Here is a 72,089-nt window from a genome sequence, read left to right on the forward strand (position 1 = left end):
TTAATATGAACCAGCTGGCAGCACTTAACCGTCTGACTGAATGCACAAATTCACCTGCAGCGAGAAAATGGCATTTCGATGTGGGTGTCGAAATTGCGAACACGTTATCGCGGAGCAGCAGCTGTACTTGCGCTGGGAAGACAACGCTACGTTTTGTTCACAGCAGAGTATGTGCACTGAAGTCACGGCGAGTACTTTAGTACAGGGCGAGTACACGGCGAGTCCGCAATACATGAGGATAAATGGATCAGTGGTGCCGTCTTTCAGAAGACATCTAACGTGCCTGTTCGGCTGCTTAAAATGGAACCCGGTGCACTGTCTTCGCTTCATGAAATAGGTCATTCGTGATTCTGAGAGCACGCGGTGTGCATCCGAAAACCTTCTCACCTCTCACTCTAGCTGCGGATTTATTTTTTTCAAGAATTGTCAAACCCGTCATCTTCCGTCTCACAGTCTTTCCTGAGAAAAGACATCGTTCCATATTTGCTCTATGAGCATGTCCAAGAATTCAGCCAGAATTGTCTGCGAGCCTGCGGCGAAACCATCCTTGAGCCTGAGAATTGCTCTCTTGTCTCTTATCTCTCCTGAGAGCGGTGTCTCCTCTCGCTGGAGGTGGGAGCACTGAGCAAGATTTGACAAAACTTTGGAAAAGATTGTGAGTCGGGTGGAGAAAGTGGGAACTGAGCGACAGAGAGAACCCAATCAGCAGATTGTGAATGTTGAGACGGAATTTACGAAATGAGATGAGAGAGAATGATGGGTGCAGTGCCTTGCTGAGAAAGAATCCAATCACCTACCCGTCGTTTGCGGTACTTCAAGATTAAAATGGGAAGCAATTGTTGAAGTGAGGCAGCATTTTGGGGTTGAAAGGGCATGTTTAACTGCCCATGAAACTTTAAAGGTCGTAATGTGGTGACGACAATCTATGTATTCGGAAGTGCGATAATAATTTTACTTGTGCGTTTTCCTGACGTTTCTAGGTTGTTGTTGTCTCTGTGGCGCAATGGGTTAGCGTGTTCGGCTATTAACCGAAAGGATGGTGGCTCAATCCCACCCAGGGTTGCTGCATGTGCCCCTTTTATGCTTTCTTTTGCACTGTGTTGTAATCTGTCTCTTTTGTTACCGATAATGAACAGGCGCAAAAGGATGCGAGCACTCCTGTTCACAATTCAGTTTCCAATGAAACAGTGCATCCAACTCATTGCATGGAGAATATTCTGACATCCACCGTTAGGAATACTGCACTTGGGGGAAAAAAGTACTGCGTTCAATGGCCAGGAGTATGGAAGATGGAATCAATTGATGGAAACAGGTGAACCAATCCATTTTCATCCAATCAAAAACTGTAGTCAGTATTTAATAATGGCATTGATTTACCACAGTACATGTTCCAGTGGATGTATGCAATTCACTAAATGCTCCCATGCAGGTTCAGCAAAACATTAGAGAAGTTGATGCAATGTCCGCCTTTCCGCAAGGAGGATATCAGTACAGGAGTATTGCAGTCATGCATCAATTTGTCGAAACTTGGAAAGACTGCGCGTTGCGTAGGGTGTGCTCCTTTGGTTTTTTTGACAACATAAATAACATAAGATGTCATACATGGAACAAATTTGAAGGTGAGCAGAAGTGTTTGATATTGTGGCTCACTTGCAATTTTCCCCTCCTTACATAAAGGAGAATATTGTTATACTCTGCAGAGCAGAGCGACAGTTTAAAGGGTAGGCACCCGGACTATCATTCCGTCCTGGGCCTACTTCTGAAGACAGACAATGTTGCAACACCGAAGTACGCACGCGCTCGACGCTTTGCATGGGAGGCCGTGATCGTATAGTGGTTAGTACTCTGCGTTGTGGCCGCAGCAACCTCAGTTCGAATCCGAGTTACGGCAGTATGCGTTTTGATTTGCATTCTCAGAACAATGTGTTGTTAAAATCAATTTTTACGCGTGGACGTACATTGTTCTTGAAGACATCATCTATTGATAGTTTCTTTACGGAGCGTCAGTTTATCCCCTCGTTTGAGTATCCAGAACTCAAACAATCAACATTAATACGAACTAGTTGGCAGCAATCAACCGTCTGACTGAATGCACAAATTCACCTGCAGCGAGAAAATGGCATTTCGATGTGGGTGTCGAAATTACGAACATGTTATCGCGGAGCAGCAGCTGTACTTGCACTGGGAACACAACGCTTCATTTTGTTTACAGCAGAGTATGTGCGCTAAAGTCACGGCGAGTCCGCGAACTATGGATAAATGGATCAGTGGTGCCGTCTTTCAGAAGACATCTAACTTGCCTGTTCGGCTGCTTAAAATGGAACCCGGTGCACTGTCTTCGCTTCACGAAATAGGTCATTCGTGATTCTGAGAGCACGCAGTGTGCATCCGAAAACCTCCTCACCTCTCACTCTAGCTGCGGACATTTTTTTTCAAGAATTGTCAAACCCGTCATCTTCCGTCTCACAGTCTTTCCTGAGAAAAGACATCCGCTCCATATTTGCTCTATCAGCGTCTCCAAGAATTCAGCCGGAATTGTCTGCGAGCCTGCAGAAAAACACTCCTTCAGCCCGAGAATTATTCTCTTGTCTCTCCTGAGAGCGGTGTCTCCTCTCGCTGGAGGTGGAAGCACTGAGCACGACTTGACAAAACTTTGGAAAAGATTGTGAGTCGGGTGGAGAAAGTGGGAACTGAGCGACAGAGGTTGTGAATGTTGAGAAGGAATTTGCGAAATGGGATGAGAGAAAATGATGGGTGCAGTGCCTCGCTGAGAAAGAATCCAATCACCTATCCGTCTTTTGCGGTACTTCAAGATTAAAGTGGGAAGGAATTGTTGAAATGAGGTAGCATTTTGTGGCTGAAAGGGCATATCTTACTGCCCTTGAGGCTTTAAATGTCGTCATGTGTTCAGGGCAATGTATCTTTTCAGGAGTGCGATAATAATTTTATTTGAGTGTTTTCTTGTGAAGTGTGGTGGTGCGTTGTGTCTGTAGCGCAATGGGTTGGCGCGTTCGGTTATTAACTAAAGGATGGTGGTTCGGTCACTCCCACTGACGGTAATGATTCTCTTTTTCCCCCTTTCATGCTTTCTTTCGCACTGTGTTGCACTCTGTCCTTCCTTCCTGATAAAGGAAAGGCGCAAAACGATGCGAGTTCTCCTGTTGACAATTCAGATTCCAATTCAACAGTGCATCCATCTCATTTCATGGAAAATATTCTGACATCCACCCGTTCGGAATACTGCATTTGGAAAAACAAATACTGCGCTCAGTGGCCAGGAGTATGGAAGATGGAATCAATTGATGGAAACAGGTGAACCAATCCATTTTCATACAATCAGTAACTGTACCCAATATTTATTAACGACAATGATTTACCACAGTACATGCTCCAGTGGATGTATGTAAGTCACTAAATGGTCCCATGCAGGTTCAGCAAATTATTAGAGAAGTTGATGCAATGTCCGCCTTTCCACAAGGAGGATATCAGCGCAGGAGTATTGCAGTCATGCATCTATGTGTCCAAACTTGGAAAGACTGCGCGTTGCGTACGGTGTGCTCCTTTGTTCTTTTGACCACAGAAACATCGTAAGTGCCATACATGGAACAACATTGAAAGTGAGCAGAAGTACTTGGTATTGTGGCTCAATTGCAGTTTTCCTTTTCGTACATAAAGAAGATTATTCTGATAAGGCATAGAGCAGTGGGGCAGTTGAAAAAGTTAGCTTCCGGAATGCCATTTTGATCTGAGGAGATTTGCGTAGGTTCCAGTTCTGAAGACAGACAATGTTGCAATGTTTAACTGGTGGCACCATCGATGTATTTGTTGCTCTGGAGACCATGATGGCATCGTGTTTGGTATTTTGCGTTGTGGCTGCAGCAACCTCAGTTCGCATCCGAATTACGGCAGTACGTGTTTTAAAGTGCCGTTCTCAGAACAGTACGTTGTGGATATCAATTTTTACGCGTGGACCTACACTGTTCTTTAAAACCTCATGTATTGATAGCTTCTTTACGGAGCGAATGTTTATAGGCTTGTTTGAGCATCCATAACTCAAACAGTCAACATTAATATGAACCAACTGGCAACATTCAACCGCTTAATTTCAGACGCAATTTCACCTGCCGCGGGAAAATCGTATTTCGATGTGGGTTACTAAATTACGAGCATATTATCGCGGAGCAGCAGTTGTACTTGCACTGGAAGCAGAATGCTTTTTTTCAAAGCAGAGCATGCGCACTACATTTAAGGGGAGTCACCTTCCGACGATAAAGGCATGATTTGTGTCACCTTCCAGAAGACACTAACTTGCTTGCTCCACTGGATAAAATTAAACCCCTTCCACTGTCTTCACGCCACGAAATAGATCACTCGTGATTAAGTGAGCACGCGCTGTGCATACGATAACCTTCTCACCTCATATTCCAGCTGCGGATTTATTTATTCAACAATTGCCAAAACCGTCATCTTCCGTCTCATAGTCTTTTCTGAGAAAAGTCTTCCGCTGCATATTTGCTCTGTCAGCATCTCCAAGAATTCACCCGGAATTGTTTGGGAGCCTGCAACAAAACCCTCCTTTACTTTTAGAATTATTCCTTTGTCTCTCGTCTTTCCTGAGAACGGTGTTTCCTCACCTTGGACGGGGGAGCACAGATCAAGATTCAACAAATCTTTGGAAATGATTGTGAGTTCAATTCATCCGGAGTTTTTTGGTAACCTGCAGCAATACCTTCCTTCACATTGAGAATTATTCCCTCGTCGAAAGTCTCTCCTAACAGCCGTGTTTTCTTTCGCAGCACGTGGGAGCGGTTAGCAAGATTCGACAAAGGATTGGAAAAGATTGTGAGTCAGGTGGAGAAAGTAGGAATTGAGCAACAGAGGGAGCCCAATCACCAGCTTGTGAATGCTGAGAACGAATTTGCGCAATCAGATGAGAGAGGATGAAGAGCACAGTGCGTCGCTGAGAAAGAATCAAATCATCTGTCCTTCTTATGCGGTATTTTAAAATTAAAATGGGAAGGATTTGTTGAAATCAAGTAACATTTTGAGGCTGAAAGGGGAGCTCGTGTGCCTTTCATGATTTCTTTCACACTGCATTCTGTCGTTTCATGCCAACAACATGTCGGAAAATTATCCAGCACTCATGTTGACAAGTCAGTTTCCATTTCAGCAGTGCATCTATCTCATTTTACGGAAAGTACATCCACATCCGCCGGTTATGTATATTTCATTTCAAAAAAGAAACATTCGCTTCGTGGCCAGGAGTATGGAAGATGGAATAAATGTTCTAAAGAGGTGAACTAATAAGTTTTCATGGAATCAATAAATCTACGCAATATTTTATAAACGCAATAAATCAGTCAGTGTAAATGGTCCCTGTATTTAATTCACTAAATGCTCTCTTGCAGGTATAGCAAATTATTGAATAAGTTGATGGAATATCCGCCGTTGTAGAAGGAAAACATCACTACAGGTGTAATGAATCACTTTGTCAAAATTTGGAAAGATTGCATGTTGCGCACGGTGTGCTGCTTTGTTCCCTTGACCACAGAAATGTCATAAGTGCCATCCGCGGAGTAGAATTGAAGATGAGCAGGCGTGGTTGGGATTGCGGGTCGCATGCAAATTTCCTCTTAAATAAAGAATCTTACATAAAGAGGAAAATTCTGACACTGCCCAGAGCAATGGGACAGTTGACATTGTTGGCATTCGGAATAACATTCTTGTCTGAGGTTAAACGCGCAGATTCCAGCTCAGAAGACGGGCGATGTTGCAAATCTGATAAGTTGTATCATCGAAGTTTGACATGGGGGGTTGTGGGCGTGTCGTGTTTAGTATTATGCGTTGCTTCTGCAGCAACCTCGCATGGAATACAATTTAAGGCCACCTGCGTTTCAAAGTGCCATCCTCAAAAGAACGCAAAGAGAAAGTGAATACTCACGCGTAGAAACACAATCTGGTCGATTAAATCTCCTCTCTAACACTGCGATGTGCTTTCTAAGCAATGAAGTCATCGGTCCTGCTTTCCCCCTTTCCCAAGAGTCCCAGGACATCTTTGTTCCTGTAAAGGACAGAACCTGGCAAGCATAAGAACATAAGAAATAGGAGCAGGAGTAGGCCATCTAGCCCCTCGAGCCTGCCCCGCCATTCAATAAGATCATGGCTGATCTGTCGTGTCTCAGTTCCACATTCCCGCCCTCTCCCCATAACCCTTAATCCCCTTGCCTATCAAAAACCTATCAACCCGCGTCTTAAAAATATTTAGCGAGGCAGCCTCCACCACTTCAACGGGCAGAGAATTCCAGAGATTCACCACCCTTTGAGTGAAGAAGTTCCTCCTCAACTCCGTTCTAAACCGCCCCCCCCCCCTTTATCTTGAGGCTGTGCCCTCTAGTCCTACTGTCCTTTCTGAGCGGGAAGAGCCTCTCCACCTCTATCCTATCCATCCCATTCATCATCTTAAAGCATTAAGCATTTAATTGAGACAGATTTCTGGTGGTATCAATAGTACATATTTGCCATTTTTTCCGCGTTCTTCACATGTGCACTCGAGAGTTGTTCGGAAAGATACAAGATGTTTTCTAAATATTGTAGCCTGGAACTAAATAAGCTGGGAAAGAAAGGATTAGCTGGAACAACACCGAAGCCCACAACCACTCAAATGAAGCACTGTGAGTGAGAAAGGGCAGGTGCTGCAAAATTAACGGAAGATCAATTATTGCTTGAGCCGGAGAGGCTACTCATTTCATTGACATTCATTCTAATCCTTCATTGTCATTAGCGTCTCCCATCCGGTGGAGACAAATAAGCGGAACGGCGAGTGTAGAATATTTGTCCTCAGCCTGGAATGGCTGGTACGCAAGGAGAAACGCAACTAAAACAACGTTGCAGATGCATCCAGGCACGAACGGGAGTTGAACCCGTGATTTTTGGTTTACAAGACCAACGCCTTGCCACTTGGCCACCGCGCCCACGCTAGAAGAATGGGTCGAAATCCTCTAAAACTGTATTCCAATGAGGTTGCGACAAATCGATAATCGCTCTCGCTTCAATTATCCCAGGCTTTAATGAGAACATAAGAAAGAAAATTGCAATTACTCAGCCTTTTTCTGGAGAATAAATGTTTGCATCTGTGCTGCGGATAGCTCAAATGACATGACTTAAACAATTAAAAAAAAGGCGGTTCAACAAGAACAAAGAACAATACAGCACGGGAAACAGGCCCTTCGGCCCAACGAGCCTGCGCCACCATCTTAACAATGCGTTTTTCCCACACCACCCTTGATCCGTGTCTATGCATATGGTACCCCCATTGGAAACCAGATTCAGGGGAGAATAATTTAGGGACAAATTGTTACACCAATCAGCCGAAGAGCACATCTTTCGAGTGTGGGAGGAAACCGGAGCACCCGGAGGGAACCCACGCAACCACAGGGAGAATGCGCAAACGCCCACAGACACTGGCCCAAATCCGTGTTTATGCACAGCTAGCAGTGATAGTCACTGAGCTGTTGTGGTGCCCATCTGCTGGTCTAGTTTTAAGCATACACAGGCGATGCGAAGTACTAGGCCACTCTCGAAACATACCAAAAAAACATTAAAAATAGAGAGTGAATAAAATGTTTTTTTAACTTGAGGCTGGAAAGAAAGGTATGCAGAGAAATGTTTATTCGGCAATCTGTATGTTTCAAACACACACACATATATGCGGTGTATTTTCATATATATATCTTCATACATATCCGGAAGGATTTTAGCGGTGAAAGAGAGAGTATATTTGAATCTGAGAGCAACAGACTTGATTTGACCAAGGATGAGACAGAGTGCAGGAAAGGGATAGAGAATCTGGTGAAAAGATGCTGTGACAGTAATCTCTACCTTCATGTCAGTAAAACGAAGGAGGTAGTCACTGATTTCAGGAGGGCATGCCTTTTCCCACATCAACGGCGATGAAGTAGAAGTTATCCAGAGCTTCAAACTTCTCAGTGTCCAGATCATCAATAACATATCCTGGCCGCGACAAGCGGACCATAGGTAAGAAAGCCCACCAACGCCTGTACTTTATCAAGAGGCAAAGGAACTACGCAGGTTCTCTCTGACACTCAACAGTTTTTACAGTTGCATAATAGAAAACATCCTTTCCAGAAGTATGACAGCTTGAAATAGCTCCTCCTCTAACCAAGACGCAAAAAAACGAAAAAGGACAGTGAATGGAGCCCAGTTCATCACGCAAAGAAAAAACGCCTATCCATTGACTCCGTCTATACTTCCCATAGCTTCGAAAAAGTGCTCATCACAATCAAGAATTCCACGCACCCGAACATATATTCTTCCACTTTTTTTCCGACGGGAAAAATATGCAAAATTCTGAGCTCATGTGTCAACAGGCTTAGGAACAGTTTATTCCCTGATGCCTTCAGATTTGAAAGGGCGTATCTTATTTTAAGTTGATCTTTCGTTACCCCTCTGCATACTGCATACTTTCTGCATACTTTCCTTCTCCCCTACGCACGCAATAACCAGGATGATTGGTCTGAAACAGTGAGAAGTCCAAGATAAATGCAAACTTTCCGGATGCAAAGTGCTCAAGCAGTCAAAAATGAGAGAAATGAAGCGAGATGAAGAGGCAGACAAAGCGAGTGAGTGAGTGTGTCTGTCAAAGACAGACAAACAGACATATATAACTGGATAGCTCGATAGTTAGATAGATAGAGAGAGAGAGATACACAGAAACATTCAGATAATAACAAAAATAAATAGATGTGTGTTCACAATGTCATCTGTTCGGCAGGTGCATTGGACAGGAAGTGACATTTACGAGAAACAACGTTCGGCTCAGAGTCCAATTCAGAAAATGGGATTCACAATCAAAGCAGCTTGTTCAGAACGTAATAAAATTCAACATAGAGAATTGTGTAAGTAAACACTAAGGGACGACGGGCATGGAGACCCAAGACTATTAATTATTTCTTTAGAAGGTACAGATAGGATGAAATGTTTTCCGCTCCATACGCACAATGTTCAGGGAGAAGTTAAAATTAGTTTAATTACATAAGTTTAATAATCAAGAGTCATTGTTCCAATCACACTTTCCAAGTGAAACAGCGATTTATTTGCTGTTCTTTTAATTTGCTATAATGTTCTCACATATCACCTACTATATCGAGGATATCAAATGCTTTTCCGACTGAAAGCATCATCCCAAATTTGGCAACACCCTTACTTTAAGTCCACACAAAACTCCTATGCAAACCTTTCTGTCCGTGGCATGCTGATCTAGAAAAACTGAACGCACGTCGAGGAAAATTAATCTTCTTTCCATTCCGCAATCTACACCCTTCTGGAAAAAAAAGAGTTCACCGCCTTTTGATTACAGTAGCATTACTTGCAGCATATTGTCAATGTTTTCCAATTTATTCTCTCAAATTTCGGTAAGTAATCACAAGATAGGCAGAAAGTTAAGCTGTCGGGAGGGCAATGAGCGGCTGCAAATAGACAATGAATGTTTCAGGGAGCCTAAAAAAAAAGACGGTTGGAGCACAATGAGGAGAAGCGTGAACTCATTCACTTTGGTCGTAAGGACACAAGAAAACCTTTTTATTCAGTAGAGGTAAACTTTTAAGTCGATGTTCAAAGAGATGTACTAGTATAAGGAAGGCAGGAAGTCAGCAAGCGGGGAAAGATGCAATTAGGAACGCAAATAATATAAGAGTACTGAAACAAATCGGATTTATGCACTCGTATTTGATTTTACAGATGCAAAGTTTGAAATAACACGGGAAGTTTTCGTCGGCAGATGCAAGAGAATATATATTTGCATTGGAGGCGGAACATCGAAGATTCGTCCCTCGAATGAGAAATTTGTCGTATGATGAATGGTAATTAATTTTGGAAAATATTCTTTGAAGTACGGAAGAAAGAGAATCCATCTTACTGACAACTGCAAAGATTTAAAGGAGCTCCATCGATTGATGCGCTGTTTTCAAAGACTATAATATTGGGCTCCAATATCAATATGCTGGCCTATCTTTTAGGACTGAGATGTAGAGTAATTACTATAATTTCATTATTTCATGGGACACGGGCTCCGCGATCAAGGTCAACATCTGTTGCCCATCTCTAATGACTTTACAACTAACTGACGGCTAAGAGTCGACCGCGTTGCTGTGGGTGAGTCACGTGTAGGCCAGACCAGGACGGGAATGCTGATTTCCATCTCTATAGGTCATTAGCGAGCCAAATGGGCTTTTTCATAAATGAAAGCGACAAACTGCGTCAGTACCGTTACGTCACTGCTACTTCTGAGATTGCTGGAAAAATGTTGCCAAGCTTGGCAGCCAAAGGTCGCAGCAGCCATGTGGCGCCGTGATCGTATGGTGGTTAGTAGTCTGCATTGCAGCCGCACCAAACTCGATTCGAATCCAAATCACAGCAGTCTCGTCTGAAGACTTTCGCACCCAGTGAGTCCCGCAAAGGTAAAATCTGGAGTGAATGCTGCATGAATCTCATCTCAGTGTTGATACAAATATGTTGTTTGCTTCAAAACACAACCTTTGTAAATAACTCTGCGTGGTCATCCGATACTGAGTAAATGTTATCTGCGGTAATCCTCATGTTCACATGTAAACTTAACTAAAAGCAAAACCGGCTGTCATGACTTGGTCTTTATCCCTCTATTACTTCCCTATTATTATTAAATCCAGATCCCTCTTCAATATTACTAATGTGCCTGCTTCCTCCTGTTCCTCTGGCAGCGCGTTCCAGGCATCCGCCAATCTGTGTGTGAAAAAACTTTCTCCGCGCATGCCCCCCTTGAACTTTCACTCTCTCGCCTTGTACCTTTGCTCCTTGTAATCTGTTCGGCATGGTTCAATGTTCACGAATACTACTTCGATTACCACCAATTAAATGTCATTTCAAACCTGGAAATGGTGTAATGCAGACATTACAAAGAGCAAATAAAAGTACAGCACGGGAACAGGTCCTTCGGCCGTCCAAGCATGTGCGAAACTTGATGCCCCAATTAAGTTTTTAAAAATTCTTCCTCCATTGCTCAGTCCATATCGCTCTACTCCCTCCCTATTCATGTACCCAATCAGATGTCTCTTACATGTTGCTAACGTTCCTGCTTCCACCACTTCGTCTGGCAGCGTTCCAGACATCGGCCACGCCTTGCTTGAAAAAAAAACTTTACCAGCACATCTCCCATAAACTTTTCCCCTTTCAAATTGAACCCTTGCCTCCTTGTAATTGACACTTCCACCTCAGGAAAAAAAAGTTTCGGATTTCCCAGCCTGTCTGTGCCTCTCTTAATTTTGTCGACAGCTATCAAGTCTGCTATGAGCCTCCATCTTTCCGCTTAATGCAATCCTAGTATATTCCAGCTCTTCTCACAGTCAACATCCTCAAGACCAGGCAACATCCTGGCGAAACTGTTTTGCACGCTCTCCAAATCCTCCACATTTTTCTCGTAGTGCGGTGACCAGACCTGCACGCAAGACTCCAAACGCGGCCTGAATAAGGTTTTGTATAATTGCAACATGATTTCCCAACTCTTGTAATCAATGTCCAGGCCCATCATGCCAAGCATGCCATGTGCACATGAATAAATTCCGTCCATTTTTATTTTAAGCAAAGGGCCAAAACATTTCCGAATGCTAAGTTCAGCGGAATTTCGAAGAAATAAGATTTTATATTTCGATTCTACATTCTTGGAGGCTTCTGGACCCAATACTGAATTCAACAAATTTAGATTGGCATCAGAAGAGAAAAGGTTGGAAAATCTCAGCAGGTCTGGCAACATCTGTTTGGAGAGAAAAGCGCTAACGTTTCGGATCTAGACGACCTTTTATCAAAGCTGCAAGGAGACTTTCATCTTTGACAAAGGGTCTCCTGGACTCGAAACGACAATTATTTTCTTTCTTACAGATGCTGCCAGATCTACTGAGATTTTCCAGCATTTTGTCTTTTGGTTTCAGATTCCAGCAACCACAGTAATTTGTCTTTTTTTTTAATTTAGACTGACGTCTGCTCCATCATATTCTATCGTTGTTCTTATTTTGTTTTGTTGGATCTATCTTCGTCCCTGTGCGAGATTTATCCTTTCATGTGGCAAGCAGCTGTTTTTCAATGTAACAATTTCCGCGTCATTTGGACACAAAGGCACGCTCGTTTCTTTCCAAATCCGTTCTTTCAAATCTTGCATCGAGTCACGAATGGAAATCGATCTCAAAAGTTGATTCTGCTTCTCTCCATTGTTGATGTCTGTATATACCGATTTTCTTCTGGTTTGTCTTATTTTATTAGATCTCCAGCATCTGCAGTATTTTGCGCTGGTACTCATAAATTTCAGGCGAATTAGATGGAAGTGCACGGCGCATCACTTGTGTCTTTCAATTGAGCATTTATAAAATATCTGCGCTTGACCTTAGTGGAACGTAGCAGAGGATCAGATACTCAGAAAATATGTATTTGTAACCAAGACATAGAATAAAAGACTCTGCACAACGCAGTCCTAAATAATAAACTGATTTGGCCACTGGTGGGACTGACTACCAACAGCGCAAAGGGAAATCGAACACGCGAAGTAAATGACGACACATAAACCAAAGTGCTTAAAACTTTTAACATTTGTGTCCAAATGAAGCGTAAATTGTTCCATCAAAAACATCTACGTGCCACATGAAGGGATAAATCTAGAACATGGATGAAGACAGGTCCAACAAAACAAAACAAAATAAGGAAAAAAGAATACGAAGAGCCTGGGATGTTTCTTGTGAGTATATTGAACTGGTCGATCAAACGCATCGCAGACAAATCCATGTAACTGCAGACAATTGTTTCCCCTTCATTCGCCTTTTATCCCATTTTGCGAAATTGGTCAGTCGGGGGGAAGTATTGTGCAAATACAGCACTGTTGTTCATCTAGTACAGGTCATCCCGAGATTTCCACGAAAATGGCCTGAACTAGCTACTTCCAGGTCGTAGCCTTGTGCAAAAGTACTTGTCTCATCGATGGAGAATGCCCTTTGGCTTGGAAACACAGATTGGTGGGTCACAACTTCGATGCAGTGAGATTTAAAAGCTAGCTATGTGAGATAGTAGAAGCAGTAGTTAGCATGTGGTGTGTAATCATCCGGCGGTTAGTACTTTGCGTTGTGGCCTCATGAACGTCGATTCGAATCTACATCATAGCAGTGCTATGCAGAAAATTTTTGCTACCAGTGAAAACACAAGCCAGGAGCAAACATAGTATTAAGGTTCCTTGCACCCGAACAACACTTTAGTTGCTTCAAGACACAGTCCTCTCTAATGACTCTGGTTGATCATCCAGACTCCAGATCCAACCAATTGAACTGTTGTTTCACTGCGCTTCTCTAACCGCTAGAAACGGTAAGAGCCACTTCTTTGCTACAGTAACATTTAAAAGGCAGCGACATGAGTCAATAGAATCAGCAGTTGGCGCGTGTCACCACGATCGTGTCATGGTTTGTATCTGTGGCCGCAGTAACCACGGTCCGAATCCCAATCACGGTAGTACTGCTCGCAGAGTTTTGATCTCAGTGAAGCTAACTGAAATAAATGTTTGGAGTAATTATTGCATGAATATACTCTTTTCGCTATTGGTCAAAATCTATCGATTGCTTTAAGATGCAGCCCTCCCAATGTTCAAAACCAGCTCGACCCGGAGATTTTTTTCACTTTTCCACAATTCATAATACTTCTTTAATCCTCCTCTAATTTCATTATGACTTCACTGCAGTGTTTTCTAAGCTAAAAGTTATTTTCTGAACAGTGTAATTACGGAAAACACATTTAAGACTACCATCCGAAGTCGAAATTGAACCCGAGTTCCTAACCATGAGAGGAAGCAATGCTAGCCACTGCGCCAGTAATGTGCGTTGGTCGCAAGAAATGCAGCACGTCAAACTCCGTGCCCTTAAATTCCCGAGCGTGAAATCTAAACTCGAGGTCTAAATGTAACCGCTAGTTTTCAGCGTTTGGGACATGTAATCCGAGCAATACCTACAGCTGTAGAACAAACTGTACGTCGCAAATATTATTTTTTTTCCACAGATTTTAACCAATTCCGCAGCAAAATGGTAATGACGTTGATGGAGGATTAGATACAGTTCACTGATTCTGGAAAGAATAAACTCCGAGTCGAGATGAATTTGAAGACTGGATGAGCTAGCAGAGTTATTTAGAAAGACTGCGCTTTGAAGCAAACAACAAATTTATATAAACACTAGTTTAATTTCGCAGGATTCACTGGACATCGAAGTTTACAAACGAGACCGCTATAATTCGGATTCGTATCGAGTTTGCTGCGGCTACAATGCAGACTACTAACCACTATACGATCACGGCGCCACACTGCAGCTGAAATCTTTGGCCGCCAAGCTTGGCAACACTTTTCCAGCCCTCTCAGAGGGAGCGGTAACGTAACGTTACTGACACAGTTTTTCGCTTTCAGTTATGAAAAAAAAATCCATTTGACTCGCTACTGTCTTTCAGAGATGGAGACATACGTCCTGCCCTGGTCTGGCCTACACGTGACTCATCCACATAATGACATTAAAATAATTACTGTGCATCTCAGTCCTAAAAGATAAGCCATCATACTGATATTGGAGCCCAATATTACAGTCTTTGAAAACAGCACATCAATCGATGGAGCTCCTTTAGATCTTCGCAGTTACCAATAAAATAGACTCTCGTTCTCCCATACTTTGGTGAATATTTTCCAAATTTAGTTTACCATTCATCATACGACAAATTCCTCATTCGAGAGACGAATTTAGTGAATCCCCGATGTTCCGCCTCCAATGCAAATATATGTATTCTCTTGCATGTGCCGACGAAAAAGTCCCGTGGTATTCCAAAGTTTGCATCTTTAAAATCCAATACAAACGTATAAATCCGATTTGTTTCAGTACTCTTATAACATTTGCCTTCCTAATTGTATCTCGCGCCTGCTTGCTGACTTTCTGCCTTCCTTGTACCAGAGCATCTCTTTGAACATCGAACTTAAAAGTTTACCTATACTGAATAAAAAAAAGTTTTGTTTTTGTGTCCTTACGCCCAAAGTGAATGAGTTCACGCTTCTCTGCATTGTGTTCAACCCGTCATCTTTTTAAGATTGTCTGAAACATTCATTGTTGATTTGCATTCTCTCATTGCCTTCCCGACAGCTGAACTTTCTGCCTATCTTGTGATTACTTACCGAAATTTGAGACAATAAATTGGGAAACATTGACAATACACTGGAAGAAATGCTGTAATCAGAAGGCGCTGAAGTCAGTGTTTTGTTTTACAGAAAGGTGAGGAGTGCGGAATGGAAAGATGATTAATTTTCCTCGACGTGCGTCCAGTTTTTCTAGATCAGCATAACACGGACAGAAAGGTCTGCATAGGAGTTTTGTGTGGACTTAAAGCAAGGGTGTTGCCAAATTTGGGACGATGCTTGCAGTCGGAAAACATTTGATCTCCTCGCTATGGCAGGTGATATATGAGAACAGTAAAGCAATTTAAAAGAACATCAAATAAATCGCTATTTCACTTAGAAGGTGTGTTTGGAGCAATGATTCTAGATTTTAAAACTCATGCAATTAAACCAATTTTAACTTCTCTCTGAACATTGTGCGTAAAGAGCAGAAAACCTTTCAACACATCTATATCTTTTAAAAAAAGAATAATTGATAGTGTTGGGTCTCCATGTCAGTCGTCCCTTAGTGTTTGCTTACGGACTTCTCAATCTTTAATTCTATTACATTCTGAACAAGCTGCTCTGATTGTGAATCTCATTTTCTGAACTCGACTCTGAGCCGAACGTTGTTTCTCGTAATTGTCACTTCCTATCCAATGCAGCTGCGGAACAGATGGCATTGTGAACACATATCTTTTTATTTTTGTTATTGTCTGAATGTTTCTGTGTATCTATCTATCTATCTATCTATGTATCTATCTATCTATCTATCTATCTATCTATCTATCTATCTATCTCAGATTTAAATATACTGTCTCTTTCACCGCTAAATCTGTCTCAGATTTAAATATACTGTCTCTTTCACCGCTAAAAATCCTTCCGGCTGATATATATAAGGACATGTACATGAAAATACAATACAATACAATACAATGTGTGTGTTTTTGAAACATACACCCTGCTGAATAAACATTTCTCCGCATATCCTTTCTTTCCAACCTTCAATTAAATAAAAGTTTTATGCACTCTTGCTGTTAAATCCCCCTTTTTAATTGTACAAGTCAAGTCATATGAGCTATCCGCAACACAGATGCAAATATTTTGTTCTACAGATAAAGGCTTAATAATTGCAATTTTTTTCTTATGTTCTCATTAAAGCCTGGGAGAATTGGAGCAAGAGCGATTATCGATTTAGCACAACCTTCTTGGAATACACAGTTTCAGAGGATTTCGATGAGGTAGGGTAATGTGGGCGCGATGGCCAAGTGGCAAGGCGTTGGTCTCGTAAACCAAAAATCACGGGTTCGACTCCCGTTCGTGCCTAGTTGCATTTACACCATCATTTCAGTTGCGTTTTTCGTCGTGTACCAACCATTCCAGGATCAGGACAAATATACTACAAACAACGTTATGTTTATTTGTCTCTACCGGATGCGACACGCCAGTGATAATGAAAGATTAAAATGAATGTCAATGAAATGAGTAACCTCTCTGGCTCAAACGTTAATTGGTGTTTCGTTAATTTGGCTGCCATCAGGGCTGCACCTGCCTTTATCTCTCAATATTTACCTTTCATTTTGGTGGCTGTGGACGTCGGTGTTGTTCCAGCAAATCAATCAATCAATCAATCAATCAATCAATCAATCAATCTATCTATCTATCTATCTATCCACCCGTGGCAACTCTCGTATTGCTCTGGGTCGTGTTAGAATTTTCCTCTTTATATAAGTAGAGAAAACTTGCATGCGACTCGCAATCCCACATACTTCTTCTCACCTTCAATTCCACTCCACAGATGACACTTATGACTTTTCTGTGGTCAAGGGAACAACGCAGCACAGCGTGCATAACATGCAATCTTCCCTAATTTTGACAAATTGATGCGTGACTACAATAAGCCTGTACCGATGTCCTCCTTCAAGAAAGGCGGACATTCCGTCAACTTCTCCAATAATTGCTGTACGTGCAAGAGACCAATTAGTGAATCTACACTGGCTGATTTATTACGTTTATAAAATGTTGCGCGCATTTGTTGGTTCTGTGAAAACCTATTAGTTCACCTCTTTAGAACATTTATTCCATCTTTCACAATCCTGGTCACTGAGCGAATGTTTCTTTTTTTTGAAATGCAGTTTACATAACGGGTGGATGTGGATATATTTTTCGTGAAATGAGATTGATGCACTGCTGAAATGGAAACTGATTTGTCAACATGAGTGCTGGACACGCTTCCTGCATTTTGTCGGCATATAAAGACAGAATGCAGTGTGAATGAAATCATGAAAGGAGCAAAATTCGTTTGTTCGTCGTCCTTTGGCGGGATCGCACCAGCACCCATGCGGTGAGCACCAGAACGCGGGAACCAATGAAATTACCCTGAATGCATTGCGACTTTTATATCCCAGTCAGAAGTAGCGGTGACGTAACGGTACTGACGCAGTTTGTCGCTTTCATTTATGAAAAAGTCCATTTGGCTCGCTAATGACCTTCAGAGATGGAGATCACCAGCCCCGCCCTGGTCTGGCCTACACGTGACTCACCCACAGCCACGCACAGCACAGCAACCGTCAGTTAGTTGTAAAGTCATTGGAGATGCGCAACAGATGTTGACCTTGATCGCGGCGCCCGTGTCCCATGAAGTAATGAAATTATAATAATTACTCTACATTTCAGCCCTAAAAGATAGGACAGCATATTGATATTGGAGCCCAATATTATAGTCTTTGAAAACAGAGCATCAATCGATGGAGCTCCTTTAAATCTTTGCAGTTGTCAATAAGATGGAGTCTCTTTCTTCCATACTTCAACGGATATTTTCCAAAATTAATTTACCATTCATCATACGACAAATTTCTCATTCGAGGGACGAATCTTCGATGTTCCGCCTCCAATGTAAATATATATTCTCTTGCATCTGCCGACGAAAGCTTCCCATGTTATTCCAAACTTTGCATCTCTAAAATCCAATACAAGAGCATAAATCCCATTTGTTTTAGTACTCTTATAATACTTGCCTTCCTAATTGCATCTTGCCCCGCTTGCTGACTTCCGGCCTTCCTTTTACTAGTACATCTCTTTGAACATCGAACTTAAAAGTTTACCTCTACTGAATAAAAAGGTTTTCTTGTGTCCTTACGACCAAAGTGAATGAGTTCACGCTTCCCTACATTGCGCTCCAACCGTCATTTTTTTTAAGGCTGCCTGAAACATTCAATGTCGATTTGCAGCCGCTCATTGCCCTCCCGACAGCTTAACATTCTGCCTATCCTGTGATTACTTACCGAAAGTTGAGACAATAACTTGGAAAACATTGACAATATGCTGGAAGAAATGCTGCTGTACTCAAAAGGCGATGAACTCAGTTTTTTTTTACACAAGGGTGTAGATTGCGAAATGGAAAGACGATTAATTTTTCTCGACGTGCGTTCAGCTTTTTTTTGATCAACATAACACGGACAGAAAGGTCTGCATAGGAGTTTTGTGTGGACTTAAAGTAAGGGCTTTGCCAAATTTGGGATGACGTTTGCAGTCGGAAAAGCATTTGATCTCCTCGATATAGTAGGTGATATGTGAGAACATTATAGCAAATTTAAAAAAAACATCAAATAAATCGCTGTTTCACTTGGAAGGAGTGATTGGAACAATGACTCTTGATTATTAAACTTAAGTAATTAAACCAATTTTAACTTCTCTCTGAACATTGTGCGTATGGAGCGGAAAACATTTCATCCTATCTGTTCCTTTAAAAAATAATAATTAATATTGTTGGGTCTCCATGTCAGTCGTCCCTTAGTGTTCTCTACGTTGAATTCTATTGCATTCTGAACAAGCTGCTTTGATTGTTAAACCCATTTTCTGAATTGGACCCTGAGCAGAACGTTGTTTCTAGTAATAGCCACTCCTGTCCAACGCACCTGCCGAACAGATAACATTGTGAACACACATCTATATATTTTTGTTATCATCTGAATGTTTCTGTGCATCTATCTATCCATCTATGTATCGGGCTATTGAGCTATCGAGCTATATATGTCTGTTTGTCTGTCTTTGACAGACGCACTCACTCACTCGCTTTGTCTGCCTCTTCATCTCGCAATCTTTCTCTCATTTTTGACTGCTTGAGCACTTTGCGTCCGGAAAGTTTGCATTTACCTTGGACTCCTTACTGTTTCAGACCGATCATCCTGTTTATTGCGTGCGTAGGGGAGAAGGAAAGTATGCAGAATGTGGTGTCATATATAGCGAGGAGTAACGAAAGATCAACTTAAAATAAGACACGTCCGTTCAAATCTGAAGGCATCGGGGAATAAACTGTTCCTAAGCCTGTTGACACATGAGCTCCGAATTTTGCATATTTTTTCTCGTCGGAAGAAAGTGGAAGAATATATGTTCGGGTGCGTGGAATTCTTGATTGTGATTAGTACTTTTTCCAAGCCATGGGAAGTATAGATGGAGTCAATGGACAGGCATTTTTTTTTCGCGTGAACTGGGTTCCATTCACAATCCTTTTTCGTTTTTGCGTCTTGGTTAGAGGCGGAGCTATTTCAAGCTGACATACTTCTGGAAAGGATGTTTTCTATTATGCAACTGTAAAAACTGTTGAGTGTCAGAGAGAACCTGCGTAGTTCCTTTGCCTCTTGATAAAGTACAGGCGTTGATGGGCTTTCTTACCTCTGGTCCGCTTGTCGCGGTCAGAATATATGATTGATGACATGGACACTGAGAAATTTGAAGCTCTGGGTAACTTCAGCTTCATCGCCGTTGATGTGGTAAAAGACATGCCCTCCTGAAATCAATGACTACCTCCTTCGTTTTAATGACATGAAGGTAGAGATTACTGTCACCGCATCTTTTCACCAGATTCTCTATCCCTTTCCTGTACTCCGTCTCATCCTTGGTCAAATCAAGTCTGTGGCTATCGGATTCAAATATACTCTCTTACACCGCTGAAGTCCTTCCGGATGATATGTATGAAGATATGTATATGAAAATGCAATGCTTATATGTGCGTGTTTTTGAAACATACAGACTGCTGAATAAGCATTTCTCCACATACCATTTCTTTCCAAGCTGCAGTAAAAAAAATCGGTTTTATTCACTCTCTTTTTTGTTGAATGACCTTTTTTTTATTGTTCAAGTCATGTCATGTGAGCTATCCGCAGCACAGACGCAAACATTTATTCTACAGATAAAGGCTTAATAACTGCAATTTTCTTTCTTATGTTCTCATTATAATTGAAGCGAGAGCCATTATCGATTTGTCGCAACCTCATTGGAATACAGGTTTAGAGGATTTCGACCCATTTGTCCAACGTGGGCGCGGTGGCCAAGTGGCAAGGCGTTGGTCTCGTAAACCAAAAATCACGGGTTCAACTCCCGTTCGTGCCTGGATGTATCTGCAACGTTGTTTCAGTTGCGTTTTTCCTTGTGTGCCAGCCATTCCAGGCTGAGGACAAATATGCTATACTTGACGTTATGCTTATTTGTCTCTACCGGATGGGACACGCTAATGACAATCGAAGGAAAGAATTAATCTCAATGAAATGGGTAACTTCGCCGGCTCAAACATTAATTAATTTTCTGTTAATTTGGCCGCACCTGCCCTTCCTCACTCACAGTGTTTCATTTCGGTGGTTGTGGGCTTCGGTGTTGTTCCAGCTTTCCCAGTTTATTTACTTCAAGTCTACAATATTTAGAAAACATCTTGTGTCTTTCCGAACAACTCTCGAGTGCCCACGTGAAGAACGCGGAAAGCATGGCAAATATGTACTATTGATACTACCAGAAATCTGTCTCAATGAAATGGTTGCCAGATTCTGTCCTTTATTGGAACAAAGATGTCCTGGGACGCTTGGGAAAGGGGGAAAGCAGGACCGATGACTTCATTGTTTAGAAAGCACATCGCAGTGTTAGAGAGGAGATTTAATTAACCAGACTGTGTTTCCACGCGTGAATATTCATTTTCTCTTTGCGTTCTTTTGAGGATGGCACTTTAAAACGCAAGTGGCGTTAACTTGGATTCCATCCGAGGTTGCTGCAGAGGCAACGCATAATACTAACCTCGACGCGCCCACAGCCCCCCATGTCAATCTTCGATGATGCAACTTATCAGATTTGCAATATCACCTGTCTTCTGAACTGGAATCTGCGCGTTTAACCTCAGACGAGAATGTTATTCCGAATGCCAACAATGTCAACTGTCCCATTGCTCTGGGCAGTGTCAGAATTTTCCTCTTTATATAAGATTCTTTATATAAGAGGAAATTTGCATGCGACCCGCAACCCCAACCATGTCTGTTCATTTTCAATTCTACTCCGCGGATGGCACTTAGGACTTTTCTGAGGTCAAGGGAACAAAGCAGCACACCGTGCGCAACATGCAATCTTTCCAAATTTTGACAAATTGATTCATTACACCTGTACTAATGTCCTTCTTCTGGAACGGTGGACATTCCATCAACTTCTTCAATAATTTACTGCACCTGCAAGAGAGCATTTAGTGAATTAAATACAGGGACATCTACACTGACTGATTTATTACGTTTATAAAATACTGCGTGCATTTGTGGACTCCATGAAAACTTATTAGTTCGCCTCTTTAGAACATTTCTTCCATCTTCCATAATCCTGGCCACGAAGCGAATGTTTCTTTTTCGAAATGAAGTATACATAACGGGCGGATGTGGATACATTTTCCGTGAAATGAGATTGATGCACTGCTGAAATGGAAAATGGCTTGTCAACATGAGTGATGGATAATTTTCCGACATATTGTTGGCATGAAATGAGAGAATGCAGTGTGAAAGAAATCATGAAAGGAGTAAAATGCGATTCTTCGTCGTTCTTTGGTGCGATCTAACCACTACCCCTGCGGTGAGCACCAGAACGCATTAACCAATTAAACTATCCTGAACACATTGCGACCTTTAAATTCTCATGGACAGCAGGAGCTCCCCTTTCAGCCTCAAAATGTTACTTGATTTCAACAATTCCTTCCCATTTTAATTTTGAAATACCGCAAAAGACGGACAGATGATTTGATTCTTTCTCAGCTAGGCACTGTGCTCTTCATCCTCTCTCATCTCATTGCGCAAATTCGCTCTCAGCATTCACAAGCTGGTGATTGGGCTCCCTCTGCTGCTCAGTTCCTACTTTCTCCACCTGACTCACAATCTTTTCCGATGCTTTGTCGAACCTTGCTCACTGCACCCACGTGCTGCGAAAGAAAACACGGCTGTCAGGAGAGACTTTCGACACGGGAATAATTCTTAATGTGGAGGAAGGTATTGCTGCAGGTTACCAAACAATTCCGGATGAATTGAACTCTCAATCATTTCCCAAGTTTTGTCGAATCTTGATCTGTGCTCCCTCGTCCAGCGTGAGGGAACACCGCTCTCAGGAAAGACGAGAGACAAAGGAATAATTCTAAAGGGAAAGGAGGGTTTTGCTGCAGGCTCCCAAACAATTCCGGATGGATTCTTGGAGATGCTGACAGAGCAAATATGGAGCGGAAGTCTTTTCTCAGAAAAGACTATGAGACGGAAGATGACGGTTTTGGCAATTGTTGAATAAATACATCCTCAGCTGGAGTATGAGGTGAGAAGGTTATCGTATGCACAGCACGTGCTCACATAATCACGAGTGATCTATTTCGTGAAGTGAAAACATTTTATGGGAAGGGATTTAATTTTATCTAGTGGAGCAAGCAAGTCAGCTGTCTTCTGGAAGGTGACACAAATCATGTCTGTATCGTCGGAAGGCGACTCCCCTTAAATGTAGTGCGCATGCTCTGCTTTGAAAGACAATTACGCGTAGTCCCAGGTTGGAATCGAGCTACCATCCCTTCGATTAGCAGACGAAGGCGCTAACCGATTGCGGCGCAAAGACAATACACCAACTTGTCCTGCAGGAAAATCCTGAAATCATATTATTATTGCATGTCTGAATCCTGAGATTACCGTGAGCACATTATGACCTTTAAATTTTTCGTGGGCAGCAAGGATTGCCCTTTCAACCCAAAAAGAGCACTTTGTTTCACCAATCCCTTCCCATTTAATCTTTCACTACCATAAACGACGGCCAGGTGATTTGACTGTCTCTCGGCGAGGCACCGGAGAAGGCACATAATGCCGTGCTACATATAGCTTGGGCGTGGAGAAATATCAACTTAATGTAAGATACGTCCAATCAAAGTGTGGTGGCTGCAAGACCGAAACGGTTCTGACGTCGGTTGGTACATAAAGTCAGACTTTTGTATATTTCCCTCCCGAAGAAGGAGGAAGAGTATCTGTTCGTGTGCGTGGAATCCTTGATTGTGTTGGGTACTTTTCTCAAGCAGCTTGAAATATCGATTGAGTCAATAGATGCGAGGCGATGTTGCGTGATGGACAGGGTTCCGTTCACAAACGTTTGTCATTTCTTGCGTTTTGGTTAGAGCAGGCGCTTAAAAAACTATGATGCAAAGGATTTTTTTGCCTTGTGCCTGTGTATAAACTGGTGAGAGTCGTATCTGAACTGCCGAAGTTCCTTAGCCTCCTGAGTAAATAGAGGCGCTGATGCGCTTTCTTATCTATTGTACAATTGGAGGGGCCAGGATACGATGTTTATGATCTCCACATAATCTGAGAAACGTGAAGCTCTGGGCAATTTCCACTACATCGCAGTTGATGTGGACAAAGACATTTCCTCCTGAATTCAATGATTACCTCCTTCGTTTTACTGACACGAAGTGAGAGCTTACTGTCGCAGCATCTTTTTCACCAGGTTTTTTAATTAGTTTTCTGTACTCCGTCTCACCCTTGGTCAAATAAAATCTGCTGTTCTCAGATTTAAAAATACACCCCAACCCCCACGTTTCACCGCTGAAAGCCTTCTGACTTTCTGTTCTTTGCTGTCACCAAAGCCCGAGGTAATTGAAGCAAGAACTATTTTTGATATATTGCAACCTGCTTGCAATACGATGGAATACTCTCCTCCCCATGGAATACTCGGTTTCAGAGGGTTTCTAAAACGCTGGCGCTGTGGACGCGGTGGCCAAGTGGCAAGGCCTTGATATGGTACTTCAAAAATCAATGGTTCAACTCCTGTTCGTGCATCAATATAGTTGCATCGCATTCATTTATGTCTTTCATCGTGTACCAACTGCAGCGACTAATGGCCAGGTTTGGATTTGAATCAAGCTTGCTGCGACCACAACGCAGAATACTAACCAGAATCTGAACACCAGGCCACACATCACTGTTCTGCCTTGTGTGCTACTTGGCCAGAAGTGTGAAGCGACGGTATATGGTGGGTTATATTTTTCTGATTTCCACTGAATACGTTTTTTGTAACTGTGAGCGCCTCTCGATATGCAATTGACAGTTTAGTTTCGGGCGTGTGCACTGGCAAATATCAACGATAACCCACTACCATCGGAGCGGCATTCTGCGCGAAGTGCAGCCATGCCATAATTCGAAATTTCGAAATCGCTACAGCGGAGAAGCCAGTCCCCACCGACTCTCCGAAAGACAATCTTAGTCTGGCCCATTCCCCGATTCCACCTCCGTAATTCCTCACATTAATCCACTAATCCCCTGATTCTGCAAACTTTTTGATACTAAGGAACGGTTGAGCAAATTCATCCCATATAACCCGCATATCTAGAATTCCTACAGTGCAAAAGCAGGCTATTCGGCCCTTCGAGGTGACACCGACTCACCAACAGAGCGTCAAAAAGCCGCAGAAAACGTATTATTACCAAAGAGGCACTGCAATGGCCGCCACAAATTTTCGACGAATGGTAACCCAGGCTTTATCTATTTATTTTTCATGATCTATCTTTCTACCTATCTCTCCAGCTTCTGTCTGCTTCGGCTCTTTGCGTCCGGGGAGTTCCTTTTATATTGCATTCCTCACTGAACACAAAGCTCTCAGATTTAAATATATTCACCTTTTGACCGCTGAAAGCCTTCTGGCATATGTGTAGTGCTGAAGGAAGAAATTATTCCGCATTCCCTATCTTGCTACCGCCAGGAGAAGGTCTGTTTAGCTCAATCTCTTGTTTCGGATAGTCCTGGTTTCCTTCGAATAATATCATTGAACTCTCACTACCACTGATGCAAATATTTCGCCCTCCAAATAAGACGTTAATTACACCGGTTGGCATCATGGTCGGTGCTGGCTTGGAGGGCCGAAGGGCCTGTTCCTGCGCTGTATTCTCATTTTTCGTATGACGTTCTTATAATCGTTTATGTTATTATCGACCCAAAGATAATTAAAGCGCAAGTTATTTTCGTTGGAGGATTTCTGAGTTTTCTGAAAAGACCATTTTTTGGCCAAGTTGATATTGCAAACATTATGGGTTCCACTCGCGTCCTTGCCTGTAAGTAGCGGCTTTGCATTCATTCCTTCTCTTGACACGTATGCAAGGCTGTGAGCTGTGAACTTCAAGTCTAACATTGACATCAACGCAGATTCTTCATCAGGTGGCTAATGACTCATGTATCGTGTGTTTCAATGTATCTGCCTTAATTCTATGTTTCTTTTTCCCATGCCACATCCTTATGACTACAAAGGACTGAAATGAATAACAATGCAAAGAGCAAACTGCCCAGCTCAAGCATGAATCGAAGTCGTTTTGAAATGCTTTCTATCTGTTTAAATCTGTGTGTAGTGTCTCAGAATGAGTTAATCAACAACAACGTTCACTAACTGAGTTTTGCATCAAGATTGAAGTGATGTTTGCTTGTATTGCCTGTTGCCTACGGGTAAGCAAAAGTTATGGGGAGGGAACAGAGATGCAGGCCTCACAAATATAAGTGCATTTGAGTTAACATTGAATATAAGAGCAGGGAGGTAATGATGGAGCTGTATAGAACGGTCGTTTGGCCACGTCGAGAGGCTTGTGCGCAGTTTCAGTCACCATATTATAAGAATGTTGTGATTTCACTAGAAATGGAGCAGAGAATATTCATCAGGATGTCGCCTGGGCTGGAGCATTTCAGCTATGAAGACAAGCTGAATAAGATGGTCTTGTTTTCCTTCGAGCAGGGCAGGCTGGAGGCTGACATATACGAAACTAGAAGCGATACATACAGAGGAGATAGGAATAAGCAGTTCCTTCGAGTGGAGGAGTCAATAGCCAAAATAGTTTTAAGGTGGGGAACAGGAGATGGTGAGACAATTTTAGGAAATAACTTTTTCAACGAGAGGATGCGGGAAACTGGAATTCACTGCCTGAAACAATGGTGGAGGTAGGGACACTTGAATCGCACTGTATACAACGCTACAGAAGTGCAGGGAAATACGTTTCACTTTGGTGTTTGAAGACCATCTGGGCCACGATGAGCCGAATATTTTACTTTAGTGCCGCACAATTATGTGACCTTATGAATCTAAACCGCATCTCTCACCAAGATCAAGCAACAAATCCGACAGTTTGGCATTTGTAGGCAGCATACTGGTTTTCGTATTGATGAACTTATATGTGCTTCAATTTCTTCCCCTGCTGATAGCCGAAAGCCACCTGAAATCTCATTTGTGCTCACTTCCCTGTAAGAAACGCAGTATGCTCTGTTCAAATGCAAATTCGTGATGTGGAGATGCCGGCGTTGGACTGGGGTAAACATAGTAAGAAGTCTGACAACTACTGTTGTCCGACTTCTTACAAATGCAAATTCAACAGCGGTTTCAAATTCCGTGAAACTGCATGTTGTGCCATGGACGATTTCGACTGAACGAAGTGCTCGAGTTGCAGAATCTGGCAAGCTCAGGGTCACCTGAGCGCATGTTGGGTTGTGGGTGGAGATTAGGAACAGCAAAGGGAGGAAGACGCTGGTGGGTGTCGTCTATAGGCCCCCGAATAATGATCTGGAGGTGGGGCGGGCTGTTAACGCGCAAATAAGTGCGGCGTGCAGGAATGGGACGGCAGTAGTTATGGGGGATTTCAATCTGCATATTGATTGGTCGACCCATGTTGGACGAGGTGGGCTCGAGGAGGAGTTCTTGGAATGCTGCCGGGATAGTTTCCTGGAACAGTGTGTGTTGGAGCCGACGAGGGAGCGAGCTATCTTGGATCTGGTGCTATGTAATGAGGCGGGTAGAATTAGGGACCTTGCGGTGAAGGATCCTCTTGGAGAGAGTGATCATTGTATGGTGGAGTTTCTGTTGCAGATGGAGGAGGTGAAAGTGGGTTCCCGGACACGCGTCCTTTGTTTGAATAGAGGGGAGTATGGTAGGATGAGAGAAGAATTGGCGAATGTGGACTGGGGGAGCGCGTTGGAAAGTAGGTCTGCTGAGGAGCAGTGGAGGATCTTTAAGGAGATCTTTCTTGGTGCTCAGCAGAAATTTATTCCGATGGTTAAAAAGGACAGTAGGAAGAGAGGTAATAAGCCGTGGATAACGAAGGAGGTGAAGGAAAGTGTTAAACTAAAAGCGGAGGAATTTAGAGTAGCTAAGAGCAGTGGGCGAGAAGAGGATTGGGAAAGGTTTAAATGTCAACAAAGATTGACAAAAAAGTTGATAAAGGAGGGTAGAAGAAGCTATGAAGCTGGGCTAGCGCTTAATATAAAAAAGGATAGCAAGAGTTTTTATAAATATATAAAAAGGAAGAGGCTGGCTAGGGTGAACGTTGGTCCCTTAGAGGATGAGAAAGGGGACCAAGTGGTAGGGGATGGGGATATGGCTAAGGTCTTGAATAACTTTTTTGTTTCTGTCTTCACGGAGGAGGACGTGAATAATTTGCCGGGTGTTAGCAATGGAAAGGTGGTAGGACTGGAGGGTCTTAATGACATTACTGTTACTAGAGAGGTGGTGCGCGACAGACTGGAGGGGCTGATTGTGGACAAGTCCCCAGGACCGGATGGAATGCATCCGAGGGTTCTGAAAGAAATGGCGGAGGTTATAGTGGATGCCTTGGTGGTTATTTTCCAGACGTCGCTGGATTCCGGGGAACTGCCGGAAGATTGGAAAACGGCTAATGTTACGCCGTTGTTTAAGAAGGGTGCCAGGCAAAAGGCGGGGAATTATAGGCCGGTTAGTTTAACGTCTGTGGTAGGTAAAATGTTAGAATCCGTCATTAAAGAGGAAATTGCGAGGCATCTTGAAGGGAATTGCTTGATAGGGCAGACGCAACACGGTTTCATTAAAGGGAAGTCGTGTCTGACAAATTTACTGGAGTTCTATGAGGATGTGTCTAGGGCGGTGGATAGAGGAGAGCCGGTGGATGTGGTCTTTCTGGATTTTCAGAAGGCGTTTGATAAGGTACCTCACAAGAGGTTACTGCAGAAGGTCAGAGGACATGGAGTTGGGGGTAGGGTGTTAGCGTGGATAGAGGATTGGTTGTCAAATAGGAGGCAGAGAGTGGGGGTCAATGGGTGCTATTCGGATTGGCGGTTGGTGACTAGTGGGGTGCCCCAGGGGTCGGTGCTGGGGCCTCAGCTATTTACCATTTATATAGATGATCTGGAGGAGGGAACCGAGTGCAGGGTGTCGAAATTTGCTGATGACACCAAGATTGGGGGAAAGGCAAATTGTGCGGAGGGTGTGGAGAGTCTGCAGAAGGATCTGGATAGGCTGGGCGAATGGGCCAGGAAATGGCAAATGGAATTTAATGTTGGCAAGTGCGAGGTGGTCCACTTTGGTAGGAATAATGGTAGGAAGGATTATTACTTACGTGGCGAAAAACTGCAGCAGGCGACGGTGCAGAGGGACCTCGGGGTCCTTGTGCATGAGTCGCAAAAACCCAGCCTGCAGGTGCAGCAGGTGGTCAGGAAGGCTAATGGGATGCTGGCCTTCATAGCGAGGGGGATTGAATATAAAAGTAGGGAGGTCTTGCTGCGGCTGTATAGGGCATTGGTGAGGCCGCAGCTGGAGTACTGTGTGCAGTTTTGGGCGCCGCACCTGCGCAAGGATATTTTGGCCTTGGAGGGAGTGCAGAGGAGGTTTACTAGGCTGATGCCGGAGTTGAGGGGGTTGAGCTATGAGGAGAGGCTGAATAAACTAGGCTTGTACTCGTTAGAGTTTAGAAGAATGAGGGGAGATCTCATTGAGACGTATAAGATGATGAATGGGATGGATAGGATAGAGGTGGAGAGACTCTTCCCGCTCAAAAAAGACAGTAGGACTAGGGGGCACAGCCTCAAGATAAAGGGGGGGCGGTTTAGAACGGAGTTGAGGAGGAACTTCTTCACTCAAAGGGTGGTGAATCTCTGGAATTCTCTGCCCGTTGAAGTGGTGGAGGCTGCCTCGCTAAATATTTTTAAGAAGCGGGTTGATGGGTTTTTGATAAGAGAGGGGATTAAGGGTTATGGGGAGAGGGCGGGAAAGTGGAACTGAGCCACGACAGATCAGCCATGATCTTATTGAATGGCGGGGCAGGCTCGAGGGGCCGGATGGCCTACTCCTGCTCCTATTTCTTATTTCCTATGTTCTTATGTATTGGGATCGAGTCACCAAAAGGTTCGGCGGGCCGAAAGAACGTGAGAAAAAAAAATCATTGGCAAATGGTTTGCTAAAATGTGACATGTAAACTGCAACTGAACAATAGGGAACAACGTTTTGCCTGCGCAGAAGCTGTTCAGATTAAATTGACGAGAACAAAGAAACCGACACGTTATAAGTGGGTCAGATAGATAGTGCAGGAGAATCATTATGTGAACGTGACAGCGAGGGAATTTTACGTGGTTTGAATTCGTTCTGGCGTGAAGTGGTGCAGGTCGACTAAACATGGTCATTATAATGTTCAAATCGTAACATATGCCTAGCGGAAAGGGCAGCATTAATAGCCGTTGCATATTCATGGAATTAAAATGCTCAAGATCCATTGTAAATATTGCGAAGTGAAGGGGTGTTAATAGCGATGAATTTTACTGTTCGCCTGTCCTCCTTTTCCTCGAAGTTGGACGCTCCGGTTCTGGAAGATTCTCTGACATTGCGTTGGAGGTGTGCGTCAATGACATCATTCTTTCGGAGAGCCGCCTCAGTTCAAAAGCGTACTTAGCCCCTATTCCGTTTTATTGTATGATTTTGTGTAATCTCGTGATCCAGCTCACAGCCTATTGGCTGGAAGGCTGCTGCAGGAGAACAAATAAACTGGCACCGGGAAGCAACACAGTTTATGAATGAAATAAAACACCCAATAAACTTATAGCCCCGTTTCACTTTCTTTGGCCTTCTCAACCTGAATCTGAGGTCAAGGGCTGTTTGCCTGCAAAAACAAGTGGTATTCAATTCAGTATGATGGGCATCGCTCTTGAACAACGGAGCAAACTCGATGAGCTGCATATTTTGCTCTGCACACTTGCGATCATTTGACACAGCAACGAGAAACCAAGACTGCAGATACGCGGGACAGTGACAGTGTAGGGGAGTATGTCGAAGCACCACATTCGGCTCGCATCTAGTTCAAGGCAGTGATTGTTTTCCTCGCTGCGACACTTGTTATAAAAATGAAACGAGAAAACAGTCCTTATTAGATAGTAGAGAACGAGTCTGCCCTCACTGGAGGAAAGCCAGGCAGCAAAGATGCAGTTTTAACTTCGAGACAAACCGAACCTAAAAAAAGGTGAAACATATTTTAACTCTGATGTGTTCATTCTACTGTCGGCATACACGTGAAGAATAGTGAACATTCATGCATATAATGGAAATACAAATGGATATGTTCAACCACTAATCATTTAAATTAGTGATGCCGCTACTGAAAGGCTAATTGAACTGAGGTTTGTGAATAATGCTGACAGATGTGTTGTACTGAAGTGTGATAGCTCACATCTGAAGAAACTTGTCTGTCATGCTGTAATTTCCTTTTCGTGTTGCCTGGTTGCAAGGTTCATATCAAAGAAAGATTATGCTCCACCCTGTTTATCAACTGCTTGACACGCTTCAGTGGATTTCCTGCCTTAAGATACCAAGATCCTGACTTCCAACAGTTAACAGTTGATTGTCAACCTGTGTGTTTTTAGTGAGACCTGAAAGGTCACCTTTCTGCCCACTGTTCTTGAATATTCCCTTTATGACAACAGAGCTAATATCTACATTCAGCACATTTTTGAATGTGATTTGGACTTTGAAAACAATTGTTCACACCTGAAATTTTGAGCTGTTTAATGATTTTTTGTATCAAACTGAATGCTGATGTGATCGATCAAAACAAAACTAAAAGAAATCCCGCTATAACCAATTGGTTATACAAGAATGTAATGACAGAAAAGCAATAATATTGATTAACTGGACTTGTAATTTATTTATGCCCATATATTTTGAAGTTGTGTTTCTGCTTTCCAATTTTAATCAGTTACAGACATTGTGAACAACAGTTAACCTAGCACTCATCACTGTGAAACAGCACTTTCTCATCGATACCTTTAATCCCCCACTTTTTTTTGCTTTGTAGCGTGTTTCCATTTTACCTATTCCCTGACTTCACATACCCTGACCTTAGAAATAAATGTATTGTGTGGTGTCTATCGAAAAATTTTGGAAAATCAAAATATGTTATATTCACTGCATTACCCTTTTCTACATTTTTTTACTTCAGATAAGCCGAAACTCAGGTATACATTTGTAGTTTACCTGTTACCTATCATGTTCTAAAAGTGACGTTAACATTGCAGTCCAACTTGATGCTATCTTCAAATAACTTACAGGTGTAGTATTTAAAAATTCTGTGACAATTTTGAAATGTGCTGCTTCCAGTTGTATGAAAAAAAACAACTGGAAGAGAATTGCAGAAATTATTAGACCATAAATGCAAATGGATTCCAGTTTTTTTTAGAAAAAATCGCTTTTGTGGTTCAAGCATCATCTTCGTCCTTAAAACGCGCATTTCAACTTTAAATTATTTTGGCTTCTAGATGCCTTTCCAATACATTGGTGAGCAAGATGGCGCATGATTTTCATTAAAATTAATCATTTTTAGAGAAATCCATTTTACATTATTGTAATAAGCTAACAAATTCAGGAAGCCATTTTCAATTGAACATATAAATTTGTTTGACAACCATTTTATATTTTAATTCTACTTAGTTTCCAATTAGACTGATTATAAATTTTAATGAAGTCATGAAACAGGTTATTTTAACGAAGTTTCTTTGATTAAAATTATAAGTCGAATCTATATGATGAACAGTATAAATGTTGGGAAGATTGGTATTTTATTTTAAAATTTCCACTGCCAAATCTTAATATGATTCCAGAATGGCGTGGTATCAACAAAAGTTGTTTTAGCTGTGGAAATATATGTGACATACGGAAATAAGAAAGACCACAAACTTCTGAGTCCTGGTTCATTTTTGATAATCTGATTAATAGTAGCAAGGCAAAATTAGTACACTTTAGCATAAGTTGTCCCTTTCAAACAAGCTGCTATCTTTAAATATATAATTGAAGACCTATTAAATTTCTCTACCAATAGCTGGAACCAATCCACGAGCTAAGGGAGCTTCTCCAGGCAATGGTTTCATGTTCAATAGAAAAGATAAAAACAAGGTCTCGGAGAATATCCAATCCTAGCAACGTTTTAATCACGGGTACTGTCAGCGGGATTCTCGACGAGGTGGCAATGAGGCTCAGTAAACCAATGTTACAGTATAAAGATAAAACTTTATGATAAATTGTGATCAGTGGGAGAAGTTATCTCGTTGGTCGCAGATAGAGAATACCCAGACTGTTTGAATAAGTTGTGATGTTATTAGTAAAAACATACTTTTTATATCTGATTCCTCGTCTTTCATTAGTTTAAATTTGACTTCATTTAGTGTCCATATGTCAACAGAAATCTATGCGAAATACCTCAGCTAACCAAGTTGTACTCTCCAGCATGATGGTGACTCAGTTGTCCATTACAAACCGGACGTAAGTGCCTCCTTGGCTAAACGTACTTCTTTGTTGACTGGCTCGGACAAACACTACTGAAAGAATCAAAGTGGCAGTTACCATCCGTTTACTGCCAAGTTGAATAGACATGCACTCCTGCATGCAGGGACATACTTGTTCTGTGCCTGGGCTGAGTACACCTAGTCATTATGTTGGAAAAAATATGTTCCCTCATAAGAATATGACTTTGCTAACTAAACGGTACCCAGGACTTAGGCTCCAAACACTTATGTTTCCCATCATGCCTTTAGCTACCTCGCATCAGCCAAGGTGCGCAATAAGACCACAGGACATAAGAGATGAATGAGGCTATTAGGAGATCGAACCTGGTCCGCCATTCAATCATGGCTGATATTTTTCGCATCCACAGACTCCTGCGTGTTGCCTATAATCCCTGATCCCATTATTAATCAAAAACCTAGCTATCTCTGTTGTAAAGACACTCAATGACCTGGCCACCACGGCCTTCTGTGGCAAATGTTGCACAGATTCACGACTCCCTGGCTGAAGAAATTCATCCTGACCTCTGCTTAAAAGCATCATCCCCTCATCCTGCGTTTGTCACCTCTGGTTTTAATTTTTCCTACTCGTGGAAACATCCTCTCCACGCCCACTGTATCCAGGCCTCGCTATATCCTGTAAGTTTCAATACGATCCACCCTCATCTTTCTAAACTGCAATGAGTATAGCCACAGAGTACTCAACCATTCCTCATATGACAAGCTCTTCATTTTAGGGGTCATGCTTGTAATTCTCCTCTGGACCGTTTCCAAAGCCACTACATCCTTCTTCAGATTCGGGGCCCAAATCTGCTCACAATCCTCCAAATGGAGCCTGACCAGAGCCTTTTTGCAGCCTCAGGAGTACATCCCTGTGTTTGTATCCTAGCGGTCTCGGCATGAATGCTAGCATTGCATTTGCCTTCCTAGCTGCCAACTGAACTTGCACATTAACCGTAAGAGAATCTTGAACCAGGACTCCCAGGTCTCGTTGGGTTACAGATTCCCTAAGCATTTCCCAATTTAGTAAATAGTATATACCTCTATTCCTTCTCCAAAGCGTATAACTTTGTACTTTTTCTTATTGTATTTCATCTGCCACTTCTTGTCCCGTCTCTGAAACTCACCAAGTCCCTCTGCAGCCCAGCACCACCACCGCGCTCCCCCCCCCCCCACCTCCGCCCCGCTTCCTCAATACTACCTGTCCCTCTACATATCTTTGTATCATCTGCAAACATATCAACGCTGCGTTTAGTTCCTTCTTCCAAATCGTTAATGTATATTGTTAAATGTTGTGGTCCCAACACCGACCCCTGAGACACTTCACTCGTCACCAGTTGCCATCCTGAAAAAGTCCCCTTAATCCCCATTCTCTGCCTTCTGCCAGTCAGCCAAACCTCAATCACAGTAAAACACCTGAAATGCATTTAGAACATCAACGTACATGTTTTATAATCATAGTTACTTGTTTTAATTATCTTACTGCATTCACATGAAGTAAGGAAAGGGTTAATGGATTTTGATTCTAGAATATGTCACAAACATAACCTTTCCTCATGACTGATCATCTCAAGCTTATACTGCTTATACTTCACTTGACATTAATATAAGTTGTTTCTTCATGTTTTACATGTTTTAACTTTTTTATAAAGACAGATAGTTTAACGTGGTTGTTATTTTGTAGACTTTGCAAATTTGCCATTTGTGTTAGCTGGACATCGTTACACACATGATAGTTTAGGACACCGGCTTTTGACTGCTGCTGGTGGCAGATCGTGATACCGGCTTTTAACAGGAAGCGTCCTGCTGAGACAGCCACAACCGCACAAGTGACTTCAAAAACAGGGATGCCGGTATTGATGCAGAAGGGTTCTGAATCGTGACCGGATTGAAGCCTGTCTCATGACTGCAGCTGCCAGCTGAACTGTGAATCATGATTAAATCTGGGGCTGTATCACGACCAAGGAAGGAAGACCTGGAGTTCTCGCCGGAATGTCAAATAGGAGGCAGAGAGTGGGGGTCAATGGGTGCTATTCGGATTGGCGGATGGTGACTAGTGGAGTGCACCAGGGGTCGGTGCTGGGGCCTCAGCTATTTACCATTTATATAGATGATCTGGAGGAGGGAACCGAGTGTAGGGTGTCGAAATTTGCTGATGACACCAAGATTGGTGGAACGGCAAATTGTGCGGAGGGTGTGGAGAGTCTACAGAAGAATTGGGATAGGCTGGGCAAATGGGCCAGGAAATGGCAAATGGAATTTAATGTTGGCAAGTGCGAGGTGGTCCACTTTGGTAGGAATAATGGTAGGAAGGATTATTACTTACGTGGCGAAAAACTGCAGCAGGCGACGGTGCAGAGGGACCTCGGGGTCCTTGTGCATGAGTCGCAAAAACCCAGCTTGCAGGTGGTCAGGAAGGCGAATGGGATGCTGGCCTTCATCGCAAGGGGGATTGAATATAAAAGTAGGGAGGTCTTGCTGCGGCTGTATAGGGCATTGGTGAGGCCGCAGCTGGAGTACTGTGTGCAGTTTTGGTCGCCGTACTTACGCAAGGATATTTTGGCCTTGGAGGGAGTGCAGAGGAGGTTTACTAGGCTGATGCCGGAGTTGAGGGGGTTGAGCTATGAGGGGAGGCTGAATAAACTAGGCTTGTACTCGTTAGAGTTTAGAAGAATGAGGGGGGATCTCATTGAGACGTATAAGATGATGAATGGGATGGATAGGATAGAGGTGGAGAGACTCTTCCCTCTCAGAAAGGATAGTAGGGCTAGGGGGCACAGCCTCAAGATAAAGGGAGGGGGGCGGTTTAGAACGGAGTTGAAGAGGAACTTCTTCACTCAAAGGGTGGTGAATCTCTGGAATTCTCTGCCCGTTGAAGTGGTGGAGGCTACCTCGCTAAATATTTTTAAGACGCGGGTTGATGAGTTTTTGATAAGAGAGGGGATTAAGGGTTATGGGGAGAGGGCGGGAATGTGGAACTGAGCCACGACAGATCAGCCATGATCTTATTGAATGGCGGGGCAGGCTCGAAGGGCTGGATGGCCTACTCCTGCTCTTATTTCTTATGTTCTTATGTTCTTAATGGGAAACTTGTGTCGTGATTGACACTCAGACCCATAATGTATAAATGCCCACTTGCGTTTCTGTTCTATGAGAAGTCTGGTAGTCCTCGTTGGAACCAGTTTCTTCCAAACATCTGGAATAAACGCCAGAGTTTTGAAATAAAACCCACTGCATTTTGACTCACTAACAGTTTCTGAGATATTATTTTACCTACAACATTTTGGTGCCGAAACCCGGGATCTGTTAGTGGGCTCAGGTTGAATGGTCACAATCTGGGCACTGGAATAGATCACTGAACTTAATGGGTGAGTCAAAGTACAGTAAGGGAATTAGCTGCAATGAAAGTCTGTGAAGAGAGACTGTGAAAGTGTGAAAGAGGTCTGAGCTGAACATATACAGACAAGGAGGCTTTTGCCTTTAAAACACCAGCCTTAGACCGGTTGTTAAGAGGAGAAACCCCCGACATGATGGCCAGGAATTTGAAGTTGGTGGAAAAGACTGGAGAAAGTTGCCTGGAGTGTGATATTCAGACGTGAGTGGGAAAGAGACTGTCAGTGAACACCGGTGTTGAAGGAAAAGCCGGCTTAAGTTTAGTAGTGTAAGCTTAGTAGTGTAAGTTTACTAGTGTAAGCGGTGGTACAGAGGGCACTGATCACCACTGACAGGTATTACTGGACTCTGATAAGAGCAGCCTAGGAGTGGGAGAGCGAGATGGCAGAATAGAAGACTCCAGGAGGTGAGTATAAACTTATCTGTGTTATGGCGGGATCACAAGAACATTGGGCACCCCCAGGATCCCTGATTGTGGAATATGTGACTGAGAGGGACAGATTCATTGAACAGATGATTAAAAGGGGGTGGAACTCATCTCATCCTTTAGACAAAATGAAAATGGTTGGAAAAGGGAAAGAAAGACAGAACGAAGAAAACTGGAGTTCTCTTGGTGCACCAATTGGCTGGATTAATTGAACAAGTCTCAGTCTCAGGGAAGAAATGGGCTGACGACAAAGCAAAAATCAAAATGTTGGAATCACGCATTAGAGAACTAGAAAAGAGAAACCAAACTTTTGAGAAGCATCCCAAGTTGGATAGAGACTCTTTAGAGTATACCAAGAATGTTCAGGAATGTCTGAACCTGCCCCAACTGATAGAACACTTTTACAAGGATTTAAAGCCGGGTTGTCACCAGTTCATTACAAAATCCTTAAAATGAGAATTCTTAATACCCATAACTACGATGAATTAGTGGAATGGGCATCTAGAATTAAAGATGGACAAAATGAGAAACGCTAAGGAGAAATCTTAGGTTTTGTATTTCAGTGTGTTTGTGGGATCTGGTTGCTTGTTGGATGTCAGTTTAAAACGCCCATATTCAAGCATTTTTTTTATTTAAAAAATTGCAATGCTGGAATTACACATTATTTTGAGCACTATATTATTGAGGATGTCCATTTCACCATGGAATCGAGTTTCAAATGATGAACTTCCCTGGTTGGCTAATAGCAAAGCCAAAATGGACTAATCTGTTAGCTGAAAAGGCTGGAAAAAAATTGAAATCATTGGTCATTGTTCCTCTTATCACTTTAGATTTTTCTTGTCTGTAAATAATACGACCTACTGAAAGCAGACAATGTCTTGTACAATTGGAAAACTGTGAACTTCGCTTCACAGCAGCAGCCGTTGATCATACAGGTCGAAAATATTTACTACCCTGATTATGCTACAATTGGGATTCCCGTTTAGCCGCTTATCTTGTGTTAAGATTCATTGTTAACTTTGCTTTACTGTGTCACTGGAACTGCAGCCACTTATATGTTCTATTTGTTTTGACCTGATAGACACGCTGACAATAATTGTCATTATGAAGCAAGTGACAAGAATAATCCATGTGTGTGAAAAAAAATCACATTATTTCAACTGCTAGCTCAATTCATTCCGAACTTTGAAATTGAATTGGATTTTTGCGTCCTTTATTGGGGAACGTCCATATTTTCAGAGCAAAACAGCGCAAAAATCTTGAAATGACGACTAAAGCCGCCTGAAATTATTTTGAGTACCCACATTTTCAGCTTGTATTTGCAAAAAAAAAGAAACAAGAAGTAGCATTTGAGCGGAAGGCTGAGAGACCTAAAATATTAATGATGACCCAATCTTTACAATTGATTCTTGTGTTTGATCCCAATGTGTTGCGAACAGAATCAAGGTAATTACAACACAGTATAAATAATTGTTCCAAACACGTAGTGATTTCCACTTGAAGGCCCCAAACCGCCCTCCATAAGGAACGTGTCTGACCCGGAACCCTATGTGCTTTTCTCGCAATTTCTCCAGAGCATTTTCCACTGCTAAGTTTTATGTCAACCGTTTCGATACTCTGACTATTCCCCCAGTGACGGCCTTCCTCCCAAATTCATCATTGGATTTGCTCGAAACTGTGTTGATACCCATTTGGATACATCATTTACCGAGGCCAGTTTTTAGTTCGGCACTTATTTCAATTTGCGGTTTCACTTTGGAACAGTGCTCAGCTCCGCTGCTTCACACCGCCAGGATGCTTGGTTCAACTCCGTCTATTGGCGATCTTCAGAGTGGAGTTTGAGCATTCTCCCCGGGTATGCGTGAGTTTCCTCTGGGTAAACCTGTTCCCGTCCTCAGTATAAGAATCTGCAGTTGAGGTGGATTGGTCATGTCAATTTTCCCCTTAGACTGCCAAGATGTGCAGTTTAGGGAGATGAGGGGGTAATACCGTGGGGTTAAGGAGTAGGACCTGGATGAAAAAAATGTTGGAATGGGGAAGATTCGATGTGTCGAATGTCCTCCTGCATTGTTGGGGTCCTGTGATTTATTATACGAATTGGTAAAAGTGTCAACAGCATTTAGCAAAAATTTACCTTGGACCAATTTTTGTGGAATACTTAATAGACTTCTCTGTCAATTAGTGACAAACGATGCAGAATCCGATGTTTTGCAGTTATGCTTTTTACAAACCGACATTACTTCCCGTGCATAAGGCAAAGACAACTGGTGGCTGCTGCAACTCTACTGTTACACTTCCGGACTTTTGTTGCGCATGAAAGATACAGAGTTTAATATTGGCGGCGAGTAACACCGACGTTGCACACAGTGTCATTTTTTTCAGCTCCTGGAAACGTCAGCGAGGCAACATAAATTAAGCATGAATGATGAAACCAAACATGTGTCGATTTATTGTCCTCAATTTGTAAGGATGGTTTTCATTTCTCATTTCTTCCTTTGCAACCACTCTGGTTACAACTGATGTTCCTCTCGTGAGTGTTTTTAGCTCTGCAAATGTTTCACCTGTTACCTGATGGCCATGGCAGCGGCTCCTCTATCTGCCTTGATATTTGAGGAAATGCCCTATGAGATTAAAAATGCTATCTTTCCATATTCATCCTACACTTATACTCCTATTTCCTGTCTTAATCTTGATCTTATCCGTTAATTGCTCCATGTGAATGATTGTTGCATTCACCCTCGATCGATTTGTGTCCACTTATTGTCAGAAGCTACCACGAAACTATTTCAACCCGAAAACAGCAGGCTTGGTTATAGCAGTGGCGTGTACTGTAAGTGTTCGAGAAAGTGTTCTGATCTATTTTGTATCCGAACTGCTCGAAAGAATTAACAACCTCCCATGGCTCTGTAACAGAAAGCTGCTTTCCACTCATTGCATGCGAAGGCGTCTTGTTGCTGGAAACTTCTCTAACGCCATTTCTTCCGTTTGTTCTTATTCTCCTGCTCAAGGTACGAGAGTCAGGCGCAATATACAGGACAATAGAGTGTGGACAGGTCTCCGACGCAACAGTCATCAAGAGAATCGCAATGGTACAGGCCTGTGCAAGTGAAGGAAATCCATTATATTGACGACGTCTGGCACTTTTATACTTTTATGGATGGTGACATTCGTATCGCATGCATTGATGCACGTTGGGTATATTCAGTTTTTCGAAGCAAGCTAAAATGACCAATTTTCTATTCTGTAGCAAAGAGGATAAATCCTTCGGGCATTCAGTTGCTCCACAAGGACGTTAATTTATGCCGTTTCCCAGAATACGTTCAGAGAAAACATGAATAATATGATTAAGCGTCCTCTGGATCGAATAAGAAATCGATTTTTTCATGCTAAAATAACTACACCAAATTAATTCGCGTTAATGATTTTGTGGGCAAGCAGAGAAATGAGACCATGATAGCATGCATGAAGATTTCGTTCAATTTCCCCATCCACTGAAAGGAAAGGGACAAAAACAAATCCGATTTACCCATGCTGATTTTTTCCCCCTCTGTTTTCTATTACATTATTTAGCTGAAGTTTGAAATTATTTCCAAGATGCCTCAATGTGCCAGGGACCTGGTTTTGATTCCAGCCTTCGGAGGGTGAGATTTGCAACATTTCCCACGCCTGCGTAGATTTTCATTGAGAGATCCGCTTTCCTCCCACTTACCAAAGATGCGCAGGTTATGTGTGCATGCTCAACTTTCCCTTAGTGTCCCAAGATATGTAAGTTAACTTCTTAAATGCACGGAGTTACAATTGAGCGCATTTAGGATGGTTGAGCAAGGGACACATTCCTGATGAATTTCTGCAGTGATTGCCTGAAAATCAGAAGATTATAGCCATTTCCCTTATGCAAGGCAAGTTCAGGTTGTTTGTAGGAGGCGGCAAATGATTTTCCTGCCAATTCCTATTGTCTCCAGTTCTGTTGGAACTTGTAGATCAAATGCTGTTCTGATGTCAAGAGCAGTAACTGTCAACTCACCTCTGGAATTTAGGGCTCCCCCCGCCCCCGCCACCATGTTTACTCCAAGTCAAAAACGTCAAGAGCTGCGTTACCTGGCACAACGCATATTTTGCTTCACTGATCAGTTTTATACCGAACATCTATCTTGATAGAGCAATTCATATCCTCTTCATCATTTTGCAAACGGTCGAGAGTTGACTGATGGGGCAGTGATGGGCTGTGTTGGCTTCGTTTTGCTTTTTGAGTAGATGATATACCTCGGTTTGTTTACACGTTGTCTATCTGAGACGCTGCAGGAAAGGATGTCTTGAAGTATGGTACATTGGCGAGACTATGCAGATGCTACGATAACGGATGAATGAACACCGCTCGACAATTACCAGGCAAGACGGTTCTCTTCCTGCTGTCGAACACTTCAGCGGTCACGGGCATTCAGCCTCTGATCTTCAAGTAAATGTTCTCCAAGGCGGCCTTCAGAACACACGGTTTCCTCACGCGGAGTTGCTGAGCAGAGACTGATAGCCAAGTTCCACACACATGAGGACGGCCTCAACCGGGATTTTGGATTCATGTCACACTATTTGTAACCCCCATGACTTGCCTGGACTTGCAAAATCTCGCTTACTGTCCTATCTTAAAGTAATATACATCCCTTTAACCATTGCTTAATGCCATCTGCACTCACATTGTCTGCACCTTTAAGATTTTATTAGCTGTAATGTCTCGCATTCTAACCAGTATTTTGTAAACTGAGCGTATGCATTAAAATGCCCTGTTTGTGATCAGAAATCCCCACTCACCTGATGAAGGGGCGGAGCCCGAAAGCTAATGGCGTTTGCTACCAAATAGACATTTTGGAATTCAAACTGGTGTTGTGAGACTTCTTTCCATACAACAGTTTGGCCAGGGGGCGGCATTTGAAGAGCTCAAATCTTCAGTGCTTTTGCTGAATATTGTTTGGGTCAATAGCCTTTGCAGTATCGATTGATTTCAGCTGTTTCTTGGAACAACACGGAATGAATCAAATTTCTGCGTTCTGGCGTCTGCAATAATAACACTTCAGGGCGAGACCATGTTGGACAATCCAGTTGGTCATTCTTGCTGTAAATTTTGGCGAATGTCTCCGGCTTATAATTTACGTGCTGGAATCTGCTAGCTGGAAGCAATAAAGTAGAAGTTTATTTATTTGTCACAAGAAAGTCTTACATTAACACTGCAATGAAGTTACGGTTAAATTCCCCTAGTCGCCACAGCCAGGTGTGTGTTCGGGTCAATGCATTTAACCAGCACATATTTAGATTGCGTGAGGAAACTGGAGAACCGCAATAAAACCCACGCAGAGATGAGAGAATATGCAAACTCCACACAAACATTGACCAAAGCCTGGAATTGAACCCAATGTTTCTGGCGCTATTAAGCGGCACTGCTAACAACTATAACTACAGTGGCGCCCTTCGTCTTGAAGATTTTTGTGGACCTCCTGATCCCGTGTTTAATTGTCCTCCACCTACATTCGTGACTGGACGTAATAGGACTGCGGAGTTGAGATCTGATCCATTTGTTGTGGAAATGTTTGGTCCTGTCTTTATTTGCTGCTTATGTTGCTTATCACGCAGATATTCCTTGGTGTTATATTCATCAGTTCGGCGCTCCATTTCTATGAATATCTGGCATTATTTCTGCCGTTCTCATCTGAACTCTTCCCGGGGACAGAGTTGATCACGCGACTTGCATGTAACTGAAGGGTGGTGAATATGCTTGGTCTTGAAATATCAGTTGAGTACAATGTTATTGTGAGTGCTTATGGCCCACAACTCCTCATTGTTACCCAATTAGCATAATGATAACTGCAGTGTGTCAATACCTGTATCCCGCTGCTGGGCAACCCAAGGATGACACAACTGTCTGCAAGGTATGACTACATAGCTAAACAAATTACTTCACTAGTTTGTGGAGCGATGTTCCCGCAAGATTAGGAAGAGAAACACCCTGATGTTTCTGTTGCCTTGCCGATCATGAGTGGCCTGCTAAATTTCATGCTTTTATTGATGTGGGGATGCCGGGGTTAAACTGGTGTAGTCACGGTAGGAACTTCCACAACACCAAGTTAAAAGCTCAGCAGGTTTGTTTGGAATCACGAGTTTTCGGAGCGTTGCTTCTTCACCAGGCGAGTCTGAGGAATCGTGCCCCATGCTTGTTTTCTGAGGAAGGGACACTTTTTGACAGTCGCTCGTTGGAACTCTCCATCGATGAGTTGAGCGCCATGCCCAGTTATGACTCACCTGATGAAGGAGAAGTGCGTGACTCCAAATGAATCTGTTGGACGTCAATCTGATGTTTTCGGACTTTTAACTTGTTTACTTTTTGAAACAGTTTTCTCCAACTTGCTAGGAGCCACACAAATGCGCAGATCCCCTTCCCGAAAACACATTAGTAAGCGAAGTTTGGTTTTAAAGTAATGAATTCAAATTTTGTTAGGATCGAAATTTCAGCATTTTGCTGTGGCGTATTTCGAACCCGAAGATCGCTCAGCCGTTCGAGTCCAGTGATCATCCTTGCCCAAATCCCAGGAAGTTTCAAAAGATAGGAAGCACATACTCGTTTAGGAGTAAGGAAAATGAAGTTACAAAAATTATATGTGCTGAACATGTATGCAATTGCATGGAATTTTACAGGTATGATTGTTCAGCTGGCCATGTAGCAACGTGATGTTATGGCAATCATGGACGTCTTGTGCACAGAACATCAATTTGCAAAGCAATTTCAGGAAAGCACAAAATTTATGGCGCATTTGTTAAAAAGGAATTTGATTATCCAGGTTAGTACTGGAATTGTAAATGACAGAGAACACGAAATCCAAAAGTGTGGTTAAAACATTGTCTACATCGGTTTCTTTCTAACCCAGAATGGAAAGAAACATGACCGGACCCTCCTTTTAGGTATGCGTTGGAGAAGTTCATCCATTATTATTGGGGTAACATGCAGTTCTCATCTTTAGCTTTAGCTTAGTTCTAGAAAATACAGGGTGAATCGAGTGTAAGAATATTGAGTTCGGATAGGACACGCGTGTTTGGCAAAACCATAGTTTGAGAAAAATGAGCATGCGTTCGAAAAGCATACACACGTTAGTAGATTGGTTAAAAGACTGTTGCAAATTATTTGAGGCCTAAAAGTGGACTCAAACAAGGAAGCGAGAAGGCTGTCGAGTAAGTCCTCTGTGACAATCGTTGACAAGAAATAAATTTATAGTGATCTAACTTGTGGTTAAAAATGGGATCGCTGCGTGACTTGATATTTTTATGTTTGGTAAAACGAAGGAAGAAATAGATCAACTAATTATACTTGAACTTTGCCAGTCACCAAGACAAGATGTGATGCATGCAAAAGATTTGGAGTCAGTAAGAATGCGAACTGCAGAGGCGCTGGCTATCATCTTCCGATACTCCTTAGCTAGTAGGGCAGTGCCAGAGGACTGAAGAACTGTAAATATTACAGCAATCTTCAAACGCCGTTGTAAGCTTGTCCACTAGGTGCAGTCGAGATTACCCTATCTTGTGAGGCAAACTTTGATAACGATAATTCAGGATAGAATGAATAGTAGCGTGGTTAACTCGCAGTCAGTTTAGGAAAACTAGCATGAACTTGCTAAGCGATATCATGTTTAACTTGCATGTTTGCAGTTGGAGGGAGCCAAAAAATGAATTACGCGCGAGTGGAACGCGATTGATGAGGATGGAATCTAGCCCGGCTTTCTACCTTGTAAGGCAGCACTGCTAACTGCTCTGCTGCCGTGCCGTCTGATATTTGCCCTCGTGGTTTTAAAGCAATATTTCGGACCATGTTATCATACTCAGATGACAATAACTTTGAAACTAGTGTCAGCTACCGACAAACTGATAGGTTTTGCAGTTGCTTGCCTGTGGAGTTGAGGCATTGAATCGGGGTGTAGAGCCCCATGCGTTCGGCTACTTGACGCAGTAGAATTACAGCCCCCGTTTTGTCGTCCAAGATCAGTTTTCTTCCGGAAAACATCGTCGCATATAGTGTAGATTCGTACAAGAATCTCCCAATGCTGCAAATCTGAAATCGGAACAGAAAACGTGTCTTATTCGGAATCATCTTTGGGAAGAAAAACTGATTTAATGTTTCAGATTCATGACATTTCGGCATGACAGAGATTGCTGCAACTGGAATGACCAATGTACGGATACAGCGTCTCAGTTCAGACACAGCTTTTCTTCTCTCACTCCGCAAAAATGTAACGCACAGTTGATTGACCCCGATTGGACATGGACATGTCATTGAATAATAAAACGTGTATTTGAAGTTTAATAAAACTCTGCTCCGAAACAGAAAGGTCTCCATTGTTGACTTAAATCCTCCCTGTTTTCCTCGCTTTAATAGTCCAGAGATTTGCAGTTGTCTGCCACATTTGATTTCTACAATACGTTTCAATTAAAGCACTTAGAAGCGGGAAAACGTGAGGGCTGATAACTTCTTGGTCTCGACGGATGCCACTCGCTCAGGAATTTTCGTTGAATGCAAGAGTTTCTGATTTCAAATGGGGGCAGCCCCGTCTGTATTGCCTTTCACACGTCAGTAAATGATCGTAGGACTGCAGTGAGGTTTTGTGGTGGATCTGAGCACGATGACGACATATTTTGGAAGCCAATTAAAGGGGACTGCCAGTTTGCACTAGTTTAGACGGCTTTGTTTGCTGGCTCAGACAGCAGGCTGAACATGTTCAGATTTCATCTCGTCTGAATGCACATACAGTTTGCGAGAGCTCCAAACAATAGGAAAAAAACTATTTTGAATTGGTCATATCATATTTATGCTTACCCTACCTATGGATTATCTATTCATTATATATTAAATATATTGTCATTTCTGTAGCCGAGGTATTGCCTCTCGATGTTATGTATTGCTAAACTTAAACTAATAGACTCATGGATCCAGTACACTGATTTGAGACGTGACTGTATGAAACCACACGATCGAATGGGAGAATGATATAAGGAAGCCCAGCACTTAAGGCACAAAATGGGGCAGTCCAATCTCAAGCTGAAGAACAATGCTTAATGAATAATGAACCCCCATAAAGGCAATTTGCCAAATCATATTGTCCACATTTCCGGTGGTCATTGTCTAATAAACCTTAACACACATCAGTCAATGATCAGCCTATCATTACCTCCAGCCAATAACAGTGCACATCAAGACCTAATGGGATTTCATTTATTATTAATTTAGGAGGTAACCCCGCTCGCCACCACCTCCCTCCCCCCTCCCCCACACCGAAACACCTCTGTTGCCTCGTGACAAGAGATACTGGAAAGGAAAAGGGAGGAATTGAACCCACCTGACCTTCGTCCGACCCTGTGAAATCCGTTACGTCTACTTGGCACTTGCGTTATATGCAAAAAAATTGTATGATTCTATTCATCAAATTGGCATTGATAGTCATCTTGTCCTAAGTACTGCTGATACCTGCTCTCAGTGGATCTATTGTCTTAATGCTTTTCCTGCGAGGCCTGCTGTATTCTGCCATTGATGAAGTTTCACAATATATCCGAAAACAGGCGTCATTAATTTCATAAATTCAAGATATGTTTTCAAATGAAAAATACCCGTTAATCATACAGATGCGCCTTCTAAAGAAAGAACCCCGGCTTGCGTTCCCATCGTCCAAGATCATTCACACTTAAGTCAGAATTGTGTTAATATTCCTCAACCTATGGTTATGTGTTTTCTAGACCACTACACCAATTTCGTAACCGTTGCCTTGGAAAATCAGCACACTTTGTTTTGATTCGAGAGCAGATCAGAAGCTAAGTATCACTTGGCGTGTAATTCACTCCTGATTCCCCAAAACCTGTCCACAGGCGCAAGTCAGGAGTATGACGGAATCCACTTCAATTGCATCGACGAGTGAAGCTCCAAAACCACTCAACAACATCCAGTCCATAACAGTTGGCTTCATTGGCACCCCTTCCGCATTGCAGGAAATTTCGAAGGATACTTATGCAGTTTACATCTTCACCAATCAACAAACAACGCCCCAGTGTGCTTTGCCCTGTCGTATTGTAAAGTGCGATCTGAACACATGCTAGCCTGTGACAGCGTTCACCCTCAACTCAAGTTTAAGTAACGAGAAACCAACATCTAACGTTCAATTATCGCAAACTGAAAGTGCAGCAACAAAGCGATCTTATGGAAACTTGCCATCATCAAATGGAGATGTGACTTCAGGCCATTGCGAACAATAGTGCTTGTTTTGTGCTGTTCGGCGTTTGAATGCATCTGCCAAATGTGCTTATGATCTCCCAAATCCAAGATTTTCAGTCCCAGCCTCAATACAAATTGCAGAACTATTATTGGCTTTCTGAAACCAATGAAAAGGTACCACTCGGACCTATTTGCTGGTACTTCCCCAAATACCAGAAGGTGGCAAGTTGATTCAATTCTGTGGAGGCAGTTTCCTAATTTATTGCCATTCTTTATGCTGTGACCACCGTAATTGATAATTTGCAAACAGTCCACAAGTTGTGTTCTGATCCAAAAAAAAATCGGACTGCACAACAATAAGAATTAATCTATATCTCCCGGAATCCTTTGGAATACTGTCAGCCACAATAAGGCTTCTAAGCAGAATGTAGGTTACGACGAAACAATTGCTGCAAACCGTGACTGTGAAGAGGCAGCCCAGACCACACAATATCTCACCAACAAAGTGATTTATCTTCGAAGATTTGAAAGCATTCAGCTCTCAACAAGGGTTTGCATGAAAGGCTGCCTAGTGTTGGTGCAGTGAAAGGACAAAAGTAGGAACAGAGCCCCTTGTTATTAAGACAGAAGTTGCATTTTCTTGTCAATGATCGTTAGGAATTTTCAGGAAGTGGGAGCTCGAGAGATGAGATTCAAAATCAGAAGTTATTTGTCTGCTTGCAAGGTAACTTAGCATCTCATGTCTATATTATTTTACTAGATGGGATTGCCTATGGCTAGTGCGTCAGTTGTTGCCATCGCTGTATATCGTTGAAGAGTCATGTCCCTGAACGAATGCAACCCATGTGATACTGCTGTAGCCGAATGCTCCTGCGGAGGACGTATCGTGATTTTGTTGGAAAAGATCGGAAAGAACTAATGTTCTAAATGAAAATAGCGTTCTGTTGGTGTGTCTTACTGCAATAGAGCAAAAACAAAGGATGTTTGAGAATATCACATTGTCAATACATGCAACGTCATGTAAATGAGTTACTTCATCCAACTGAAAGCAAGGTTTTTTTCTTTTCAATTGGCCTTTTCTTCTGCTTCGACATCGTGTCACTTTAACTGAATCTGGTCATCACACTTAACGTTTTGTTAATGTGACTGCTGTTAAGGCGAAGGTTTAACTATTTCAAAAATAAATCACAACAAATAAATTGAGATTATCTTCTAGGGAAAAAAAATCGCAGTTTATTTTGCATGGATTCTAACGTATATTTCATATCACACATAGGTCCTTGGAGAAATGTCAATTCAATACTGATTTTGTTCAGTGAGATGTAACTACCATTATTGCGTAAATCCCGAAGTGGCAGTTTCCGTAGAGACTACTCTGCGGAATTAACAAAAGAGCTCCTACATATAAATGCTTCATTTGGCATGACCAGTGCCTTGGACTTGTCAAAACTTCGTGCTTTACAGAAAAAACAATGGAATACCCTGTAATTTACCAGATAGAATTAATCTATTACCCAGTACTTGCAGCCATCTCTATTCCTGGTAAGACAGTTGAAAAGGTTCAATACCGTTAAAATGTTCGCTGACCGGTGGTATAAACTAATTGTGGGCAGGTTTTCTTGTTTGCTCCATGTTATGTTTAATTTAAATAATAATGCCTAGTTCACGTTCACCATATTGTTGGAACTGGAATGATTACAGGATAAAACTCTGCATGAAGGTAGTAGTGACATTTAGACATTAATGAAATTTGCTTACAATTTTCCAACAGTGTACAATGGATCACACATACAAAGGGAGAACAGTGTTATGTATTGCCTTTTAATATCATTTCTTGATCTTCAAATATACTTTCACTTGTTCTTTGGTCAGCGAGGATTCTGGTTTTCTACCATTACCTAAAGTGAAGAGAAAAATTCGCCTTTTCTCTGTTAACACCACCACTTTCTGCTTTTCTTTCACTACGTGCTTTATCTAGCCGGCGTTAAAAAGAGTGGGTAATGGGGAAAACATAACGCCTTGTTCATTCACCAGGAATACAGCTCCAACTGCCAAGTCTGGAACTTTCGTGGCTTGTTTTAAGTAATTTGATAAGATATTCCCAGAAAGGTTGTAACATTCTAAGTGCTATCGAATGCAAATTTGTGGTCAACGGAAAGCGGAGGGTAAATATGGGCGTTAACATTAATTTGTCTTAGAAAACGGGTGATAGTGATCCCTGGACCCGTGCACATCCCTGCAGAGATTTAAAATCTAAACCAACCTGTCGGATGGAGGACAGAAAATTCTGAGATTGCCGGTTTTGAGCAAGGTATCAGAACAGGATGAAAGTGCGCTCACTATATTTTGCAGACCATACAGCAAAGGGGCGGAAATGTGTTGCTGTATTTATTTTCTACATACGCTGCTGCCAGATATAGGGCAACATTTGCGTCCTACCAACCCGTTTGCTCTCGAACGCCACTTATTTATTTATTTATTTACTTACTTATTTTTCACAACATTAACTTCAATTTTACATTAGATGGTAGATCACATTTTAAGTCATCTGGTATTGTCATTGTCTGCTCATGTCGTGGATTTCCGTCCCAAACATATATATTTCCACAAGTAAAATACATTTAAGCAAAGACTCAATTGATCGTTAACATGTGGCTCGATTAATCATGTTTCAATCGCTATCAAAACAAATATTTGGTGGCAGCCTTGAGAAGCATATTTCTTTTTTTTCCCGACAGTAAACCTTGGAGCGATTGTGATCCTTTCTCGTGGAAAGTGTGGTCTGTCCAAATGCATCACTTACTATTTGTTGGCCATGGCTGTGGCAGATCTGAGTGTGGTCGTCATCCATGTGATATTACATCGTATTAATATCATGTACTTCCCAACTAGTTTTCTAAATCATACTCCAGTATGCATTGTAAATCTTGTGGCATACATTGTAAGTGTGGACTGTTCTGTTTGGTTTACTGTTGCCTTGACATTTGACCGCTATGTGGCAATTTGCTGTCAGAAGTTACAATCAAAATATTGCACAGAGAAAACTGCAGCTGTCGTCATCGGCTCTCTATTTGTCCTGAGTTGCCTGAGAACCATTCCTTTTTACTATATGAATGAGGCTGTATTTATAATTGAAAACGTTGCATGGTATTGCGTTCCCACAACCGCTTATCTCACTTCCCCCTTGTGGAGTGCATTTGAGTGGATCGATAGTATTGTGACCCCTCTAGTACCAATTATTTTAATATTGCTGTTCAATGCACTAACAGTTAGACATATCACATTGGCGAACAAATTTCGCAAGGCCCTCCTCAGCTACAGTGAGCATCAAAATAATTCAGAGGTGAAGAATCGACGGAAATCCATGACTTTGCTTTTCACTATTTCTGCCAATTTTGTAGTATTGTGGATGACCTATCTGGTGTATTCGGTAAACTGGCCAGTAAGCAATTTTTATTACACAGATAAATATTACAGTAACCCGATATATATTACCCAGCAGGTTGCATTTATGCTGCAACTTTTGAGTTCGTGCACAAACACTTGCATATATGGATTGACACAGAACAAATTCAGAGAAGAGCTGAAGAATGGGAAGAAGTATTTGTTTACACTTAATGGGAAAATATGTTGATAATATGTGACAACTTTCGAATGTGGGTAGCGCTATCAATTTAGAAGGCATTTGCTTTTGGAGTTTTCAACTTTCAATAAAGATGAGGGACCCTAGAAAATGAGTTATGATCAACAAAGCTTTATATGATTATGTATAATGAGTAAAATATTCAATTAGAATTATGTAGTTGAAAAGTGAAATATAACATTTGGACCATGTAATAATGGCTGCATAGCATATAGTATCTTAATGCCTTGTAGATTAGCGGTGTAGACAATGCAAGTCTGAAAAGCATTATCAATACTTAAAAGAGTGGATAATGCTTTGAAGAAGTTGCATGTGCTGAAATAAACTGCAATTCATTTTTTAATCAAGACAATGAATTTGTGTTTTTTTTTGTTTTAAAACAAATGGATCTAGGTGAAAAGACTGATGTTGTAGAAACATTCCTCACACAAATATCAAAATAGTTTTACATTAATAGATATTAATAGATATTAGGCTCGAAGGGCTGGATGGCTTACTCCTGCTCCTATTTCTTATGTTTCTTATGTTTTTATGATATCTACACATTTCCCATACCTTTATATTGTCACTACACTTTGCCACTTTTATTTGCATGAGCATATAGTTGAGTGCTGGAAAACGCTGGACCAGATGCAATCTAGGAACATAGGTGCAATGAGCACGAGTTGGTCATTTGGCGCCTTTTGACTGTCCTGATATGTAATATGTTCAAAGGTGAAATGATACTACTCTCAAATCTGCAACCCTTTTACCTCCTCTAATCTGCCATCCATGCCCTACCAGGAATTGATCCTCCTCTTACTTAACAATGTTAAAATGTATTGTTTCCACCAGTTTATCAGGAAATCAGTTTCAAACAATCACAGCTCTCAAATGGAAAAAAAAACTCGCCTCATTTCCGTTTTAATTAGAAGACTCCATATTTTGGAAATAACAAAACCTCGTTCCAATTCATCCGCAAGAGGAAAAGTCCTCTCCACATCCATCTAGTCAGGACCCCTCAGGAACTTATATGTTTCGATCAAATCAACGTATACACGGTTTTTTTTAACTCCCGTAGGTACAAGCCTGATCTGCCCAACATTTCCTCATGAAACAATACAAACTTTTCACGATTTAGCCTAGGTCAAACTTCACTTCATTCCTTCCTAATTACTGGCACAAGTGCTTCATTAATGTGACCAAATCAGTACACAGTACTCTAGATGTGGTCTCACTGGTGTTTGATTAACTGAACCGTAACGTCTCTGCCTCTTTATTGAAATACCCTCAGAATAAATGATATTGATTTATTAGACTTTCTAATTAATTGCTACACTTGAATTCTAGCATTTTCCAACTGATGTATTCGGACACTTAGATCCGTCTGCATTTCTTGCAAGACTAAAATGCATTATCAAAATTTGCCTTAAAGAATCGATAAGGCTCAGAACAAATCCTGTATGCTCACATATATTGCAATTCATAGTTGAAGCAGCACAAGGAATTTGTGTTTTTTAGGAACAAAAGGATCTAGGTTAAAAGGTTGGTGTTTAAAAGTGTTGCCTTACAACAACGTCAAAATAGTTCTACATTTGAAGAAGACATCTGTGCATTTTTTATACTTTTACATTCTCACTATTCTTTGCAAACATAATTGAAAAAGCATATACTTGAGTGCATCTGCTGCACAGCTGAAACAAGCTCTCCATTCAAGTAGTATGCTTCCCTTTTATTCTTCCTGTCAAGACGTAGAATAAATTAGATCTTGCATTATCTCTTTGTCTGCCTTTTTCGCAATCACTTAACCAACCTGTGTTTATTTACAGCCTTCATATATCTTCATTACAATAATTTCATTACAATAACTATCATTGTTTCACCAGCAACATTGAAAATCTTCCAATCAATCCCATGGCTCAGAGGTACACTGGTTGGCACTGCTGTTTTGTTTTTGTTTGCCTTTATAATTTGGAATTAGTCCTACTGTTTGCAAATCAGTGTGAATATAGCCGTCAATCGTTCATTTGAAACTGGCACACAAACTCTATCTTGGATTGCACCATGTCAAATCCCCACATCTATAGAGTACAGAGTACAGAAGGTGAAATTGAATATTTCAGCGCGGAGCCAGGAAAATAGACTTAGCTGGTGCCAACCTTTTCTACACTGAAAGTTGGAAGGCGCACATTAGAAATTTAGTTAATTGATCAGAAAGAGAACAACCTTCAGACAATTGTTTCTGGTTTTAAATTGGTCATGCGTGTGCCCCTTTTCTGAGTCCTGGGATTACAACACAAATGTTGGCTACTTAACTTCACAGCCGATTCGTTCGGTGAAACCGTGGCGCAGCAGTATTTCACTGAATTGGTCATCGAGAGATGGAGAGTGACGCTCCGAAGTTCCTGTTCAAAAACGGTAGATTTTAGTTAAAAAAAAAACACACACATATAATCACAGAATCATTGCCCATTATGTGAGACGCATGTCAGGTCCATGTTTGCTGAAGCTGCTGAGAGAGAGAGAGAGACAGAGCTAAGATTTTACCTGTTAAAAACCTGTTTAAAATAAGTTTAAAGCACTTTACTCTTTGTAGAACTGTTTAAAGCATTTATTTATTGTATTTACTGCTTTAAGAATTCTGAGGGTGTGGTGAAAAGGCATTTGTGGACCAGCCTGCTTAATTATCAAGGGGCCACACGGTGAAGCCTTCCATTGTTTGCTGAAGCTGCTGAGAGAGAGAGAGAGACAGAGCTAAGATTTTACCTGTTAAAAACCTGTTTAAAATAAGTTTAAAGCACTTTACTCTTTGTAGAACTGTTTAAAGCATTTATTTATTGTATTTACTGCTTTAAGAATTCTGAGGGTGTGGTGAAAAGGCATTTGTGGACCAGCCTGCTTAATTATCAAGGGGCCACACGGTGAAGCCTTCCATTGTTTGCTGAAGCTGCTGAGAGAGAGAGAGAGACAGAGCTAAGATTTTACCTGTTAAAAACCTGTTTAAAATAAGTTTAAAGCACTTTACTCTTTGTAGAACTGTTTAAAGCATTTATTTATTGTATTTACTGCTTTAAGAATTCTGAGGGTGTGGTGAAAAGGCATTTGTGGACCAGCCTGCTTTAAATCAGCGCCAGGTTTAAAAGGAGGCCTGGTGTAGACAGCGGGCAGCGTCTGAGCGGGCAGCGGAGTGAGGGGGAAGCAGAGTGAGTTAATAGGGCTTAATATCAAAAAGGGCTTGAGGGAAAAAAGGCCAGGTGAGTTTGTTTGAAAAAAACAAGGAAAAAAATTTTTTCAAAACTACTACAGCAAGAAACAAGGAAAAAAAATTTTTTTCCCATAAAAAATTACAGTGAATAATGGAGGGGCATGTGATGTGTGGTTTGTGTATGATGTGGGAACTGGTGGACCCCAGGGTCCTTCCCAGTGACCATGTCTGCAGTAAGTGCAGGTTGCTGGAGGAGCTCCAGCTCAAGGTGGACGAGCTGGCCTCTGAGCTACAGACACTGAGGCTCATCAGGGGGAGAGAGGGTGCCCCTAGACTGGCTAAATCTAAGGGTCAGGGACAAAAGGGGGCTGCTGGGAGGAGGAGGAAGGGGGGTGAGGAGCGGAGGCCTCAGCCTCTTAATCTGCATAACAGGTTTGAGGTTCTTGCTTCCACTCTGGAAGAGGACGAGGCAGGTGAGGTTGGTGAGCAAACTGCACACGGTACAGTGATGCAGCAGGACATAGGCAAAGAGAAGGGGAAAAGGAACGTAGTAGTGATTGGAGATAGTGGGGTGAAGAGTATTGACACTGTCCTTTGTCACAATGACAAAGTGCACAGAAGGGTGTGTTGTCTGCCTGGTGCTCGGGTACAGGATGTCACAGCTGGGCTGCAGAGGAACCTGGAGTGGGAGGGTGAGAACCCGATCGTTGTAGTACATGTGGGTGCCGGCGACGTAGGCAAAGTGCGGACTGAGGATCTGCGGAGGGAGTATGAGAAGCTGGGAATGGAATTAAAAAGTAGAACCGACAAGGTGGTCGTCTCTGGGCTACTGCCTGAACTGAGTGCAGACGGGCGTAGGGTTGACAGGATAAAGGAAGTGAATGGGTGGCTCAGGGATTGGTGTGGGAGGAATGGGTTCGAATTTATGGGGCATTGGCACCAGTATTGGGGTAGGTGGGACTTGTTCGGGCGGGATGGGGTTGGTCTGAATCGTGCTGGGACCAGAGTGTTGGCGAATCGAGTAAAGAGGACTGTAGACAGGGCTTTAAACTAATTGGGGGGGGGGAGGGTGCGAGGGTAGGTGACGCTACGAGGTCTAAAGTTAAGGATAGGGTACAGGTAAGGGAAGAGGCTGAGGATGTCCCAAGTGGTGGCGTTACGGCAAATAGGGTCCAGGTGAAGGCTGGGATGAAAGCGCTTTATCTGAATGCACGAAGCATTCGGAATAAAGTGGATGAGCTGGTGGCGCAGATCGACACAAATGGATACGATCTGGTGGCCATTACAGAGACGTGGCTGCAAGGTGACAGGGACTGGGAGATGAATGTACAGGGCTATCAAGTGTTTAGGAAGGACAGGCAGGAGGAAAGAGGGGGTGGCGTAGCTCTGCTGATTAAGGATAGTATCAAGGTGGTAGCAAGGGATGATATCGGAGCCAAAGAGCAGAACGTGGAATCGTTGTGGGTGGAGATTAGGAACAGCAAAGGGAGGAAGACGCTGGTGGGTGTCGTCTATAGGCCCCCGAATAATGATCTGGAGGTGGGGCGGGCTGTTAACACGCAAATAAGTGCGGCGTGCAGGAATGGGACGGCAGTAGTTATGGGAGATTTCAATCTACATATTGATTGGTCGACCCATGTTGGACGAGGTGGGCTCGAGGAGGAGTTCTTGGAATGCTGCCGGGATAATTTCCTTGAACAGTGTGTGTTGGAGCCGACGAGGGAGCAAGCTATCTTGGATCTGGTGCTATGTAATGAGGCGGGTAGAATTAGGGACCTTGCGGTGAAGGATCCTCTTGGAGAGAGTGATCATTGTATGGTGGAGTTTCTGGTGCAGATGGAGGAGGAGAAAGTGGGTTCCCGGACGCGCGTCCTTTGTTTGAATAGAGGGGAGTATGGTAGGATGAGAGAAGAATTAGCGAATGTGGACTGGGGGAATGTGTTGGAAGGTAGGTCTGCTGTGGAGCAGTGGAGGATCTTTAAGGAGATCTTTCTTGGTGCTCAGCAGAAATTTATTCCGATGGTTAAAAAGGACAGTAGGAAGAGAGGTAATAAGCCGTGGATAACGAAGGAGGTGAAGGAAAGTGTTAAATTAAAAGCGGAGGAATTTAGAGTAGCTAAGAGCAGTGGGCGAGAAGAGGATTGGGAAAGGTTTAAATGTCAACAAAGATTGACAAAGAAGTTGATAAAGGAGGGTAGGAGAAGCTATGAGGCTGGGCTAGCACTTAATATAAAAAAGGATAGCAAGAGTTTTTATAAATATATAAAAAGGAAGAGGCTGGCTAGGGTGAACGTTGGTCCTTTAGAGGATGAGAAAGGGGAGCTAGTGGTAGGGGATGGGGATATGGCGAAGGTCTTGAATAACTTTTTTGTTTCTGTCTTCACGGAGGAGGACGTGAATAATTTGCCGGGTGTTAGCGATGGAAAGGTGGTAGGAATGGAGGGTCTTAATGACATTACTGTTACTAGAGAGGTGGTGCTCGACAGACTGGAGGGGCTGATTGTGGACAAGTCCCCAGGACCGGATGGAATGCATCCGAGGGTTCTGAAAGAAATGGCGGAGGTGATAGTGGATGCCTTGGTGGTTATTTTCCAGACGTCGCTGGATTCTGGGGAAGTGCCGGAAGATTGGAAAACGGCTAATGTTACGCCGTTGTTTAAGAAGGGTGCCAGGCAAAAGGCGGGGAATTATAGGCCGGTTAGTTTAACGTCTGTGGTAGGTAAAATGTTAGAATCTGTCATTAAGCAGGAAATTGCGAGGCATCTTGAAGGGAATTGCTTGATAGGGCGGACGCAACACGGTTTCATTAAAGGGAAGTCGTGTCTGACAAATTTACTGGAGTTCTATGAGGATGTGTCTAGGGCAGTGGATAGAGGAGAGCCGGTGGATGTGGTCTTTCTGGATTTTCAGAAGGCGTTTGACAAGGTACCTCACAAGAGGTTATTGCAGAAGGTCAGGGGACATGGAGTTGGGGGTAGGGTGTTAGCGTGGATAGAGGATTGGTTGTCAAATAGGAGGCAGAGAGTGGGGGTCAATGGGTGCTATTCGGATTGGCGGATGGTGACTAGTGGGGTGCCCCAGGGGTCAGTGCTGGGGCCTCAGCTATTTACCATTTATATAGATGATCTGGAGGAGGGAACCGAGTGCAGGGTGTCGAAATTTGCTGATGACACCAAGATTGGGGGAACGGCAAATTGTGCGGAGGGTGTGGAGAGTCTGCAGAAGGATCTAGATAGGCTGGGCGAATGGGCCAGGAAATGGCAAATGGAATTTAATGTTGGCAAGTGTGAGGTGGTCCACTTTGGTAGGAAGAATGGTAGGAAGGACTATTACTTACGTGGCGAAAAACTGCAGCAGGCGACGGTGCAGAGGGACCTCGGGGTCCTTGTGCATGAGTCGCAAAAACCCAGCTTGCAGGTGCAGCAGGTGGTCAGGAAGGCGAATGGGATGCTGGCCTTCATAGCGAGGGGGATTGAATATAAAAGTAGGGAGGTCTTGCTGCAGCTGTATAGGGCATTGGTGAGGCCGCAGCTGGAGTACTGTGTGCAGTTTTGGGCGCCGCACCTGCGCAAGGATATTTTGGCCCTGGAGGGAGTGCAGAGGAGGTTTACTAGGCTGATACCGGAGTTGAGGGGATTCAGCTATGAGGAGAGGCTGAATAAACTAGGCTTGTACTCGTTAGAGTTTAGAAGAATGAGGGGAGATCTCATTGAGACGTATAAGATGATGAATGGGATGGATAGGATAGAGGTGGAGAGACTCTTCCCGCTCAAAAAAGACAGTAGGACTAGGGGGCACAGCCTCAAGATAAAGGGGAGGCGGTTTAGAACGGAGTTGAGGAGGAACTTCTTCACTCAAAGGGTGGTGAATCTCTGGAATTCTCTGCCCGTTGAAGTGGTGGAGGCTGCCTCGCTAAATATTTTTAAGAAGCGGGTTGATGGGTTTTTGATAAGAGAAGGGATTGAGGGTTATGGGGAGAGGGCGGGAAAGTGGAACTGAGCCACGACAGATCAGCCATGATCTTATTGAATGGCGGGGCAGGCTCGAAGGGCTAGATGGCCTACTCCTGCTCCTATTTCTTATGTTCTTATGTTCTTATGAATGTCTCTAAAGCAAGGAAACCTGCCATCCTTAACTGATCTGCCTTACATGTGCCATAGATCCACTGCCATGTCGTTGACTCTCAGCTGCCCTCTGAATTGTTCTAACAAGCCATTGAGTTCAAGAACGATTTGTGATTCGCAATAAATGCTGGCCCAACCAAAGAATAAAAAGAATACAACGCAACTATTCTAAGTTGCGTGACGGTTCCTTTGTTTATATGTTTCAATTTACAATCGTGCTTTCTTGTTTGGGGAACCACTTCGTTTGATTTTGATTTTTTGCTGAATTGATTTATTAATGTCACACGGACTTGTCATAGAATCACAGAAACCCAGCAGGGCAGGATGCCCTATCACCAGAACTCCATCTACTTTATTTGCTTCCCCTACTAATATCCATGATAACAAGGCCAATTTACATCAAATGCTCATGTGTTAGTATCCCGTGAACATGGTTGTAACTTGTGCACTATTCAGACAAAGCATACAGTTCGTAGAATGCAGTTATGGTAACGAAATGAAATGGTGCAGCATTTAGTATATGTTCGTTTTGTTAATATTTTGTTAAATTTGGCCCAGGGATCATGTACGGGTGCTCAGTCAGGTTTTGGCCAATTGGTCATCGCTCCACGTTTATGATGCTATGTTCAATTTGCGCTTACTATATTTTCCGGATTTTGACGGCAGCCTTTTAATTTATAACACCTTCACCCTTCGATTATCCAGACAATCACAGCGTTCTCTTAAACAACTGTTTTAATACAAACGAATAGTAAGGATACTGAGACCGAACAGCTCAGACCCCTGTGGTTCGCCAGAGAGGTGTTTTCCAAGGTACAAAGGCAATTATAGTTTACATAATCGATCACAAGTAAAATAACCACAGCCAATTTATGCTTGCTTCATTATAAAACCCAACAACAAGTAAACTTCACAGAAACAGTTATTTTCTTTATCTGCAGATCACTCCAATTGTCCATTTATAGCTGTCTGATTTGTGCGATTGCCAGGCTAATGACGTTGGTGTCTGTTTGCTAAGGCTGTTGTATGAAGACCTTTCTTTCTCAGCTTCTGCGATTTTTAAACTTGTGTGAGTAGTCACCCTTTCAGTCCCCTGTTTGGCCATTGGATGACTACCCAAAAATGCCAATATGATGTTGAGAATGCCGTTCTCAATATTTCGGGTGGCCTGCCGTCCACCTGCTGAGAGGTATCCGAAACTATGCTGCTGTAAATTTCAGCTGTTAATTTATACCCTTTTATTCAGCGTGCCATGGAACACTACCTCTGTTCCAAAAGTTATCACCATCTTAATTACTTCCCATCAATTTGTCAGGTGGTTCTGTATCGTTTCCTGAATAACTGCATACTACCAATGGTGTGATCCTGATTGATTCAGTCTGTTGACTGTCTGGATTGCTTGCTTCAACCATTTACGTCCGTTAGAATATAGAACATAGAAAACTTACAGCAAAAAGAGGCCCTTCGGCCCACAAGTTGTGCGATTATATCTCTAACTACTAGGCTTGCCTATAACCCTCAATCCTATTAAGTTCCACGCACTCATCCAGAAGTCTCTTAAAATGCCCTAACGAATCTGCCTCCACCACCGCCGCCAGCAGCCGATTCCACGCACCCACCACCCTCTGGGTGAAAAAAACTTACCCCTGACACCTCCTGTGTACCTAGTCCCCAGCACCCTAAACCTGTGTCCTCTTGTGGCAGCCATTTCAGCCCTGGGAAAAAGCCTCTGAGAATCTACCTGATGAATACCTCACAACATCTTATACACCTCTATCAGTTCACCTCTCATCCTTGGTCTCTGCAAGGAGGAAAGACCGAGCTCTCTCAACCTATCCTCATAAGGCTTGCCACCCAATCCAGGCAACATCCTTGTAAATTTCCCTGCACCCTTTCAATGACTTCCACATCCTTCCTATAATGAGGCAACCAGAACTGAGTGGGGCCTGACCAGGGTCTTATATTGCTGCAGCATTATCTCCCGACTCCTAAACTCAATTGTTCGATTGATGAAGGCCAGTACACCACGTGTCTTCTTAACAATATCCTCTACCTGCGAAGCCAATTTGAGAGTTCTAAGAACCCGGACCCCAAGATTCTCCTGATCTTCCACACTGCTAAGAGTCTCACTCTTATTATTATATTGCTTCATCCCATTTGACCTGCCAAAATGAACCACCACACATTTACCCCTGGTTGAAGTCCATCTGCCACTTCTCCGCCCAGACTTGCATCCCATCTATGTCATGCTGCAACTTCTGACAACCCTTCAAAGTATGCACTACACCTCCAACCTTCGTGCCATCTGCAAACTTATCAACCCATCTCTCTATTTCCTCATCCAGATCATTTGTGAAAATCACAAACAGCAAGGGTCCCAGAAAAGATCCCCGGGGCACTCCACTGGTGCCAACATCCATGCAGAGAAAGACCCATCTACAACCACTCTCTGTCTTCTGTGGGCAAGCCACTTCTAGATCCACGAAGCAGCTTCCCTTGGGTCCCATGCCCCTTCACTTTCTCAGTAAGTCTTGCATGGGGGACCTTATTGAACGCCTTGCTGACGTCCATATAAACCACATCTACCACTCTTCCTTCGTCAATGTGTTTAGTCCCTTATGATATGTTCTTTGAAGTGCCTGGCATATTCGTTGGGGATTAACTTTGCATCTTCTATGGCCGTCGAACCACATTTCTTCATTCTCGTCAGTGAACAACAAATCATTCCACCAGGCGCTAAATGCCTCATCTGACGTATTTTTCCCAGGCAGGAGGAACCCTTCCATAAAGAAAATTTGCAGACTAAAAGGGTGACTACTTTGACGAAGTAAACTCCACAATATGACCTTTGTTTCCCGGGTGGTTATGCATCACTGCATGGACCGCTTTTAATGCCTGTTTCAATGGTGTAATATCAACGATAAACTTGCTGTAGTTTCCAAGAGGCTGGAGATCCGACAAGCCCACACAATGCAATGTTTTGATTCTGAACAGCATTCTCTCGGGCTCATATATGCTAGGCCCTCCTTATTTGTCATATATCATTTCAGGTTAGGTTGGGTGAACCCTTCCCTCTTCTTCTGTCTCTATCTTTTTCGAATTTGTAGCTATCATTAAATATCTCATTGGACACACTTTCCTGAGATACTACCAAGAAGAACGTTGGGCCCCCTTGGTTTTCTTGGTTGAATGACTTACGAATTAATGTCAGTCCCGTGAAAGTTGAGAAAAAAATTTCTTATATGCAGGGAATCAAATTTCCAGGAGTGCTTCCTTATCTCAAATCTTCAACGTCATATCAAATCTCACCTATCAAGTCCCTGGCGAGATTTTTACACGCCCTTCATTTGGCTGGGCCTTAGTAGTCCTAATCTTCCCTTCAATTATGTGATTAAATATTTCCGGGAATCCCTCACTCCTTACGTCTAGTAACGTGAGCTAATGCTCGGTTCCATAGGCTCCAGAGTGTATTACCTTTTCACTTCCGTCGCAACACAGAATGATTTGCAATTCTTTTCAGAAAAATAAATACCGAATTTGCATTCTAAACAAATACCTGGTACCTCCATTTATGCTCCTTTATCTCGTATTCGTAGTTCAGGGCCAAATATATAAATATAATCAATTATTGTCTTCAATTGCATGTCCGCCCATTTAATGGTAAAAGAATGATTATGGCATGTTAAAATGTGGTATGATTAATTACCCAAAACATCGTTGATTACTCCGAGAGCGAGCATTGCCATTGTAGTAAAGTTTTAATCTCCTAAACCTAACTAACCCAACTGGGAAGTTCAATCATGTTTAGAAATTGTGGATGTTTTTGATATCCATCGGCATTTACCTGGTAATATTTGGTATCTGTAAAATCTAGTCCCCAGACTATTACTTGTTAAATTCGAGTAATCTCTCGTGTGGAAAGTTTCCACCTATCGAGTATTTTGATCCATAGTAACTTGGCAATATTGTTTTTCTTTGCTTTTATGGGGGCAACAGATACATAAAGCCAATCTATATCTCTCTCAAGGTCTACTTTGCTTGGTCCCAAGGAAGAGTCTGCCGATATAGTTTTATTATTGTTTCTTTCCTAGGGTTCACTGAGGACACATAGTGAATTGTTGGCACAGCTGTGCAGTTTATTCTTCCATTTCATTTCACCACGAGCACTTTATATATGTAAAATATTGTTCTACCCGGTATGCTGTGTCCCGTGGTGAATCTCCAAAAATAATCTCCTGATGTTTCTTGGGGCAACAAGTCCCCATTTCCCATTTCATGCCAAGTTGGCGGTTAAGTAGTGTGCATGTCTGTGGTCCGTTCTTCAAGGTATAATTTCAAGCACATGTAATCCTTGAATTGGTCTCCTGGTTTCTTGCCTATTATTTACTTCATATGTAACTCGTGCATACCTGTTCAGTTTATCAATATCATGCCAACACCTTTGTGAGTCTCAGGTGACCTTGTCAAAAGGTTTATAAGTTTTTTCCGTCACTTCACGTACGGTACAGATGCTTCGGATGGCGATCAGAGTATCAAGTTCTGCTGTTTAAAATAAAACGTGGCTATGGACACAAACATCAAGAGACAGCTTTCAATTTACTTCCCCATTTATAATTTTCTTTCAATAGAAGTACCAACTCGAAGTATTCCAATGAACTGAGTTGAACTCAATATCCCCAATTCCCATTCCGTGTTTAATTTCCAGCCTCCATCTTCTCAATTGATTCATCCTAAACAGTTTGCTTCATAACATTTCTAAAACAGAAATCAAAACTTTCGATTTAATTCCGGGCAGTAGCTAATTTTGATTGTTCGTTCTTTGTCCTGCATAGATCGTTATAAATGTAGCTTGCTAACGGCACATTTTTTCCTATCTCAGAATGTTCCCAAATTCAAAGAACAGTGTTGTGGCCTTTCAAGTCTCCATTAATGTTTATCTTATCTCCTAAAAGAAAACTGTTCCTGCATCCATATCCTCTGAATCCCTTTGTTTTGTTTTTAACCATATCATCGTAACCCTAACTATCAAATGAATGCCACATGTAATTCTGTCCTACCCCGTTCAACTATTGTCCAACCTGTTCTTGGCTCTCCATTCATTTTAGTTAAATCCTTTGACCACAGGTTTACATCAGCTGCTCTATAACATTTTTTTTCTATTACGCTGTTCACTTCTTTATATCCCACATGTATTTCCCATACGTGTTCCTTTCTGTCAATATTTACCTATCTCACTGGATTATTTCCATAGTCCTTAATTATAGAAATTTGCCCTGTTTCTGGCAGGGGGAGGCTTTTTCATTAACTTTCCGCCTCAGGCCGACATGGTTTTCGACTTTTGCATGTTCAGAACTTGCACCAAATTGTGTTCTGTGAGCAGTTACTTACACAAAATTGCAATTGGTTCATTTACTCTGTCTATGCAGCACAATCCAGGATTTGAATACAAATGCATTCTCAAATATCTTAAAATAACTGTAAACCCTGTCCCTTTTGCAATTAGCTGCCACACAAAAAAAGAACAATCTTGCTTGGGACAGAATGGGTTAATTCATGAGAACAAACCTGATAACTCAACACTGAAATTATCTTGAAATTACAAATTTCTGCGAACATAAATTCATCTTCATTTGTCTCTGCTAGTTTCAAAAGCAGTCATGATGTGGAGATGCCGGCGTTGGACTGGGGTAAACACAGCAATATGCCTGACAACACCAGGTTTAAGTCCAACTTATTTATTTGATAGTAAACTCACAAGCTTTCGGGGTTTTCCCCTTCTTCAGGTGAACGGAGAGTTCTGGCCTCAGACATTCCTGTTGGCGAACACTTCAGCAGTCACGGGCATTCGGCCTCTGACCTTTGGGTAAGCATGGCTGAGTGAGTGCCATGGCTGAGTGACTGGACGAGGACCTGGCAGATGGAGTATAATGTTAGCAATTGTGAGGTTATCCACTTTGGTAGAAATAATAATAGGAGGGATTATTATTTAAAAGGCGAAAAGCAGCGGCATGCTACTGTGCAGAGGGACCTGGTGGTCCTTGTGCACGAATCGCAAAAATCCAGTCTGCAGGTGCAGCAGGTGATCAAGAAGGTGAATGGAATGTTGGCTTTTATAGCGAGGGGAATAGAATATAAAAGCAGGGAGGTATTGCTGCAACTATACAGGGTACTGGTGAGGCCGCAGCTGGAGTACTGCGCGCAGTTTTGGTCGCCGCACTTGCGGAAGGATATATTGGCCTTGGAGGGAATGCAGAGAAGGTTCACTAGGCTGATACCAGAGATGAGCCTATGAAGAGAGATTGAATAGACTGGGTCTGTACTCGTTGGAGTTTAGAAGGCTGAGGGGGGATCTTATAGAGACATATAAGATAATGAAGGGGATAGATAGGGTAGAGGTAGAGAGGTAGAAAGGATAGCAGGACGAGAGGGCACAGCCTCAAAATAAGGGGGGGCAGTTTCGATCGGAGTTGAGGAGGAACTTTTCACTCAAAGGGTGGTGAATCTCTGGAATTCTCTGCCCGTTGAATTGGTGGAGGCTACCTCGCTGAATATATTTAAGTCACGGGTAGATAGGTTTCTGATAGACGAGGGAAATAAGGGTTATGGGGAGAAAGCGAGAAAGTGGAACTGATCCACTTCAGATCAGCCATGATTTTATTGAATGGCGGGGCAGGCTCCAAGGGCTAGATGGCCTACTCCTGCTCCTATTTCTTATGTTCTTATGTTCATTCTCCAAGGCGGCCTTCACGACACATGACAGCGCAGAGTCGCTGAGCAGAGACTGATAGCCAAGTTCCGCACACATGAGGACGGTCTCAACAAGGATCTTGAGTTCATGTCGCACTACCTGTAACCCCCATGACTTGCTTGAGTTTGCAAAACCTCACTTACTGTACTATCTGGAGACAATACACATCTCTTTAACCTGGGTTTAATGCTCCTTCCACTCACATTGTTCGCCTCTTTAAGACTTGAATAGCAGGTTAGTTGTAAAGACTCGCATTCTAATCAGTAATCTGTAAACTGTCTGTGCTGTTATATGCTCTGCCTGAGGCCAGAACTCTCCATTCACCTGAAGAAGGGGCAAACCCCGAAAGCTTGTGAGTTTACTATCAAATAAATCGGTCGGACTTAAACCTGGTGTTGTCAGACTTCTTACCGAGTTTCAAAAGCGGCAGAGTAAGAGTTCTCAAATGAACATCATTACATCATCGTTCTTTTTTTTAATCTAGCAAGCATGCGGGACCCAGGACTAATTCCTTTTGCATAAACTAATTCTAGATTTTATTTTTTTCATTGCCATTCATATCTGGGATTTATCTTTCAACCTGACAAACTGTTTAGATCCAAGATCAATCCAACTTAGGGTTTTTCATAATCATTTCAAATACCCGAAATTTTAATTAACCCTATCAAATTAAGGCTCTCACGTTTTCACATTTCTGTTGAATCCCTTCAGCTTACACTTAAAATGTGCACATTTGATTTCTTCCCACAAATTTGCAATTACAAATTAACAGTGGCACAAGTTTCAGAGCGACTTAAAATAAAATCAACTCTTTGCTCAAATGGTTACATTTTCCTCAACACCCAAACAGAATCTAGCATACAATATGGAGATATCCACAGCTCAAAAACTCGTTTTCCACTTCCAGCTTCTTAAAGTAACAAGTTGTTTTAAAGCTGATATCCATGGCCGATTTACTTCTGCATCTGCAATTCAAACATCAAACGCAAAACTATAAAATTTCAACACAATCACATTACCTTCCGACAGATATTAGTTGGCTACTTTTTTAAAAAGTTATGTTTTGCTGATTTTATCACTGCAGTGCAGCTTAGTCAAAAAGGCCAAAGCGCATAAATCAGACGTCTATAGCCGGAAAACGGGAGTGATCCGTAAAGAGACAGACGAGTTGTTTTCACCCTGATTGGATATTATAATAAAATAAGTGAAAAATGATTGTGATTGGCTGATGCTAATTATTTGTAATCGATTTTGAAAATTACAACTGCCTTTTGTACCTTAGAGAATGCCGCTCTAGCTAGCTAAAGGGAAGTGAACGATAGTTGTCTCAGGTTCATATTATGGATCCTTGCATGCAGTTTCTTCTCCTCATTCATCGAAGATATGCCTTTTGGCTTACCACATTTTGGGCTTTCTGCCTATTCGGCTTATCAGCTGCCGACTTACAGACTTCTGAGCCTTTGCCATGACTTACGTTCTTTTGACCACTCCACATGATTGCAGTTGATCACTTTTCAGTTGACCTTCAAGCACTCGTTTCCTTCTTTTTTTTCTCTCCTTTATTCTGGGTTCTGATTTCACTCGGCAAATTGATTGCTGTTTTTTTAATAGCACTCAACTGAGAGCATGAATCAGGTGTGATTCACACTCGCTGCTGTCACCAATTGGCTGAGTGAAAACACATCCCCGTCATCAATGTTTTTGCGGATTTTGATTTCAGCCTTTTAATTGACCAGAACTTTACTCTTTGAGTAACCAAACAATTCACAGAGTTCCATAAAACAGTCGCTTCAACGCAAGCTTTACAAGGAGCTCACTTCCCCGGAGCTAGCCAGAGTGTTGTACTCCAAGGTACAAAGGAAACCATAATTTTCACAATCGATTACAATTAATTAGCATAAACCAATCGCTATCGTTTTACGCTTCATTCATTGTAATACCCAATCAGTGTAAAAACTTCGCAGTTTTGCTCGGCTGTGCACCTGTGGATCATTCAGATTTTCCAGTTACAGATGCGTAATTTATGTTCTTTGCCAGACGAATGACCTTGATACTTGTCTGTGAATGCACTTAAAATGAAATGTTTGTTTTTCAGCTTGTGTAATTTTTAAACTTCTGTAACTTTTACAAAATCATGTATTAGTCCATCCTTAGTGTTTTGATCAGTCAATGGTCAAATATTTGCTTCTGGTATTTCAGTCTATACTCCCCACAGGTTTTGTGTTTCACTGCTCAGCTGATAATTTAAGAACAAAGGGTGAATATTTTGCTAGATTGTCAATTATTATTATCGACTTGCATGTAATCAGCTTTTTGGTTGAACTGTATCACCTGATACTGTGGTGTATTTTTAAGCTTTTAGGAGAAGGTCAGGTTGAGGTCAGTTATTCAGATTCTACCTGATCTGTCGCTTTATATTCAATATCATGTTAATTAGTGTTCGTTTAGACTTTGGTGAGCTGATCAAATCCTGTGCCTGTTTCTAGTTACTTTTTTTTTAGGTATTGGTGCTCTTTACTTTTTGTTACAGTCAACGTACACTTCCTGGGATTCACTCATTTAGTGTGAATCAAAACGTTCTGATTGGGCGAGCGGGGTAAGTTGCTGGTTGTGATCAAATCTCCAGTTTTTGGATGTTTGATTGACTTGGAGCTCAACAGCTTTTGGTCACTTGCCACGTTGTTAGCTCAGACTTTGGTCACATTCTCAATTATTTTCTTGCTGATGGTTTTGTTTACATCGTCGTTGTTTCAATTGTGATTCTGAGGTGGATTTGGGTGCTGCATTAGTTTGAGGATGGTCACATCCGGTTTTATTGATTAATGTGCTTTATCAATTCAGGTGAGTTTCAATTGTTGCATTACTTATTGGGATGAATTTTGCATATCTTGTATTGTATTGGTTAACATGCTGCAGTCGATCAAACTATTCCTATGTTAGGTACCTTGTGCTTTCGATGTTTTTTTTGTTGCTTCATTCGAAAGGTGTGTTTGACTTTTTGCAAATAATTGAAACAAAGTTCTTATTGTAACAATAATAGCACTGTTTAAATTACAAATCGAACTTAGGCAACACTACCTAATGTAATTAACACCTTAACTTGAATTTCAATTTCAAATTGATCCATGTCAGAAGGTGAGGTACGGGACAATGTGTCTATCATTTGTTTGACAATATCTTAATTTACAAAGTGCAGCATTAAGAACGATGCCTTGTATCTACTTCCCAGGAAGTTCTATTTATAATTGTTCCTCATACTTAATTGTACATTGCCCTTAACCTGTCTCTCACTCTATCGACACAATTGGCATGTCGTGAACACGAGCATCCAATTTGTTTGACCACAGTAAGATTGTCAAATTCTACGATTAATGGATGTAAATGCAAACAGACATTTTGTGTCACTGAAAAAAACACACAATTGAAGAGGGAAATGACTCTGCAGTGCATCGTAGGCAAACCTGAAAGGGTCAAGTAAAATTCGAATTAAAGTGTTGATCACTCATAGATACATTTCAATCTGGGTAAATGCCTGCCTATGACCTTTACGCAAAATCGAACACATCCAACCTGGACAATTATCAACCTGATCTTCATTAAGGTGATGAAAACGCCCATCAACAGACTTCTCAAGCGGCACTTGTTTAACAATATTCTGCTTCGTGACACTCAATTAGGATTCTGCGAAGATCAATTGGCAATTCTTTTCAATAAAGTTTTGGGTTGAACTTGCATAACCGTGTTAAATTCCACAAATTAGGTGACAAAATGCAATTGATATCAAGCCAATCCTTCACGCACAGTATCAGCAAGGAAACTGAGCAGAAATGAATAAATGTGAAGAATGCTTTTAATGGGCAGGGGGTGGGGTGAGTGGTGGTGCGCGGTGTGAAATTTCTGTGGTTGGGGTCACATTTGCAACAATGGTTGTGGCTCAATGATTTCAGCTCAAAAAAAAAACACAGCAGGTGATCCTCAGTGAATGACCGAAGGCCCAGCCATCTTCAGGCATGTCATCACAAACCTTCCCTCTATCACAACATCAGAAGTAGGGGTAGCCGCTCATTAATACACAATGGTCAGAAATATTTGTGTTCCCACGGGCACTAAAGCAGTTTGGCCCAAATGCAGCAAGGTATGGACAATATCCAGGCTTGGGCTGAAAAGTGGCAAGTCGCAGTCAGAGCATGGAAGTACAAGCCAATTGTCATCTCCAGAAAAGGAGAATCTACCACCGCCCCTTGGCATTCAATGGCTGAATTCTCCACTATCAACATCGCGTTGTTGGCAGAATCCAGAAGACAAACTGCACTAGGCATATAAAAACTCTGGCGAATAAAACAGGTCAGATTTTAGGCTATCTTGCGACGACTGACTAAGATCATGACTCCCCAAAGACTTGACACCATCAAACAGTCAGGTGAGTGCTCTCCAATTGCCTTAATGAATGCAGTTCCAACAATACGCAAGACGTTTGAGAACATCTAGGAGAATGCAACTCTTTCATTGACATCCCAATCTCAGATATTCAGTCCTTTCACTACCGATGCTGAGGTAGTGCATCAGGTTGTATCATCTAAAAGATGAACTGCAGAACTCTGCAAATTATCCTGCCTCAGTGCATTCCAACTATACGACAGCGAACTTCCAGAATGACAAGGACAAAAGACCGATGGGTACACCGCCGTATAGAGGACGCCATCATCGCCAACCACCATCCAGTAGTGAAAATATTTCGCCTGCATTTTCCCTGTCACTGCGCCAAAAGCTTTGAACTCCTCCCTCGCAACAGAGTGAGTGTCCGTGCACCACAGAGACTCCAGTGTTCTACAAAGAATCTCACCAACAGCTTCAAAATGGCAGTTAACGCACTAGAAATAAATGCTGGTCAAGCCAAAGGCGTCCACATCCTTCGTAACAAGAGAAAAGAAAGTTGTGATCCACATCCTAGAATTTAGGAGAGCTGCGCTCAGATGTATGACGTATTATTATAGAATGAAAAGGCATTACAGAGTCAAAAACGATGAAATATAGTTATGGATCTGATAGTTTTTTCTTTGACGAAACAAGCCCTTTGTTCAATATTCGCCGTACAATCGTAACAGGTAGTATATCACATTAGGATCGTATCTAATTTTTCATAACCTGTGTATTCATTTTTTCCTATACAAAGCTGATTTGAATATTGCTGCAACCTTAATGTCCCAGTGGAGATCTAACAGAGTATAAATGGAAAGCATTGAGACTGAATAGACTCAGATTTTGTTTCAGAGGTTGCCAGCAACGCCAACGGTGATACGCATTCATAGAGAAAATGCGTGAAACATTTTACACTATCAGGAAAATGTACTACATGATTCTAGCCGTCACTGGTGTTCCTGGTAAGCGAGAGTAATTGTTTATTTTTCGTTATCCCATGCGTTCGCTGGTTTTTGGTTTTCCTATGTGAATGATACCGCATGCTGGATTAATGAGGAATTGTAGACGAGGTGACGAGTACAGACTCCCGATTAGCGATAGCATTTTAAGCCAGAAGTCTTGAATTGTTACTTCTTTTTATTCGATTACTGAACGTGAAAGTGACAAGGTTTCTAACTTTCCTTCGCGTTGAATGATCAAGCTTATGGCTGTGCAAGAACATTTGTTGTTACGGGAAAAAAACGACCTTAGTTCAGTCAGCTATGTGTGGAAAAGGGAAAAGAGAGAAGAGTATGCTGTCACTGTATTGAGATTGGTTCACGAAACGATACTGAAGAATTTGGTTCGACATTGAGGCCTTTGTTTGGGTGACAACTCACAACTCCTTGCAATTGTCTTCGTTATTTGCGAAAGTAATGGAAAGCAAATGAAAATATTTTGTGGCTGCTTGAAGATGTTTGTTAATAAAGACAAATATAATGTGAAATGCATTTATATAGGAGTGCTTTCCAATAGCTGAAAGTGAAATACATCTTTAAATAAAAACGTTGCTCGCAGTTGAAGAGCAGCCCGCACTGCAATACTGCTTAAATAGAACATAGAACATTACAGCGCAGAACAGGCCCTTCGGCCCACGATGTTGCGCCGACCAATTAAGAAAGAAGCAATGACCCTCTAACCTAAACCAATCCCTTTCCATCCATAAACCTATCCACGGACCTCTTAAACGCCCCCAAACTAGGCGCATCTACAACTGCAGCAGGCAGGGCATTCCATTCCCCCACCGCCCTCTGGGTAAAGAACCTACCTCTGACATCCGTCCTATAACTACCAACCCTTAATTTAAAGCTATGTCCCCTCGTGCTAGCTGTCTCCATCCGAGGAAAAAAGCTATCACTGTCCACTCTATCTAAACCTCTAATCATCTTGTATGTTTCAATAAGGTCCCTCTTAGCCGCCTTCTTTCCAACGAAAACAACCCCAAATCCCTCAGTCTCTCCTCATAGGACCTTCCCTCCATACCAGGCAACATCCTGGTAAACCTCCTCTGCACCCTCTCCAATGCCTCACAACCCTCAAGAATATCTAGCACATCCTCCTTATCTACTGCAATACTATCCAGATTACAACCCTGTAACCCAGTGTTCTCCACAACTACATTTACGTCTCCCTGCGTGAATAAATGGTCTGGTCGGTGACCCAGTCTTTCTCTTCTTACAGTTACGCTGAGGAATTTAAAATGGTAAGTGATTAACCCATGCTTAAACTCAGCACGCACAATTTGTGGACTGCTTGCGCTTTTGTTCCGTGATCTGGCTATGGAATGAATATTGGAGAGAGATTATTTCAAGCACTTATTTGATTGTTTGACGGATCGGCTTTTCTTCATGAGTCAGTGGCTTTATTCATGTAACCTTTAACGGTGTCTACCTTTACTTCAGTTATATGAATACGTGGTTAGCACTGCTGCCTCACATCGCCAGGGACACGGGTTCAATTCTAGCCTTAGGTCACTCTCTGTGTGGCGATTACACATGTTCATTGTCTGCGTGGGTTTCCTCCAAGTGCTCCGGTTTTCTCTCAGAATCCAAAGATATACGGGTTAGGGTAATTGGGCGTGCTAAATGGCCACTTCATATCAGGGGGATCAGCAGGGTAAATGCGTGGAGTTACGGGAATGGGGCATGGGCGGGATTGTTGTCGGTGTAGGCTTTGTGGGCCGAATAGCATCGTTCTCAGCTGTAGGGATTCTAATCTAGGAACAAAGGGCCAACTAGAAGCGAGGAGAAGTAAAATTGAGTGTTCCTCAATGGAAAGATCTGTTCTGGCGCAGCAAACAATAACATTTATGGGC

The 72,089-nt window shown here is 42.3% G+C and overlaps 1 protein-coding gene and 3 non-coding genes across 4 annotated transcripts; 3 read left to right on the top strand and 1 right to left on the bottom strand.

Moving 5' to 3' along the window:
- Positions 1-6,899: 6,899 nt before the first annotated feature.
- On the bottom strand, positions 6,900-6,971 carry trnat-ugu (transfer RNA threonine (anticodon UGU)). The gene has a single exon. It is a non-coding gene; the product is annotated as a tRNA-Thr (tRNA).
- A 9,488-nt stretch (positions 6,972-16,459) lies between these two features.
- Positions 16,460-16,531, top strand: trnat-cgu (transfer RNA threonine (anticodon CGU)). Its single transcript has one exon. It is a non-coding gene; the product is annotated as a tRNA-Thr (tRNA).
- A 3,993-nt stretch (positions 16,532-20,524) lies between these two features.
- trnat-cgu (transfer RNA threonine (anticodon CGU)) lies at positions 20,525-20,596 on the top strand. The gene has a single exon. It is a non-coding gene; the product is annotated as a tRNA-Thr (tRNA).
- A 27,993-nt stretch (positions 20,597-48,589) lies between these two features.
- On the top strand, positions 48,590-50,751 carry LOC145348636 (putative G-protein coupled receptor 139). Its single transcript, XM_080196802.1, has 2 exons — positions 48,590-48,659; positions 49,856-50,751. The coding sequence occupies exons 1-2, from the start codon at positions 48,590-48,592 to the stop codon at positions 50,749-50,751; spliced, it is 966 nt and encodes a 321-aa protein (XP_080052928.1).
- Positions 50,752-72,089: the final 21,338 nt, after the last annotated feature.

This window comes from Carcharhinus amblyrhynchos, chromosome 9 (assembly GCF_965287045.1).
Source record: "Carcharhinus amblyrhynchos chromosome 9, sCarAmb.v2.hapA, whole genome shotgun sequence".
Lineage (NCBI taxonomy): Eukaryota > Metazoa > Chordata > Chondrichthyes > Carcharhiniformes > Carcharhinidae > Carcharhinus > Carcharhinus amblyrhynchos.

Bases quoted from the DNA above. Each gene is read 5' to 3' on its own strand.
- LOC145348636 (XM_080196802.1), top strand. From the start codon at position 48,590: ATGGAATACCCTGTAATTTACCAGATAGAATTAATCTATTACCCAGTA. The intron at 48,660-49,855 runs GTAAGACAGTTG...TTTTCCCGACAG, and splicing joins TGCAGCCATCTCTATTCCTG to TAAACCTTGGAGCGATTGTG.